This window comes from Chrysochloris asiatica, unplaced genomic scaffold (genome assembly GCF_000296735.1).
Source record: "Chrysochloris asiatica unplaced genomic scaffold, ChrAsi1.0 scaffold00037, whole genome shotgun sequence".
Lineage (NCBI taxonomy): Eukaryota > Metazoa > Chordata > Mammalia > Afrosoricida > Chrysochloridae > Chrysochloris > Chrysochloris asiatica.
In genome coordinates this window covers 1,016,674-1,081,999 of record NW_006408555.1, presented here as the reverse complement: position 1 = coordinate 1,081,999, position 65,326 = coordinate 1,016,674, and the positions used below count along the sequence as shown (strand labels likewise).

General features: G+C 56.1%; 8 protein-coding genes across 9 annotated transcripts in view; 3 read left to right on the top strand and 5 right to left on the bottom strand.

Annotated features, from left to right (window-relative positions):
• The window catches only part of ZC3H18 (zinc finger CCCH-type containing 18), a 33,402-nt gene extending 33,284 nt beyond the window's left edge, over nt 1-118 (top strand). The window contains exon 17 of the mRNA XM_006860113.1: nt 1-118. This exon is cut by the window's left edge and continues 90 nt beyond it. Within this exon, the coding sequence (XP_006860175.1) occupies nt 1-118 (118 nt within the window).
• Nucleotides 119-886: 768 nt separating this feature from the next.
• On the top strand, nt 887-6,129 carry IL17C (interleukin 17C). The gene is made up of 7 exons (XM_006860271.1): nt 887-974; nt 1,313-1,372; nt 1,485-1,651; nt 1,739-1,861; nt 2,077-2,175; nt 4,980-5,305; nt 5,868-6,129. The coding sequence occupies exons 1-7, from the start codon at nt 887-889 to the stop codon at nt 6,127-6,129; spliced, it is 1,125 nt and encodes a 374-aa protein (XP_006860333.1).
• Nucleotides 6,130-8,042: 1,913 nt separating this feature from the next.
• Nucleotides 8,043-15,486, bottom strand: LOC102824558 (cytochrome b-245 light chain-like). The gene is made up of 6 exons (XM_006860112.1): nt 15,429-15,486; nt 11,911-11,980; nt 11,440-11,514; nt 10,987-11,070; nt 10,325-10,406; nt 8,043-8,261 (listed from the first exon to the last, which is right to left on the bottom strand). The coding sequence occupies exons 1-6, from the start codon at nt 15,484-15,486 to the stop codon at nt 8,043-8,045; spliced, it is 588 nt and encodes a 195-aa protein (XP_006860174.1).
• Nucleotides 15,487-17,158: 1,672 nt separating this feature from the next.
• On the bottom strand, nt 17,159-23,834 carry MVD (mevalonate (diphospho) decarboxylase). Its single transcript, XM_006860111.1, has 10 exons — nt 23,765-23,834; nt 21,858-21,928; nt 20,910-21,024; nt 20,428-20,574; nt 19,417-19,616; nt 19,102-19,176; nt 18,799-19,017; nt 18,347-18,462; nt 17,822-17,930; nt 17,159-17,239 (listed from the first exon to the last, which is right to left on the bottom strand). The coding sequence occupies exons 1-10, from the start codon at nt 23,832-23,834 to the stop codon at nt 17,159-17,161; spliced, it is 1,203 nt and encodes a 400-aa protein (XP_006860173.1).
• A 13,403-nt stretch (nt 23,835-37,237) lies between these two features.
• SNAI3 (snail family zinc finger 3) lies at nt 37,238-46,885 on the bottom strand. The gene is made up of 3 exons (XM_006860110.1): nt 46,810-46,885; nt 40,430-41,044; nt 37,238-37,419 (listed from the first exon to the last, which is right to left on the bottom strand). The coding sequence occupies exons 1-3, from the start codon at nt 46,883-46,885 to the stop codon at nt 37,238-37,240; spliced, it is 873 nt and encodes a 290-aa protein (XP_006860172.1).
• A 2,081-nt stretch (nt 46,886-48,966) lies between these two features.
• On the bottom strand, nt 48,967-52,523 carry RNF166 (ring finger protein 166). Of its 2 annotated transcripts, XM_006860108.1 has the most exons (6): nt 52,334-52,523; nt 50,718-50,874; nt 50,088-50,200; nt 49,734-49,848; nt 49,519-49,626; nt 48,967-49,035 (listed from the first exon to the last, which is right to left on the bottom strand). In XM_006860108.1, exons 1-6 carry the CDS (start codon nt 52,486-52,488, stop codon nt 48,970-48,972), a joined length of 714 nt encoding a protein of 237 aa, XP_006860170.1. In that variant the 5' UTR covers nt 52,489-52,523; the 3' UTR covers nt 48,967-48,969. The 2 variants fall into 2 exon arrangements, with proteins under 2 accessions (XP_006860170.1, XP_006860171.1); XM_006860109.1 differs by lacking the exon at nt 50,718-50,874 and having other exon boundaries at nt 48,970-49,035; nt 50,088-50,155; nt 52,375-52,488.
• Nucleotides 52,524-52,769: 246 nt separating this feature from the next.
• CTU2 (cytosolic thiouridylase subunit 2 homolog (S. pombe)) lies at nt 52,770-57,232 on the top strand. The gene is made up of 15 exons (XM_006860270.1): nt 52,770-52,828; nt 53,112-53,195; nt 53,943-54,021; nt 54,126-54,185; nt 54,646-54,706; nt 55,113-55,222; nt 55,329-55,624; nt 55,712-55,847; nt 55,933-56,064; nt 56,209-56,300; nt 56,386-56,489; nt 56,636-56,768; nt 56,852-56,918; nt 57,022-57,080; nt 57,163-57,232. The coding sequence occupies exons 1-15, from the start codon at nt 52,770-52,772 to the stop codon at nt 57,230-57,232; spliced, it is 1,542 nt and encodes a 513-aa protein (XP_006860332.1).
• A 366-nt stretch (nt 57,233-57,598) lies between these two features.
• The window catches only part of PIEZO1 (piezo-type mechanosensitive ion channel component 1), a 22,779-nt gene continuing 15,051 nt past the window's right edge, over nt 57,599-65,326 (bottom strand). Inside the window, exons 29-50 of the mRNA XM_006860269.1 lie at nt 65,212-65,281; nt 64,812-64,912; nt 64,528-64,615; nt 64,395-64,451; nt 64,133-64,305; nt 63,945-64,051; nt 63,650-63,829; nt 63,304-63,562; nt 63,035-63,223; nt 62,616-62,947; nt 62,315-62,506; nt 62,079-62,226; nt 61,779-61,993; nt 61,539-61,697; nt 61,307-61,454; nt 58,949-59,137; nt 58,780-58,872; nt 58,519-58,691; nt 58,322-58,444; nt 58,170-58,249; nt 57,927-58,116; nt 57,599-57,848 (exon numbers count right to left, since the gene is read on the bottom strand). Of these exons, the coding sequence (XP_006860331.1) occupies nt 57,599-57,848; nt 57,927-58,116; nt 58,170-58,249; nt 58,322-58,444; nt 58,519-58,691; nt 58,780-58,872; nt 58,949-59,137; nt 61,307-61,454; nt 61,539-61,697; nt 61,779-61,993; nt 62,079-62,226; nt 62,315-62,506; nt 62,616-62,947; nt 63,035-63,223; nt 63,304-63,562; nt 63,650-63,829; nt 63,945-64,051; nt 64,133-64,305; nt 64,395-64,451; nt 64,528-64,615; nt 64,812-64,912; nt 65,212-65,281 (3,516 nt within the window). The remainder of the gene's footprint in view (nt 57,849-57,926; nt 58,117-58,169; nt 58,250-58,321; nt 58,445-58,518; nt 58,692-58,779; nt 58,873-58,948; nt 59,138-61,306; nt 61,455-61,538; nt 61,698-61,778; nt 61,994-62,078; nt 62,227-62,314; nt 62,507-62,615; nt 62,948-63,034; nt 63,224-63,303; nt 63,563-63,649; nt 63,830-63,944; nt 64,052-64,132; nt 64,306-64,394; nt 64,452-64,527; nt 64,616-64,811; nt 64,913-65,211; nt 65,282-65,326) is intronic.

Genomic DNA, 65,326 nt, shown 5'->3' with positions numbered 1-65,326 from the left:
CAGCACCAAGGCCGGGAAGGCCAGCACGCTGTCCAGGCGCGAGGAACTCCTGAAACAGCTCAAGGCTGTGGAAGATGCCATCGCCCGCAAGCGGGCCAAGATCCCCGGCAAAGTGTAGGCCGGGAGCGGAGCAGAGACTCGCAGGTTTTTATACGTACGTGAGCCAAGCCGTTTTGGATTTTGCAGTTACTGTCTTAATTTTGACTGCAATTCTTTTTAAAAATTTAAAAAAGGGGAAAAAATTTTTTCTCTCGCTGGAAAAGAAGCCACCCCCCGAGTAAAGATGATGCTGGGTCCCAGCTGCCTCCGCACAGCACCCAGACAGCAGCTCAGATGTGGCGCACCGAGCAGCACCGTCCCGGACGGGCACCGTGTCCACCTTTTGCTCCCTTGTCCTCCTTTGCTGCCCTCGCTGTGTGTCTCGGACCCTCATACTGCACTCTCCTCACCGTGTAGCAAGAAAACCGGAAAGGGGGCGACCTGCTGCACCTCACCCCGGTCAGAATATAGATTCTTGACTGAAGTCTGGGAAAAAAAATCCCTGTCTTTTATTTTAAGCATCAAATTGTTTTAGTTGATTTAAAAAGGAAAAAAAAAAAAGTAAGGCCAAGGGTATTGTTGGGGCGTCTGTCTATTGTGGAGGGTCTTTTTTTGAGGGGTCTCCTAAATAAAATATTTTGATAAGCATTTGTTTCTGACCCTCTCTTGGTGATGTGAACGCATGCCCGAGCCCCTCCTCCCTCCCCAGAGCTTTGGGCACCTGGGGGTCAGGAACCTGAGGCAGGCACTCCCTCCTCTGCCCGGCCCTGAGGGCAACCACTGTCCCTCCCCACAGAGTTTCAGGACGTGGACACATGGTGCCCACTAGGCTTGGCCACAAGCAGGTATGGAGGGAGCCTTCTCACCATTACTGGTGTTCACGGCTGCCCTGCTAGAATTCAGTGTGCAGTGGCCCTCAGGGACACCGGGGTCAGGTGAATCCACTACACAGCTGCTCCCCAGAGACTGGCCAACTGGACTGTGAGCTAAGGCAACGGCTAATATCGGGGAACCACACACAGACCCCTGTGCTGGGAGAAGGGCCTGCCACACCCTGGCAGGGCCAATGAATAGAAGATTCCGGGCCAGGCCGTGGGAAAGGCAGGCCTTTGTGTAATGTGGGTAGGATTGTCTCCCCCGCAGGGGAGTGCAGGCTGGACTGCCTGGGGGCCTGCTCCTCAGAGGCCACACTTGAGTCCCTCATCCTGTATCCTGGCCACTCACAGCTCCACCCATATGCCAGCCCTCCCCTTTCCTCTCCCTTCCACCTCAGGGCCTGTGCACATGATGAGTCCTGACACCCCCTCAGACTACCAACACCCTGCTCATGCAGGTGTGGGACCTGGCAGTATCTGAGGGACAGAAGGTGGCCCTTGCCCTGGAGGCCTGGGCCACATACAGTCTAAGGGGGTAGTGCCCCACTGCCAGACCCCCTGCCTGCACAGGATCCTTCACAGCTGAGGGACTGAGGCAGATTCCAGGGGAGCAAGACATTCCTGCAGGCTCCCTCTCTGCCTCTGCCGGCCCAGACACGCGTCTCTCCTGGTGTTCCGTCCAGCCCCTCTCCCTTGCACGCAAACGCCATCACGAAAGGGGTCGGGCACCGAAGGACGTTAGTGGGCGTGGTTTGAGAGGGGCGGAGCCTTCCAGGGCCACGCCCTCCTGGAACCTGCCGCCTTTCCCGTCTTGCCCAACCTAGGGACTTCTAGCCTCGCCTCAGTCGCCAGCAAGAATGCGCCTCCGCCCTGCATCCTTCCGGCCCTCCCCCACGTCAGATCCCCGACCCAAGAACTCCGGGCTCCCTGAGCACCCCTCCTGCTTGGCCAGCAGATTTCTTCAGTTCTCTCAGACAGTTGCATCCGCCGGCCACAAACCCTGCTAAGTGACCATGCCTACCCCGGGACCAGCGACAGGCGTGGTCTCTTCCTCCATCCCTTACGCCCTCTCGCATTTATCCTCACCACCACCACCACACACACCCTGCCAGAGCCCACAACGCCCCCTTTAGAGTCCCAACTCATTCCCTGGGCCTCTCAGTCCCAAAAGGAGTCCTCGGGCAGTGGGGACCTGAGGAGGAGCCAAGAGCGGAGGGACTGCCTCCCCACACCCCCTCCTCTCCTCAAGGGACCCGGGCAGGTTGGACAGGAGGCAACCAAGGGGGCTAAACTCCTAATTGTGCTCAAACCCATAGTGCTCCACCCCCAAGTCCACCTGGTTCCTCCCCTCCTCTTCCCCCTTCTTCCCCTTCCCCCAGGCTCCAGAGCCCCAGGAGCCGGCCTCCTGACTCACAGACGAGAATATGGGCACGCCCACCCTGCTTCCAGGAAGGGTCGTGCCCTCCCCTCCGCACCCCACCACTGGAGTCCCACCAAGATCTGTAGCTACACAGAGGGGACAGCGCTCCCCTCCATCAGAGGAGCTTCCTGGGCCCCTCCTCCCCGTAGGAGTCAGCCCCCAGAGGGACCTCAGGTCAGGGGATGGGAGAGAGGGAGGAGAGGGGACGAATGACTGCCTCAACCATAGCCATCTGCGAGGCTGCCACCTGACAGCTGACCCTTCCCCAAACAGGAAACAAGATCGCCCCTGGACTGTCCTTGGTACGTCACCACTGAAAACAGGCCGGCCGGCTCTGCCTCCCCTCTTTCCCAACACTGGTATAGGTCCCAGCTCAGGGGCTGCCATGGCCTGCCAAGGGGAGGGTGATGAGAACCCTGGGTTTCTGCACAGGGAAGACCTCAGCCTACATTTCCTACATATAACCCACAGTGGACTGACCTGGATGCGGCATTAGACAGAAAACCCCTCCTGGATGACCTCTTACCTACCACAATCTCGTCCATTCCCACTCAGAGAGCGGCCAGGCCCTATAAGGACTAGAAAAAGCCTCATCTTTCCCCCAGGTGCACCTGCTGGGTTTGAACTTCAGACCCTGCAGTTAGCATGAAGCGTTACTATTCTACAGCATCACCAGGGTTCCTCATCCTGGATTGGGGAGGGGGTGAGGGTTACCCCACTGCTAACACCAGTATGCCAGAGCTAGAAGTGATGTCTATGTGAGCCAAGGATGGCCACAGCCACCAGAAGCCAAGAGCCCAATACAGACAGACAGTGAGCTCCCCGTTACAGCAGGTATGCAAGCGGAGGGTGGAAGCATGAGAGAACACGATCATGAGGCAGTTACCACTGAGGCAGCATTTTCTCACCTGGATGCTGATAAGAGAGGCGGCAGGTCTTGGCCCCATTTGCAGGTGTGGGCACTGAGGTCACACAACAGCTAAGGTTGTGTGATCTCAGGGTCCACACTGAGGTCCCTGCAGCCCCCCCGCCTCACTATGATGGAGGGCTTAAACCTGGAGACACCTAAGGATGTCCTTGTTGGCACCTGCCAACAGTTGAGGGGACTAGAGGTAGGTGGACCGCGCCCCTCCCCACTCAGCAGGTCCAGCTAGACTGATCCCAGAGGACCAGGACACACAGGCGTAAGGCATGGAGGAACCGCACCCTACAAATAGTGTCTGACCCCCACATCGATGGGCTACTGAGAGGCAGGATGTGCATGACAGTTTATGGAGCTGGGGTGGGGGGGCCTTCTGTCTGGGGGAATGAGGTTCTGGAAATAGTGATGGGTGTCATTCAACTGTCACTGAAACCTGTAGAACGATTCATCTTACAGGCCACAGGACTCCCTTTACATTTGTTATCACAGATACACACGGGGTCTGACTCTAAATCGTCTAATTTATGGGTGACAAGGGTACCCCCAAGTCAGCCACACAGAGGAGCTTCCCTAAATGTAGCCGCTCATATATGGCCTGGTATGGCGTTGTAGAATAAGTTCTCAACCACAAGGTCAGTAGTTCAACCTCGCCAGCGGCTCCTCCAAAACCCCATACAAGGTCTCTATGAGTCAGGACCGACTTGATAGCACTTAACACCACCACCACGGAGGGTCATAACCTGTCTCTTGGACTTTGGAAACGTTCTCATAGGGACCAGGACATCATGCTTCAAGTGAGGGTCACACCAAAACAAAAGAACCCCCAACAAGATGGATTGGCACAGTGGCAGCAGCAATGGGCTCAAATATACCAACTGTGAGGCTGGCACAGGACTGGGCAGTGTTTCTGGTTAGCACAGGGAGCCAACAACAAAGGACGATGGCTGTGGAAGAGGATACTTCATCTCCCTCAGATCACAGAAACAGTCACCGAACAACACAGCCGGGTGGCCACAGAACCAAGGAGCCAACATAAAGACCCAGACTGAAACTTCGTTCATAGAAGATTCTAGAACATCAGACAAGGCAGTCTCCACTGATGGTGCTACATGCAGGTAGCTGGTGTACATAAGGGAGGTATCTGTCTGGGTGGGGAAGGAATCAGGGCCGGGAGGTGCAACAAACTTCACATGGTGGTTCCTTGGTATCCCGGGTCTACAAGGCTGAGGGGATGGAGTGGGGGTGGGTGTCTGGCTTCCTGGGAAAGGACAGGGACAGTCAGGGAAGGAAGCCCACGGCTGGGCACTTCCCAGGAGGAAGCGGCAAGGGACCGGATTTTCCCCAGGTGTGTCCCCAGGTATAAAGGGCGCTGCATACAGCCTTCACCGCCAGGCGTGATCAATCTTAACCCAGACGCTCCTGCCAAACCGTACGCATTGAAGCCACTGCCATGGTGAGCAGCTGGCTCCCACCTGGCCCCAGAGGGCTGGGAGTTCACTGATGCCAAGGTTTAGATTTGGGAGATGGGTTGGGGAGTCCTCCAAATCTGTGGGGAGTGGGGAGCCAGAATCACCCAGGGTCCAGTATTTGGGGTGTACTTGGGGAGACGGGGTTGGTCCCTGGGGCTTCATTCCCCATCTGTCAGAGGAGGGACACAGGTGAGCTAGGTGAGAGTCGGGCGGCCCTGACTGGTCCCTCTGACAAACACTCTCTGCCCCACCAGCACCTCCAAGAGCTCCTGCTTCTGCTCTGGCTGCCTGCCAACCTGGCCCACCATGCTGCCCCGCTCAGGGGACCCCATACCCAGGAGACCACGCGCTGCTACTCCGCTGACGAGCTGACCCTAGGCCAGCCTCCCCAACACCTGTTGGCTCGAAGCGCCCGGTGGGAGCAGACCTTACCAGTAACCCTGGTGTCAAGCGTCGAGACGGCGGGCCGCAGGAGACGGCAGGACAGGTCCCCAGCAGAGAACCCGTGCCCGGTGCTTCGGCCAGAGCAGGTGTTGGAGGCAGAGATCCATCAGCGTTCCATATCACCCTGGAGATACCGGTGAGCTCCGGCAGGCCCTGGCTTCCCGAAGGGGGGACCCAGACTGTGTCTGCAGAGGCCCTCTGACGGCCTGCTCCCCAAATCTCAGTCTAGCGTCCCTAGGGAAAGTTCTGGGCGCAGCACTTGCGCCCCTGTGGGGACCAGACTGGGCTTGGTGGGGAGGTAGAAGGACTTTCGGAAGTGCCCCCTCTCCCCTAGTCCTGTGTCTGTGTTCTGGGAGCGCAGACCTGGCTAACTTAGGGCCATTTATGGGCACCGTCTGGTGTGGCGCCGTAGGAGAAGCACTTGACTGCTAACCGCAAGGTCGGTGGTTCAAAACCCACTAGCTGCTTCTCAGAAACCCCATGCGGGGTCGCTAGGCGTCGGAACCGACCCGACGGCACCTAACAAGAACAGTCTGTATGCCGAGCCCTGAAAGCCCTGCCTATGACCCACATCCACGGCGCGGCTCCTGATTCCTGGGCGCTTTAGGGGCAGAAGGGGGACGCCACGGACCGTGGCAGACGGGGGTGAGGGTGCCCGAGTGGGGCGGAGACTCACCCCTGCCGCCCGCCGTCCGCAGCATCGACACGGACGAGAACCGCTACCCGAAGAAGCTGGCCTTCGCCGAATGCCTCTGCCGGGGCTGCATCGACGCGCGCAGCGGCCGCGAGACGACGGCGCTCAACTCGGTTCAGCTGAGCCAGAGCCTGCTCGTGATAAGGCGCCGCCCGTGCGCCCCCCACGGCGCCGCCCACCCCCAGCCCGGGGCGGTAACCTTCCAAGCCGAGTTCATCCGCGTACCGGTCGGCTGCACCTGCGTCGTGCCCAGATCGACGCAGTGACGGCCTCAGCTGTGCGCATCCGAGCAAAGGGCGGAGCCCTCCCCCAGCTCCTCCCGCCTATTTATGTGTATTTATTGGTTATTTATGTGGGTCCGCTGTGTGTGGTGGTCAGGCGGTTCAAACCCGCCAGCTGCTCCTCTGCTCCTCTGGAGACAGAGGAGGCTCTGCTCCCGAAAAGATTTACTGTCGCTACAAGTTCCGCCTTAGGGACCACCCTCCCCACCGCACCCACTCCGTCCTCCGCTTCTGTTGAGGTGGATGGTGGTGGTGATGAACCTGAGCTACAATGGTCCATTTCAGCCTCAATTTACCATTTGGTAAAAGGCAAGCGGACCATATCCCCCCTTCTAGAATGTTCGAATCAATAAAAGGTGTGGAGGTGGACCACCTAGGGACTCCTCTCAGCTCCACTCCCCAACGCTGATTCCAGGTTGGTCCAGGTCAGCCCACCTCCTAGGAGGAAAGTCATCTATTTTCTTAATAAACTTTTTATTTTAAATGTAAATAGTGTAATTAAATTGATAGACACCCCAGAAGGCATTCAATGGCACAAATGGTCACCCCCACCTCTAAATGACCAGATTCCAGCGCGTGCAGGCCCCCTTCAGAGGGCAGTCGGCCCTGCTCTCCGTCCCGCAAGGGCCAGCTGCCACAACCCGGATGGAATGTCACAGCTATCACCCATTTGGGCATAATCATGGTGGGGGCATTAGGTTAAGGGCCCCTGAGTGAGTGGTCTATGGAGGGGGCTGCCCTGCCACCCCAGATTCTCACCCCCCCCCCATGCAAAGATGCCCACTGACGCGTGTGGATAGAGCCCGTTCCTGGCTCTGAAACCATCAGACGGATGCCAGCCGTGGCTGAGAGCACACTTGTGGCAAGGGTTTGGTTTGGCGGTCCAGCAGCGGAGGAGGGGGCGCACCTCGCTGGGCTATCACACTCAGATGGCCCCAAGCTGAGGGGAGGGGCTGGGGGAAGGCGTGCTGGGAGCCCATCTGTTCTGGGGGCTTTGGAGGCTGGAGGGAGCTGCATCTTGTGGTCTGGGCAGAGGTAGGAGGCATAGGGTGGGGCAAGACGATGGGGCCTCTGGGTTTAGGAAAAAGCCAGAGGGGTAAGGGAAAGGAAACAGGATCAGGGAGCGGGAGGAGGCCCCCCTCGTCCACCCCAGCTATCTCCACCTGAAAGGTGGTAGGCGGCAAGGTCCCCTAGTGCCCAGAGCAGGTAGGACACACAGCAGAGAGGGGCGCGGGGGAGGGGGGGTGTTTGATGGGGAGGGACCATGGGGTAAGAAAGAGTGCCCAAATTGAGGCGGTAAACTGAAAACAAACACTCTAGGTGGTTGTGGGGGCAGCTACGAGGGCCTCCAGGTGGAGATCAGGCCAGAGTCCCCGCCAATTTAGCCTAGCGTAGTAGAGTCTGGAACGCAAAACTCCACCCCGTCCATCGGCTGACCAGCTGACCTCAACAAACATCACCTGCGGCTGCTCCAGGGCTTACCTGCCTTACTACCCCCCCACCTCCTCTCAGTCTTCACCCATGCCCCTGGAAAATTCTGGAAGCGAGGCCCCTCAGGTAGTACTAGGGAAGCTCTGGGAAAGCGGGTCCTGCAGCGTTCACTCCTGCCAACCCAGGTTAAGTAAATTCACAGAGCAGAATTTCAAACCCTTAGTTTATCTCAGATGCCTCATTTTATAGAATATACGAGGCACTGTAATTTCATGTGCCACTGAAAAGAAAACGATGCAGCAAATGGCGTCAAGACACGGCCTGTGGTACTACTGCAAAGGCAGAAAATGGGGTAGACTATGGGGGCTTGGGGGAGACCCCAGGCGCGCGCCCGCCCATTCTCCACGAACACGCACTTGGTTTATTCCCAGAGGGTGTGGGCGCCGCCTGGTGGCCGCAAGGGGAAATCACACAACCTCGTCGGTCACAGGCAGTGGATTGGTCTGGCCGCTCTCCTGGGAGCCCCCTGCCGCTGCGTCTTCTTGCCCCTCACTCAGCTTCTTGCGGACCTCAGCTGGGGGCCGGGGCGGGGGGTTGGTCGGTGGTTGCTTGATGGTGCCTCCCACCTGAGGCAACTCCCTGGGTTTCTGTTCAATGGGGGTCCACTGCTCACCTCTGATGGCCGCCTGGAGGGAAGAGCATGCTGGGAACGGCTCTTTTCCTCCCCGGTCATGCACAACCCCCACCCGTACCTGAAGGACCTGAAGTTCAGAGAGGCTGAGAAACAGATCCAGGAATGGGTGGATGGGGGGAAGGTGTGGGAGGTGCAGGTTTCTGGGGGCCACTTACTGAGGCAAATCGCAAGGCATACGGGAGGGGGTTGGTCCCCAGGTCAGTTCCCAGGGAGGGATGAGGTCCAGGGGAGAACAGAGACCTGTTCTGGCAGGCCCTGACCCTCAGGACACCTGGTCTAACACTCTCCATGCCTCAGTGTGAGTGTGTGTTTAGGATCAGGGAGGGTGTCACAAAACAGAGATTCTTGGGCCCCACGCCCAGAGGCTCAGCTTTAACAGGCTGCAGACCAGGGAATGCTTATTTTAAATGTACTTTCATAGTATTTGATCAATACAAAAAGATGTAACGATTAGTGGGGGAAGGGGGGTATTCAAAAAAATTCATGGAAAAACATAATGAAAAGACAATGGAATTTTCCCAAGAACTTTTGGAAACCATGTCAGATATTCTGTAAGGATCCCTAGTGGTGCAGTGGTTAAGCACTGTGCCATAAATCTAAAGGCCCAAGATTCAAACTCACCAGCTGCTCCGAAGATGAGGCAGCCTAGATGTACAATCCTGGAAACCCTATTAAGGGCAGCTGGCCCCCCACCGCCCCCGTGTGTCACTGAGAGTCAGGGTCGACGGTAGGTTTGGATCTTGGTGGTGGGTGCCATGGAGTTGGTTCTGACCCATAGCGACCCCGTATAGTGTTTTCAAATGGCTAGTGAGCTTGAACCGCTGGCCTATGTACAAGAAAATCCTGCAGGGAGAGTAACACACTGCTTTTGCTCTTGCCCCACCACATATATTTTTGTAAGTCACTAAGCTCATTTTTAAAGACTTTGGCTGAAGAAAAAAAAATGTTTTTAATTAGCATAGTGCAATTACAAAAACACCCCCTAGTAACAGCTAAGATGTGGACTCCAATGTGGCTATGTGGGATCAGCACTCTACAGTGAACCACAAGGTCAGCGGTTCAAACTCACCAGCTGCTTCTCAGAAACCCTATACCGGGTTGCTGAGAGTCGGAACCAATTCTTGCAGGTCAACAGAAAGCAGGACAGCAAGGCCCACAGAAAGATGGACTAAGATTACAAACATGACATTTACAGAAGAGGCACACAGAGGTGAACACTCTCCACCTTATGCCTGGTAAACCAGAGCTGTGCAAAGGTGTGTGTGCAGGGGGAGAGGGGGACAAGGAGGTGGATGAGGTGGGAGATGGAGAGACCACAGGTGTCAGCAAGCACAGCCAGAGGCTGAGCTGACATAGTAGTTCTGCTCCAGACCTAACCTGCGGGCATTCAACACTCATGTACCAGGGAGAGCTGGGCTGCAGGGGTCAAATATGGGGCCTCCACAGGTCTGAACAGCAACTCGAGGTGAAAAGAGAAGGGCAGGAGTCACCACAATCTGAAAGAGGACTCCAAGTCTATACAGACGAGAACACTGAAGACACGCCACACACCCAAGAACAGCGGCCTCTGAGTCGGGTGGGGATTGATCACCATACAGCGAGGGGCTCTAACTGCCCTTGTATATACCAGGGAAACCCCCAACACTTTACCCCAAGCACAGGGTTCCTGTGTGTCCCCAGCCCATGTCCTCTGGCCTCAAGCAGAGGTGACCATTGGTCGCTTATCTGTTCCTGCCCTTTTATGAAGATGGTGTTTTCACACTGGAGAAGAGATGGTCTAGATAAGGAAAAACCCTGATACGGAAGCCCAGGCGGGGTGCCAGCCGTGTTCTGTGCTTCTGGGCAAGCCTTAGACCTATGTGAGCTTCAACTTCCGTGTAGCGGGGCTCAGCCCCCACCTTAGAGACGCAGACTGAATGAAGAGGAAGGTCCTCGGGTGTTATAGAGTGTTCTCATGAGGACCCAAGAGCCCCGCTGGCCTTGCTCTGCCCACACAGGAGCTGCAAGGCTGAGACTGTCAAGAACTCGGGGGCTGCCGACGGGGACATCACTCACCAGCAGATAGATGCCACTCGCGATGGCCAAGCAAGCAGTCCCCAGGATAGTGGCAAGGAGGAAGCCTGCAGGGACCGACAACCTAGATGTGGGGACAGGGGACACCAGGAAGTATAATCAGAAAGGGGCTGGAAGCCCCAGTCCTGGAGCAGAGACCACACGATCTCAGCACAAAAAGAAACAAAAATGTGTCATCTTATGGGACCCCAGACCAAGGGAAGGTCCAACCCTGCCAAAGTTTGGCTTACCTCTTTTAGCCCGTCAAGCTGTACAACACTAGCTCTTAGGACCCAGTCACCATGTTAGGAAGAAGCCCAAGTAGCCATGGAGAGGTTGTGTGTGAGTGTTTGAGCCTTAAGGCAGCGTTAACCAGCCAGCATGTGAATGGGGACTTTTTCAAGGCAGCGACCACATGACCCCCACCTCCACAGCAAAATCTGCCCGGCTAACCCCAGAACTATGGCTGGGGTTGAAGCCAATCAAGAAATAATTAACAGAGGTTTGGGGTACCTCTGCCAGAGCTTGGGTTCTGGGTTTTTGTTTGGAAAGCATCTGGGGGTGTGTGTGTATGTGACTTGGTCCATGTACCAGACTAGGGGGAGTATCTACTCCACACCCTCCTCGTTCCTAGAGCTGGATGAGAAGAGCAGATGGGGACTCACGCGAGGTGCAGGAAGGCCCGGATGTAGTAATTCCTGGTAAGTGGCCCGAACATCTTTACCAAGGACGTCATATACCTCTGCCCACTGGGTGGAATGGAGGCACAGGGGACAGACAGTGGGTTCAGTATCTGTCCCACTCAGGACCCGCCCCCCCCAAGCACTCCTCCAGGGCACCCCAGGAACCACGAGGAAGAAGCTGGGCAGGTATCTGGCCTCAGTTTGTCCAGGTGGAGAATGGGTTGGTGCCTGTAGCCTCAAATAAAGGGACCAAGTGTCTGCAGGTGATACTGGCTTAGTTTCCTGACTCTGTTCGTTCTGCCGGAGCCCTGCATCCCTGGGGTAAACCCAGCACTTCCAGATGGGTCCCAGGGCCTCCCAAGATAGACCTCAAGACCTCACAGACCCAGGGACAGACCCCCCAGTGGCCCCTTGGTAAGTAAGGTGAGGACTCACCAGCGCTCCATGGTGGAGCCCTTCTTCCTCTTCCCTCGGGGGTACTCCAGCAAGCAGACCAGGACTCCGGCGGCACTAAACTCGGTTAAGGAACAGCCTGGCCCGAGAGGGGACGAGGGGGCTCATGGAGACCCGAGAGTCTGAGGAGCTGCTGCTGCCCGAGGCCACAGATGGACACAGGTCTGACCTTCATCCTGCCTTAGTCTAACGCCACCATTCACTTGCCCTACATGGGACAGGTTAAACCCTGTGTGAACGCAGGTGGGCCCCACTTCCACAGTACAGAATGAGCCCTGTCATCCCTGAACTGAGCCTCTAAACAGAACAGGGTGAAGAGCATTCTTCAAATGATGATGTGCACATGGGGCCAGAGACATCACCCCCCAGCCCCCTGCCCATGCCCTTGGTGAAGCGTGGCTGCCACCCACCCTGTTCACCCATGCTGGGGGCACTGACTGTAGACAAGGATACATAGAGTATGCCCCAAAGTACCACTGGGTGAACTGGCCAGCAGTAGCCACGATGCCCCCTGAAATGAGAACTGTGGACAGAGGAGAAGCAGGTTAGCGGAGAGTCCCTGAAGGAGGAGCTGTGGACCAGGCACTGGTCCACACACCCCAGATCAGCCTTCCATTCCATCCACATGCTTGTCAACCTGGTCAGGAGGAAGAGCTTAGGGGGGTGCCTTTAGACAGTTGGGGATGCTCTCCCCGGAAGGTGCTGGATTGAAGCAGTACTCACTGGTGTAGGGAAGGGAGGAGCTGAGAGACAGGCAGCCGGGTAAGGTCAGGGGTCGAAGCTCCAGAGCTTTCACAGCACACTTGTCCCCCCACCTCAAGCTCTGTGACCCCGGCTGTAGACTTGGAATTCTGAGTCTTTGCTTTAGGGATGTGAAAATTATATGGTTGAAAGGTAGTTCCTTTCCTTTTTATTATATGATAGTGACATCTATTTTATTACATGATATTGACATCTATTTTAATTATGATACTGACATCTATTTTATTATATGATATTGACATCTATTTCTATCAACGTTTTCACAGTAACCAAAATCTTATCTGCTGTGGGTAGTACTAGAGGAGTTGTAGGATCAGCACTGGACTGATAACCACGAGGTTGCCAGTTCAAACCCACCAGTCACTCCTTGTAAACCATATACAGGGCGGCTCTGAGTCAGAGCAAGGAGCTCTGGTAGCGTAGTGGTTCCGAATCGGGCTGCGAACCACAAGGTCAGCAGCTCGAAACTACCAGCTGTTTCGTGGGAGAAAGATGAGGCTTTCTGCTCCCGTAAAGATTTACAGCCTCGGAAACCCTGTACAGGGTCGCTATGAGTCGGAACCGACTCCATGGCACATAACAACAACAACATGAGTCAGAGCTGACTGAAGGGCACATGCCAACATTGCAAGTCCCTGGCTGGCACATGTGTGAAAGGTTGGCAGGAGGCACCTCCTCAGAAGACAGGCATGAAGACACGCTTCCAAAAGGTCCAAAAAAAACCCCAAACCTACTGTCACTGAGCAATTCCCCACACTCATGAGGACCCAGTAAGACAGAGAACTTACTCCTTAGGGCGTAAATCTTTACAGATGCAAACTCCCTCATCTTTCTCCCACAGAGCGGCTGGTGGGTTAGAATTGCTGGTCTTGTGGGCAGCAGCTCCTAACTCACTGTGCCAACAGGGTTCTTTCAGACAAGTGGCACAGGACAAAGTTGAGACTTATGTTGTAGTGACTGGTTCCCCACCCAGAGCCCAGACAGCAGAAAGCGCCTGTCTTTACTGTTTGCAGGGCTGGGCGAGGTTTGTCTAGTTTGTTCATGTACAAGTGGCTTTTCCCACTGGAGGGCTCCCACAGGGTCTGCGCCTCCAAGACCCAGGTTCTCAGTTGCCCCGACTTTGGCCCTGGGGACGTCTGACTCTAATTTTGAGATGGGTTACCTATTAACATGTTTGGTATGTCCGTCAGCATTTTTGTGATGGAAAGGAAGAGACAGACTTCTCAAGGGTTCAGTCAGCACATTGCTGACTGCCACCTTTGGGGTATCATGTCCCTGTCCTTAGCCTCAGTTTTGCTACCTGCCATCAGCTTGACTGTCTTCATAGGAGCTGGGAACTCGGCAGTGGCCCGGGCAGGCAAGGGCTGAGCCTTCAGGGAACTTACAGGCTAGTGAGGTGACGTGGGTCAACCTGTGGGTGGTGTGGGATGTGGAAGGAAGTGACCAGGGGCTCCAAGAAACTTTGAGTAGGTGACCCTACTGACCCTACAGTATGTTCCAAAGAGGGGCAGCATCTTCATGGACCCCTCAGGAGGGCCAGGGATGGAGGGGCCCGAGTGGCTGGTGGGAGGAAGAGACAGGAGGGAAGTCCTGGAGGGTTTAAATGAGGACGTGGCAGGACCTGAATTCATAGGATTGGAGGGTAAAGAAAATTCTGCTTAACGGGACAGACAACTAAAAACAGGGCTGGAGTCCTGGTGTGGTGCTACAGGGTACAGCACTAGACCACAAGGTTTGAAATGCAAGGTGGGCGGTTCAAACCCATCAGCCGCTCTTATACAGGGTCGCTATGAGTTGGAATTAATGTGACAGATCTTCACAACTACAGGGTTCAGTGAAGCTTAAGCAGAGGTGTGAGTTGAAAAGGAGTCAGTTAGAGGTGGCATGCTGGGCTGGACAGGCCTTCAGCCAAGCATTCCAACCCATGATCGAGGGAACCAACTGCTTATGCCTCCAATTTCCTGTCTGTACTTAGAAGCAGTGCATTTAGGAATCCTTAGGTCGCTGGTTCGATTCTGGCTTGAAGGAATGACATGTACATGACAGTTTTGCTGAGTTCAGATGTGGCGCTGTAGGTTAATGCACCAGACTGCAAAGCCGTTTCAAATGCAAGGTCGGCGGTTCAAGCTCACCAGCTGCTCCTTGGAAACCCTAGACAGGGTGGCTGTGGGTCGGAACTGATTCAACGGCACTTCACAACAACAACTTAAGAATAGAACCACCTGACAGTGCATGGGGCGTTGAGGAGACAAGGAGCGGAAAATACTTGGTGTAGAGTAAGGATACCTAAGGTCTCAGGTGAGTGGTAAAGTTGGGACCCTGCTCACATCTCCTAGTCTCAAGTTCCTCCCTTCCACTCAGTCCCAGGGGTGGGGGAAATGGCAGCAGGTCCTTGGGGAATGGCTGACTGCCGGGAGAAGAGGAGCTTTCAGAAGCTTCCTTCCTCTTGCCTCAGACCCAGGTCCCCATCTGCCTCTCCTGAGCCACCCAGTCTGAGAGACTTCCGCTTTGCTTCCACACACCAAGCTGGGTGCCGGGACCCTGCTCCTTAACAAGGCCGAGTTGGAGGACCCCTCCGCCTAGAAGATGCCCTACGTGGTGAACCCCTCTCCCCATACACTGGCCCCCTAACTGGCTGGGGTGGGAGAAATCTCACCCAGGCTCACAGTCCTCACTCCTGGACTGCATTATGGGGAATGGAGTGGGGGGTGGGGGTGGGGAGGTAATTACCAAGTTTTCCCAACCCAGGCTGGGTTTGTCTCTTTCCCTCCGCGCGCGCTTCCCCCCCTCCCTCTGAAACTTCCTCTCCCGCCGTGCCGTCCGGCAGGGTGGCCGCGGAGGGGGTGCATCGGTCTGCAGTGGGGGTGCTGCATACTTTGGGGTCCCTACACCCTTCCTTCCACAGTACAAGCCCAAAGTCTCTGACGCTCCCGCCCCGTTCCAGCCCACTGCCTGGGTCTCCAGCTCCCACTCAGGATGCACAGCCCAAGGTCTCTGACTCCCTAAATTCCTGGCTCCCCAGCTCCAGCTCCCATCCAGGGGATGGGGGTCACTTCCTCCTCAGTCTGTAGGGACAGAAGGGGGTGGGTCGGCCTGTAGCTCCCTTTCCCAGCCCGCAGCCCCGGGCCTCGCCCCCCACTTGCCCCGCCCCCACTCCGGGGTGTCGACCCCCGGTCTGCCAGCATCCCCCCGCACTCGCCCGCGCTCACTCAGGCCCGACGCCAGCGCCTGCTCGTTGGCCCACATGGCCCACTCGATCTGCCCCATGGCGGCCGCTGCTCAACTCTTAGCCCCGCGGTTCCGCTTTCAGGGACCCCACCCCCCGACCCGCCCCAGTTCCGGCACCGCCCCGCCGCGCCCCCCCCCCCCCCCACAACCCACCCACAACCAAGACACACCACCTCCACACCGCCCCCACCCCCCCCAACATAGAGGCACGCCCCCATCGGTCAGGTGGGGAAACTGCTCCGCATCCTGCCCTCCTCCGCAGAGACCAGCGTGGTGCCCGAGGCCAGGAAATGGACCCAGCTGCGCTCAAGCCCCGCCCCGCGAGGCCCACTTCCTCCTCCCGCCCCCAGGGCCGCCGTCCGTTCTCAGGGCCTGTGCCCTGTGGGCTCTGGCTGGGCACCGGCCTTCCTGACCCGGTCTCCGAGCTTCCGTCCACTCCCTGGCTCTGCCTTTTCGCGTGTCCTTTGTCTTGTGGGCGCATTAGGGGCAGGCCTAGTGCTCACCCAGGCTGCTGTCTGTGTTCAAGGGGTTTAATTGGCTGCTGGACCACAGGCCTTCCCCACCTGAGCGGGGAGCTAACAAGCCCCCACCCCTGAGAACGTGTTATTAGCTACTCCTGGGGCCACCTTGCACGGGGGAGGGGGTCAATTAACAGGGCCAACCTATGAAGAGTGTGTCAAACTGGGTTAGCAGGGACAGGAACTGGGTGAGGCCTCTCTCCAGGACCCAGGGTTGTGACCCTGACCTCTTCCAGGATGTAAGGCTTCCAAAATCTGGGAAAAGGGAGCAGCAAGTGGGCGGGGTCCCACGGGTGGAGGGGTTCTCAGAAACCCCAAGCAGGGTCCCAGTGATTTGGGGTTTCTGCCAGCTCTCTAGCTCAGCTGAACCTGAGCTCGTCCTGTGTGCTGGGGAGGGGGGCGGATGGGAATCTGAGACTCCTCCCACCTTGACGCCCACACCTGTCAGGGCTGGTGCCTGCTCACAGTACCCAATGGTCCACCTGCAGTGAGGGGCTCTAAGGACCTCCTGACCTTGCTGGTAGGCAGATGGCCCCTGGGGGGGGGGGGGGTCAGTGTTACTTCCATTAGTCCCTGAGCTCAGGATAAGCAGGTGGGCAGTTGAAGTATCTTATTAATCACCTGTCTCTGATGGTGTGAGAAGGCAGCTTCCAGCTCAGGGACAGGATGTAAGCGCCCCTCCTAGGTAACAGCTGTCCATCTCAGTGCCCATAGAGGTCTATAGAACTCCTGCCCCCATGAACCTTGAGGAAGTCTAGTGACCAGGGTGCCAATGAAGAGAGCTGAGGCCAGAGCTCAGTGACACTGAATTTATTCTCATTGAAACACCACATGGTGAGGGTGCCAGCACGTAACCATGGCGATGGCTCAGAGGCCACTTACCCTCCGTGGGGGGCTGGCACCCACAGCAGCTAGGAGAGCCCCTCCCCCAGTCCATAGTGGGTTTCATGAGACCCTCATCGATTCCTGCTCTGTGCCGTCATGTACCACTGGAGACCCAGTGCCCCTGCCTCAGTGTGACAGTGTCCAGAGCTGTAGGGGTGGCCTCTCCCCGTGGCGTCATGGTCACACTGGAATGGTGCAGTCTTCCAAGCCCATCCCCACCTCAGCGCTCACTGCCTGCGAGGCTCTAGGCGTCGCCTGCTGCCCCAGCATGTCACCCTGGCTCCAGATGCTGGCCCACTGACAGGCGGTCAGGCAGAGGGCTTCGGCAGACCATCAGGCCCCAGGAGGTGAAGGTGGGGACTGTCCAGGACTTGAGGCCCTGGCCCTGCCTGGGGGCAAAGAACTCCATGTCAGTCGCCATCAGCACCCCCACCCCACCTGCTCCAGCAGGCTTTAGGGGGCTGGGAGGGGTCTAGTTAGAGCAGCTGGTGCGGGGGTGGAAAGACTCTCATCATCCAGCTATACTGCCCCCCATGAGCCGTAAGCTAACTCCTATGGGTGGAGCTACCTCTCCTCACCCCCACCAGGAACTCCTGTTCACCTGTCTGTCACCTAGACCCAGGGTGGGCATATAGATCACAGGGACCCTCAGCACTCCCAACTCCATCCAGAAGCTACTCGTTCTAGTGAGCGGTCCCTCGCCTGATGGCCCGTCTGTCCCTGCCCAGGGCTACACCTACATTTGTTTTCTAGAACCTGAGATGATGCAAGTTTGGATGAAGGCGCGAAAGTACCGTGCCTTCCCACGGAGTGGGACCCAGAGAGTGGGAAATGCTGCCCATTCCCCTCCTGCCAGTGAGGCCTCGACCCACACGGAGCCTGAACCACGCACACCAGCCGCCTGAGTCCAGATTGGCCCGCCTCACGCAGAGCCAGAACTTGACACTCCAGCTTCCTGAGCCCAGACTCACCTTTGTAGTGATGATGTATCTGATGCCCCCGGGGGCTGGGTTCAGCGCCAGTGCGGCCTTCAGCTTGTCCGACAGCTGGACTGACCTCACTGGCAGTCCCTTCAGAAACCTAAAGAAAGACAGTGGGTCACTGAGGCCTCCCCTTGGGTCTGGTCACCGGAAGCCCTGTGCCAGGTGTGGGGGCTAAGAGGAAGAGTCCCACTCAAAACCCTGATCACCATCGCAATCCTCAGACCAGGGAAGCCCTGCAAATGTCAGGGCTACTGTGCGGGGGTCAGTATTCTCAGTCCCCCACCGGAGAGGCAGTATCACCCCAATTATTGGACAAGTGACACCCCATATATACCCTAGACTGTCCATGGGACGCCAAGACACATCACAGTTACTAAGAGGTGAGCCCCCCTATAGTCACTGCCTGTGGCCTCCACACATTACCCACCTATGGCCCTTCCTGTGGGTATTATCTGCTCCCTGCTCTTGGCAGAACGCCCAAATCTCCCACCAAGGGGGAGGGCAACCACTCACTTGTCTCCATTAGGCTCTGGGGGAAAGCAGTGCCTCACGGCGGCCACAAACTCAGCCATGGTGTCTTCCAGGGTGAAGATCACGGCATTGGGGCCCGCATCAAACGTGTACGCCACCTGGAATGTGCTGGGTCAGCCTGGCTGTCCACATAACACTGCCCACAGGCCAAGCAGAGAGGTGACAGACACAGCTTCTCTGACGGAGGACCCCCATTCCCAATGCTCAGATGGCGCTGCAACCCTGTGGGGTCCTGTGTGGATCAGGACACCATTTACAGGGAACAGAATCCAGCAGAAAGAAACCCAGAATGCTTTGCACACCATGAGGGTGAGGCAGGGTGTGTGAAGCGCCCCGTGTTTGGGGTACAGGATACTGCATGCTCTCCCAGGAATACAGGAGGGCTGAGAGCAGCGTGGGTGGAGCCAAAGGAAGGGGTCCTGGCTGTCCCCTACCTTGGTCTGGCCGTGGTACGTGTTGAAGCGGTGCACAAGATGAATGATGTTCTTGGAGGTGTCATTGAGGTAAGAGATTGGGGGGAAAGTGTCTAGGCAGGTGGCGTGAAACTGGTTGCTGTCCTTCATGGTCAGCTCGCCGAAGGTGGCGAAGTCCCGATCTCGGATACACCGGATCATCTCAGTCATTCGCGTGGGTACCACAGACGCTGCCCGGAACTGCAGGGTGACAGGGGTGTCCTGTGAGGCGGGGCCTTCCTAGCAAGCCCCTGAGCTGGCTCTGTCACTTGGGCTGCCCCTCACCTGGAGCAGGGCGCTGGTCTCCACACTCGTCTGCATGCCTGAGGTACTGCTTGTTAGTTTCTTGTCTGCGCTCACCTGCAGGACAGCGCGAGGCCTTGCTCTGTGGCCACGCCCACCCGCCCCAGCTCTGGGGATTAAACCTCATCAAGGAGGGTGCCTGGACTCCTGCCCCCACCACCTCCTCCTCATGACCTTGAATCCCTCAGCTGGGGTGGAGGCAGGAAACCCGAGCTACGCTGACCAGAGAGAGACTCCGGCCCCGGGGAGGCAGTGTGGCTCTGGTCCAGTCCACTAAGAAGGCCTGGGCTCACTCACCACCAGGACAAGGATGCGGAGCTCTGGCCAGTGCGACTCAGGGGCCACCTGCTGGGCGATGCTGTCCTTACCGTCCGCTTGCTCCCCCCGCTGCCACTGCACAAAGCCACCATACAGACTCCGGCAGGCGCTGCCAGAGCCACGGCGGGCCACCTCTGACAGCTCGGCTTCCACCCCATAGACTTTCGCTAGGGTGTAGGCTACAGGCAAGGAGGGTGGGGGTCTCAGAGACTGCCAAGGAGGCTGAGACCACAGCAGCATCCACAGGTCCCCCACGGATGGGCGATCCACAAACGCTGAGACCATCACCGCCCAGGGTCACTGGCCCGTCCACCACCCTCCTTCCCCACGCCCACGCCTGTTCATCCTGTCCACCTATCACTCCCATCCCAATCAAGAGCTTGCTCTGGAGACAAAGTAGACTAGATCACAGCCCCAGACTTCACCATCTTGGGTTCTCAAACCCCTGGGGGAATGGCAGGGGACAGCTATAAGGGGCTGAGGGGGCATCTGAGGAGGGGCACCTGAGCTGGGTCGTCTGGGGCAGGGGCGAGATTCAGAGGCAGCTCAGCATGAGGCAGTGCTGGGGGTCTAGGGCAGCGTCCAAGCAGAGGTAGCCCACCCAGAGAGGCTGAATGCCCAGACCTGCTCACCCAGGACACTCACGTGACCTGAGCGGGGTCAATAAATGCCATCCTGGGATTTATGCTGGGGCTACTGGGGAAGACGTGCCCCCTCCACAGCCTCACAGTACTGGTGACTGGCTCTGCCGCCACACGGTGGTGGGTGATGGCAGAAAAGGCAAAGCTCAGACTTAGAGATTCCACAGATGTTACTGGAAGCCTGCATCTAGCAGCGCCTCTTGGACTTCTTGATTACAAGAATCAGCAATCATGATTATTTCAGCTTAAAGCACTTGGGGGCAGGTCCAAGCATACAGGACACTGGAGGGGACAGCTGCACATGGGCACCGTACCACCATACAGAGGCTCGAGTCCCCACAGTACCCACCCAGACAGGCATAGCCCGCAGCAGAGGAAGCCAGGCCCGCGGCCGTGGGGAAGTTGTTCTCAGATGCGACGTGCACCTTGTAGCTGAGGCTGGGGGGCGGCGCGTTCCGGTCATCTGAACTCCTGCGCTTCCGGGCCAGGCGGTGGACTGCCGGCCAGGACATTGTTAGCACCGGATGAGACCAAGAAGAGGCAGGAGTCTAGTTGACCCAAACTTTCACAGAGGCCCCAGACCCACCCAGCGCTCCGGGAAGTCAGGTGGGAGGGTAAACCAAGGACAAACTGCTGCCACTGGAGTCCCGGTGTGGCCCCACATAAGGTCAGCAGTTCAAACTCGCCAGCCTCTACTCAGAAACCCTATACAGGATCGCTGAGTCAGAACAGACTCAACGGCTTTAACAACAACTTGGTCAGAGCACCTGGCCCCCACCCAGAGCAAGGGTAGAAAGGGGGTACGGGGGGCGGTGACCCTCACAAACTCACTCTCCCTCAAGCAGGACTGCAGGCGCGGCTGCCCCATGTCCACCTCAACGCCATTCAGCCAGATCCGGTCCTCTGTAAAGTCCTTGCTGATGGCAGCGGTGGTAGTGGTTTTTAGCTGGAAAGGAAGCTGGGTCACCTTGGGGTCTGGAGGGAGGTCTTTCTGCCCCAGGGCCCCTCAGGTCAGCTGCAGGAGTAGGTCTGGCCCTGGGTGGAAGTGGGGATGGTCACACTTTCACGGGCCATAGCAGCACCCTATTCTACTCGGACAGGCAGGCCTTCCCACGCACCCTGGGGTGAGTGTGTACAGCTGTGTACATGTGTGTGTTCAAACCGACCTTCAGGTGGAGTGCTTAACCTATGGTGTCATGCCAGTACTCCAGTATGTACAATAGTGTGTGTGTGCATAATGGTATGTGGGCTGGTATGTACATGTGTGTTATGTGTGTATAATGGTATGTGGGCTGGTGTGTACATGCGTGTGATTTGTGTGTGCATAATGGTACGTGGGGTGGTGTGCATGTGTGTATAATGGTATGTGGGCTGCTGTGTACGTATGTGTACATGTGTGTTATGTGTATAATGGTGTGTGTGCTGTGTGTGAGACGCAATCCCAGGAGGACATGTGTGTATACGTGTGTGTGCATAATGGTATATGGGCTGGTGTGTGTGTACATGTGTGTTATGTGTATAATGGTGTGTGAGATGCAATCCTGGGAGGACACGTGTGTATGCATGTGTGTGTATAATGGTGTGTGGACTGGTATGTACATGTGTGTGAGATGAGAGCCCGGGGGCACGAGCACACGTGAAGAGACCTTGGGCTGTACACACATGTACACGAGTGTTGCTCACAGTGGAGACGAGCCAACAGTTGGTGTTGTGGGAGAGTCCTCACCCACCAATAGTTGAGTGCTGTCTCTCTCACACAAGCCCTCAAGCATCCCTTACCTGGTCCTGGTGCAGGGTAACACTCAGGGAAGAGTTGAGGGGCAGGATCAGCTCCTCATCACGCTTTCCCCCTGGAATGATGATCGGAGGGCACATTTGTCTCCCAGTCTCCCAGCACCTCACTCCTTCATCATTGCTCCCATAGCTGCTCCGCCCTCTAAGCGCTGGTCCTGCAGCAGGCAGATCCTACTCTGCCCTCATAGCCGTGGGGGCAGCTCGAACTCAGGGCAGCCCTGCGTGTGTTATAAAGTAGAACTGTGCTGTTTGGTGCTCTTGGCTGTGATCTCTATGGAAGCAGTTTGCCAGGCTTTTATTCCTCAGCACTGCTGAGTCAGTTTGGAGCACCAATGTTTAAATTAGCAGTCAAGTATAGATTCTCTGTACCACCCAGGTGACTCAGGCACACCTGTAGTGATTAAATGTGTCTTGGTTGTATTAATGTCAACATCTTCATTGCTACACTGTATCTTGGCTTATCAATGTCAGTATCTTGGTTGCTACATCATTGCTACAGTTTGACAGATGTTCCTACTGGAGGAAATTGAGGATTCGTTTTTACAACTACATGTGAACCTGCGATTATGCCAAAATAAAGAGCCAAGTTAAAAAGAAAAGAATAAAGCCAGAGCCCAGGATGGTATCTCAGGTTGCCTGGGCAGCTTGCCAGTCAGTGGGAGCAGGTGGTGTTGAGCAACATCTATCCCAACCTGTCCTCCCGGAATGAGGGCAGCCCCAGCTGGGCAGAGAGAGAGGACGAGTCATCCTGGGTATTACTAGCAGGATGAGGTCACTCTTTAGAGGAAAGCAAGGTGCTGACTTCCTAATTGGCATGTCTCAAACTGATTCTCCAAACTCCGTGTCCCCCAGCTGCAGCATGGTGGGGAAGCCTGGGCTTGATATTGCAAATCACCACCTCCAGCTGCATCCCTGGTCAGATGACTTCACGGCGCCAAGATTCAGTTTCCTCCTCTGTAAATGGAGGCTAAGAGGACCTAGCTCACAGGACCCCTGGGGCGGGATGTCACCCACCTGCAGGGTAAAGACTGGCTGATCACAGTCCTTAACCACCCAACTCCTACCTACCTACGTGGCTCTCACCCACCCACCCTTCAGGGTGAGTGAATGCTGGGCTGACCTGCCCATTACTCACTCCGCTCCACTAGTCCCAACACACCGGTCCCTCTGACCCCTAACCCCCTCCTGCTGACCTCTGCACACCTGTCTGTGCACATGGAACCCCTCCTTCCTGACTCCCACACACATGCCCCCTGCCAGTTAACCTCTCCCTCCTGACCACTGCACACCTATCCCTGCATACTGATCCCCTCCCTCCTAACCTGTGCACACCTGTCACTGCACACCTGATCCCTCCCTCCTGACTCCCACATACCTGTCCCTGTCCCAGCACACCTGACCTCCTCCTCCTGACTCCCCCATACCTGTCCCCCTGCACACCTGATCTTCTCTCTCCTAACCTCTGCACACCTGTCCCTGCACACACGACTCTTTCCTCCTGACTCCCCCACACCTGTCCCCCTGCATATCTGACCCCTCCCTCCTGACTCCCCCACACATGCTCCCTGCATGTATACCCCTCCCTCCTGACCACTGCACACCTATCCCTGCATGCTAACTCCCTCCCTCCTAACCTGTGCACACCTGTCCCCCTGCACACCTGACCCCCTCCCTCTGAACTCCGCACATCTTCCATTGCACAACTGACCCCAAGCCTCCTTATCCTGTACCCCATACACCTGACCCCCTCCCTCCTGTCCGCCACACACCGTTCCCGCACACTTGCGTCCCTCCTGCCTGACGTTTGCAAGTTGTCCCCTCCCTGATTTTCTCCCTCCTGTCCCCCGCACACCTGACCCTGCACACCGTGGGGTGCGCAGCCCGTTACTTACAATACTTGATGACGGCGATGTTGACCGGCGCGGTGCAGGTGACCACCGTGAGCTGCTTCTCCGAGGCCATGGCCAACCACCGGGCGCCAAAGCCGGGACCCGCGCAGGGCCCCTAACTTGCCGGCTCCTCGTCTCACGTACTGCGCGGCGATTGGCCCTCGAGTCCGGCAGCTGCGAGCCGCCCAATCAGCGGCGGGCCCGTCCCACGATCCGTCTCTCAGCCAATGGACCGTATCGTATGATGGGCTGCTGACGGTAAGCCCGCCCTCGCCCTCGGGGCCCGTGGAGTCTGCGCAGTCGCTGAGTCTTACCCGGGCTTTCCCGTCACCTGAGGTCTCCGTGGCACATTTAGCTTGGGGTTTCCCACACCTGGGGTATCTCCCGCACTTAGGGTACCCCCGTACCTGGGGTTCCTTCCGCACCCCCCCCCGTAGTCCCCCTTGTCCGCCTGAGTTCAGTGTTAGCCAGATCCCCGCCAGGGAATTCAGTGCACTGGGGGAAAGTCAAGACATTTTCTGTGCTCCTGCTCCTTGCTATAATTGTTTGATTTAAAATGAATTTGGTTTAAGAAGATTCAAGAGCATGGAGTGTGAAGGCCCCACCAAGGACCAAACACCCGGTTATTTTTCTTGGAAACCATCAGTGTTACCTTTCCATCAACATTTAATGCATGTGGCACTGTAGGGTCAACACTGGACTGCAAACCACAAAGTCAGCTGCTCCTAGGAAACCCTAGATAGGTTTACTATGCGTGGAAATTGACTCAGGACCCTTACCACCACCAGGAACAAACAGGATTTCCCCACCTTACTTTTACCAGTTAAGAATTTGCTGGAAACCAACCATCCAATTCGGTGGGGGAATGCCCTCGCTCTGCATCTGGTAACACCACAACTTACTCACTCAGACCCTCGACAGTGTGCAGTCAGGTTGTTACCATCGTTTGGATATTATAAACATACTTTTTAGCACATACTATGCCAGAGTGGCTATTTCTGTAGGGAAATCTCCTGGAAGTGGGATTACTGTACCACCTCATGGGATCTGCGTTCAGTGACCTTGGTAGAGGTGGACGTGGACTTAGTGACCACACCCCCATCGCTGAGGTGTGGGAGGGAGCATGCCCCCCATTGCTGAGGTGTGGGAGTATGCCCATGTCACCAAGGTGTGGGTGTGGGAGCGTGCCCACACCTGCCCCATGAGGTATCTGTCTTCAGAGGGCACACAGTCTCTGGTCATTGCTTAACTGTTGATCTCACAAGACGATGGTTTTCTCTCACAATCAGTCATCTGCTTGGGCAACACGATTCCTTGTGAAGACACCCTCAGCTGAGCCACAGGCACTGTGTGTTCCATGGAGTCTGGTGAGCAGGAACACAGACTGGCATGCGTTTCTGTGTGGTGACCAGACACTGTGTTATGTGCTTTACCCATGTTACCTGGCAATTTTCATCACTATGTGCAAATCAGGAGTCTTGTTGTGGCGCTGTGGGTTAATGCTCCAGGCTGCAAAGCCATTTAAACCACAAAGTCAGCAGTTCAAGTTCACCAGCTGTTCCTTGGAAACCCTATAGAGGGTTACTATGGGTCGGAACCGACTCGACAGCACTTCACAACAACCAATGAGCAAATCAAGTGCTGAAACAGTTAACAGCTCAGTGAAAGGGTGATTGATGGCTTGGAACCACTCAGCAGTTACAACAGAAGATCTGGGGCTCTGGTTCTGTAAACAGTAGAGTCTAGTAATGTAGACAGCAAACTTCCAAATGACAAGGTCAAGTAGATTTCAAGATACAATACTGTTTTAAGAAGGAGAAAAGATTGATAAATTACAGAGTAACCTTAAAGAAACCTGCATATCAAGATAAGAAAATAAGAAAGATTTAGGAAACATTAACACAATAGAAAGGAAAATGAAAATCCACAAACAAAATGAACTCAGCTTAGAAAGATCTGTGGACGAACCCAGCAACACCACAAAGGCAGACAGAAAAATGGAAGTAGTCAAGTCTACCTGTTGAAAACTAAGTGTAGTCACTGGTTCAATGTAGCAGTCAAAGAGACAGAGAGAGCAGGATGGAAAAGAAACCAGGATCCTTCAATACGCTGTCTACAAAAGACATCAAAAAAGATGGCGATAGCCTAAATGCCCATCAACAGAATGACCGAACGGTCTTTTGGTGCATACACACAACGGAATACTACAAAACATGGAAGAATAATCAAGAATCTATGAAACACCCAGAAGACATTATGCTGAGTGAATTGGTTGGTCAGAAAGGGACAAATATTGTATGAGGCCAATGTTGTAAAAAGATTTATTTTATTTTAATTTTTTTTAAAGAACGTTTTCTTGATTAAAGAAACAATCTGCGATGATCGTGGGATGGTGGGAGGGAGAATTGTTCATGAGCTATGGTAGGTACATGTTGGCATGGGTCACAAGGCCGGTGTATGCAATGGGAGGAGAGTTGGCAGAGGAAACAAGAAGGTGGCCGGAGTCACAGGGAGGAGTGCAATAGTTAAAGTGAATGGAGGATTGCAACAATGTAATGAGGTAAAAAGTTAAAAAAAAAAAAAAGGTTTTCTTGATCAAAGAAACAATCTATGATGCTCATGGGAGGGTCAGAGGGAGGACTGCTCGTGGGCTATGATTTGTTGGATGCAGAACTGATGATCTGCTCTGTAAACCTTCGCTCAATTCACAATAAAAAGTGTGTGTGTGTGTGGGGGGGGGTATCAGTCTAGAAAACCCTATGGCGCAGTTCTACTTGTCACATGAGGTTGATTTTGTTGTTGTTAAGTTCGGTCAAGTCGGTTCCAACTCACAGCAACCCTGTAAGGATTTCTGAGGAGCAGTTGATGGGTTTGAACCGTCAACCTTGTGAGGTCAATAGGAGTTGGAGTCAACTGGACAGCTCACAACAATAACAACAACACAAGTGTCACATCTACACGGCTACACAACAATTATCAGACTGTCCCCTACCAAGGAGGGCTAGTGGATTTGAACTGCTGACCTTGTGGTCACCCTTGTCCTGCAGCAACACCAGGGTTCCTGGCCGCAGATGCCCACATCCACAGCTGGAGCGTGCATTTCCTGGACCGCCGACCACGACCACACGTTAATGTCGTTAACAATGTGTCATCAATATCGGAGTCCAGGTGTGGCACTGTAGAACCAGCGCTGGACTGCAAGGTCAGCGGTTCAGACTCACCAGCTGCTCCTTGGTCATTATGAGTCAGAACCGACTCGATGGCAAAACCAAGAAATCAAGTGATCCCTGGTGATACCGTGGGTTAAACATTAGGCTGATTCCTAAAAGGTTGGCGGTTCAAGCCCACTATCCACCTCACCTGACACTCATGGGAGAAAGATGTGGCTGAGTGTTGATGTGGCGCAATAGGGTAAGCACTGGGCACGGAGCCACAAGATCGACAGTTCAAACACCTCAGCCAGCAGCTCCCTGGAAACCGTATACAGGGTTGCTGTGAGTTGGGACAGACTCAGCATCGCTCAGCAACCACCTCCACAAAGACTTACAGCCTCGGACACCCTACGGCACAGTTCCACCACGTTCTGTTGGGTCTCTGGGAGTCACAATCCACTCCATGGCTGTGGGCTTGTGGAGGTGGTGGTGACAAACTGAAGGACAGAAAGCTGACACCACGCTTTTCTGAAGCGTTCTATTATAATGCCCCTCTCAAGAGGATGGAGGGAGCGACAGGAAAGCAGAAAGGAAAGCTTCCAACCTAAAAGCTAAGAAGCAAGAATGGTTTTCATAGGTTTGGGCAAGAAACTTCTGCAATCCTGCCTCCTACTGAGGTGGGAGACAGCGTGGGGCGGTGATGCTTACGTTTTAATGTGCATCTGAGTCAGGGGGTCTCTTAAAGTGCAAGCTCTGATTCAGTGGGTCTGGGGTGGGATCCGAGAGTCTTCACCCTAGCAAGCTCCCCAACAGGCCAGTGCAGGACATGCTGGTCTTCAGGTCTCACCAAGTGACAAAGAAGTTGAGGGAGTCAAAAAGTACTGCTGTGGGGGTTCCGGTTCATGCATGCATGGGAGTACTCACATCTCTGTGATCAGTGGGTGGCCGCAAACAAGTTCTCAATCAAACACTTGTCTTCATCTCCTTAGGGGGCCTTCAAAAGGTCCAGTCGGAAACAGTGGTTTCCAATTTGCTGGGCCTGCTCAATTCGAAGCAGAGAGGGCAGCTTAGAGGGTTAGGCAACCTTTTTGTTCTGATCCCAAAGTGGTCATCTTGATCAATTTTCATGACGAAAGTTGAAAACTGCATTTCTGAGAAAAAGGCAGGAAAGGTGTGTCAAGGAATGTTTTCTTCCCTGGCACCATGTACCTGCTCATTTTCCAAGGGTAACAAGGGCAGTCTGACAAGAATGTCTTTGTGAAACCTTACCCCAGCTATCGTCTGGCCCATTCAGACTTTATTTTGTTTCCCAAATTAAAAAAAAAAAACATTCAAAAGGAACACAGTTTGAATTCTCCAGGATTCAATCAAAGAGTGCAGAATGTTGTGGGAAGGGTTAGAGAGCTGTTGGCCCTGCTTTCAGAAGTGTCTTCACCTCGCTGGAGGCCACGTTGAGGTACAGAAGCTCCACATTTTAATATTTTTGTTTAATAAACATTTCTGTGATTTTGAAGCTACACTTTTTGATGGACTCTTGTACATCATGGGGTCTCTAGCTTGTGTGTGAGTAAGTTTCCTGGATGCCTGGTTTATAAAATGGAAGTGATCAACGTACCCAAGCAGACGTCTGTCCATTGTCCAGCACATGGAAGCCTTCACCAGCAGCTGATACCTGAGAAGGCGACGGTCCACGCAGAAGCACAGAAATGAGGGTTACTGTGTGTCTTACTGGGCACTGTCTTAGAATGCAATCTGTCTCCCCAAAATATGTGCCAACTTGGCGGGGCCATGAGTGTGTGGTTCAATGCTATGCGGCAGCCACGGTGGGATCGAATTAGAGAAATCAGCGAGAGGACTCAGGGTGGACAGTAATATCCTCAGTCCCATCGTTAACACGGGTCTGATGGCGGGGAGATTTCCAGGAATGGAGACTGCAACACCTTGTATCATACAAGAGGTAGAAGGTGAGACGTGAACGGAAAACGGGACCTACTACCACCAAGAAAAAAGACGTACGGTCCCTGCACTGTGATGCTCCCGGATTCAGGAAAGATTGACGTCAAGGTACACGGAGACCTCCCAGGAAGGCAGGGTCTACGGACACAGAAAGGGGTCAAAAACCTTCCTCCAGAACAAGCGCTCCGAATTTGTTCTTCCAGCCGCCTAAACTGCCTGCGAGTGCATCTCTGTTAAACTCGCCCCCTTGTGGTGTTTGTGTTATAGTAGCACTGGAGAATTTAGGCACCAAAGGTGAGGGGGCCCCCGACCTGACTCACCTGTGTTATCTCTGAGCGGGGAACTACTGGAGGGCTTTCGTTCACTTTGCAGACAGTTGCCACGTGTTTGCATATGGTGCGATGCTGTTGAGTTAGGGTACACCTTAGTGAAAAAGCGGGAGACGGGGCCTCCGGGAAGATCTGATGTCCAGACCCAGGGTGGGGCTTGTCCTGTGTTGACCAGCATTACCCTGGCCATCTGCAGAACAGCCAGCAGGGGGCACCAGTGTCCTTGTCCTGCTCGTGGTCTCCACGGACTGTCTGCAGCTGCCCTATCCCAGGATTAAAGACGGGCAACAGAGGTCCTGATGTGGTGCTGTACGATAAGCACTCGACCATGAGTTTGGTGGTTCAAAGTCAGCCAATCCTCAGAAAGCCTATATGGGGTCGCTATGGGTAGGTACTTAACAACAACAACGGATGTCATTACCATCTGTTCTCTGCTGGGGAGGGACGGGCCTTCAAGCACTGACTGAACCCCAACAACCCCCAGAATGCCCTTTTGGTGAGACAGGGAGACCGGATCTGGCCCAGGACTGAGCCCCAGAAATTGCCACCAAGCAACAGTTGCACCCCATTTCCTCTCCATACCTCATTCTTCCCCTCAGCTAGCATTGCTGCCGTTTAGAATTCCCCTGTTCGCTGGGAAATGCGTCATTGCAGGTACCGAAGTCACTCGGAAGGTAACCCACGTTAAGAAATGAGACACTGCCATTCTCAGAAAACTTCCTCCTTCCATAGATGGATGGAGCACGGCAATCAGGCTTACCTCTTCAAAGTCACACCTTGCAAGGGGACTGTCCCTCTGCGTGGGGCTGAACTGTCTTTCTGAGATTTGATGGCCTCACTCACAGTCCCGTTGTTAAGAGCCATTTCAATCTTCACGAAACGAATACCTGTGGGGACTCAGGACAGGTGGGGGTGAGTCACGGGAACAGAAGATGCGGTTCCGGTGGTGATTTGGGTCTCACTGGGCCTGAGTAAGGCCAGTCCTATGTTTCATTCTCCAAAGATCCTTCTCTTTCACCAAGAGGAGATGTGTACAAATCTCTGAATTATCACAGGACTGAAGGCTGTCCAGCTTCACCCTACTGTGTTTACTGACAAACATTTCCGGGGTCCCCTTCTCCAAGGCAGACAGCAGGTAGGCAGGTATCTTCCCTCTGGGCTTGACCATCAGACAAAAAGGGGAGACCACCTGTGGGAAAAGGTGAGGAAGGGCCCCCACAGGGATTCCTCCCAGATGGGGGCTGTTGAGACAGGGCCCCTCTGAGTCGGGAGAAAGACTTACTTGAGAGGGTCATGTTGCAACTGAGGGGAACAGTAGGCCAGGGCTGCCTGGACAGCTTGTGGAGAGATGAGGACAAAGCAACAATTTTCATAAGATCCCACTTTTGGAAATTCTAAGAAATGTGAACGGATCTTTAGGGACACGGTTTGATTTCCAGCCAGTGCACAAATCAGCCCATGCAAACCCCACAGGTCACAGAGCCTCAAAGACAGCAGCTAACAGTAACAGCGGGAAGAAACAGAGTAGGAAGGGCAACAACCAGCGCCTCTTTCTAGACTCCAGAGCCTTGTGCTGACCGGGGCGTGATGTATGGGCTGTCCGCTTCCTGGGAAAGGTTAAGGTCTGACACGAGGTGACCAAGGTCCTTCCAGTTTAAACCAGAAACCCGCTGTGAGCCCAGGGGGAGGGAGCCGGGCCAGTACACACACAACTCTGCTCTGTGCCAGCCCAGAGAGACAGAAACTTCAGTCAAGAGCCAAAAGCTGGGTTGTGGGCAGCCCAGGGAGAAAACCTCTCCAAACCTGCCTTTGGAGAGCTTTGATGGCACAGTGAGTAAGTGTTGGGCTACTAACCCAAAGGTCCATGGTTCAAGCCCACCAGGTGCTCTGTAGGAGAAAGATGAGACAGTCTGCATCCTTAAAGATATGGGGGTCTCAGAGCCCCTACTCTGCCCAACAGCGTTGCTATAAGTCGTAACCACCTCGAGGGCCGTGTTTGGGGCTTTGCCTCTACTTTCAGTTTCCTTACCTTTGTCTCTCTTTTCCTTTGCCTCTTCTGTCTTCTTATTAAATCCTGTCAGATTGTGAACATGTCCTGCTGTCCTGTGAGTGTCACATTTGCTCTCAGTTCTGCCTCTTCCTGTTTCTGCACCTGTTCCCTGTTAGGGAAGGTGTCAGACGAGGCCCCAGGCAGCCAGGCTAGCATTCTGGGGCTGCTCCCCAGTATTTTCATCTCGGCCCCAATTAAAAACAATTAAAACCACAGCTGCTCTAGTTTTGTGCCTGGCTTCTGGTGATAGCAGATCTTTTCATTGAATGTTAATTTAATTTAGTGACTAATATTATGGATGTTGAGCCAGACTGCCTGGGTTGAAGTCCTGTCCCAGCCACTTCCTTGCTGTGTGACTTTGGATAATGGATTTAACCTCTCTGGGCCCTTAGAAAGGTGGCTGGCCTGGAGAGTCCTCAGCAGGGACTGAAAAGCATTGGTTCCATAAAGCAGCTCTTGTATGTAGCCTGTTCCAGAAAAAAAGAGAAAGTCCACATGGTTAAAGAGGCGAATCCTTGAACTCAGCTTGTTTTGTAGCTTCTAGTTTTCCAAAACAAGGACTTTGAACACACCCTGGTTTACTGTATGTGCAGCCGGGAGCGTCCTGCCAGCTGGGTGCTGGCCCATCATGCCAGCCTGTTCAGTACTTGTTGTGGTATCTTTATCCATCAGCCACCAGCCGTGGAAAGAATTTCCCTGACAAGAGGACACATGCTCCCAAACGCACTGCATCTGGATGCCGGCTCCCACCGCACGCCTGGATAAATATATCTGAGGCTTGATGCATTCGGCCCAGATAAACACAGGGCCTGGCTTACCCAAGTCTGTGGGGACTGATAAGGGTCATTCAGTTTGTTACCAAAGAGCGAGCAGACCCGTTCCAATGATGGGGAAAGTTACCTGTGCACGAAGCCGTGCACTGAGAGCCCCAGAGCGTGGTCTCGATAGAGTTGATGTGATGGTTACTGAATGGACGCTGGACGCTGGACGACTAAGATGGGGTAGAGGTTCTGGTCCCCGGAAGGTGACCCGTACTCATGGCAATGGATGGTAAACTCAAGTCTGTGACATTATGCGTTTCAGAACCTCTTTGCTTTCTTTTTAAACTGGATTGCGGCAAAATCTATATGACACCAAGTTTCCATTTTAAGCACTTTTGCGTGTATTATTTATTTATCATTTACCATATTGAGCGGATACCAACACTTTCCTTCCCGAAGCTTTTCCATCCATCTAAAAAAGAACGAGAAACCTCATTGTTGGCGAGTTTGTTCTGATTCAAAGCGTCCCCATAGGATCCCCCAGCCTGTAATTGTTTCCCAAGCAGGTCTTCTCGCTCATGGAGCAACTGATGGACTTGAACCAGAGAGTTTTTGGTTAGCAGTCGAGTGCTTAACCACTGCTCCACCAGCCCACCCATCCACCACCCCTACTAAAAAAATAAAATAAAATAAAGTAAAAACTTGTTGCTGTGGAGTCAGTTCTGGGAGAGCACGCCTTTAACATCAACCCTGGAGTGCTCACTGTAAGGTCGGGGTTCAAACCCACCCGCTGCTCCTCAGAAACCTTATACACGGTCATTATGAGTCAGAACCGACTTGACAGCACTTAACAACATAAGACTGAGGGGATCTGTCCCATGGGGTTTCCAAAGCTGTCCATCTGCAAACTGTCATTGCCCAAAAAGACGCTGTGACCATGAAGGATGGTTTAGGGAGGCAGGAGGGGAACGTTGCTGCCTAGTAACTCTAGGCAGCAACATTCAGCTTTGAATGCAGAGCTTGCTGGTCAACCATCAGGGGACACCAGGAAGTGTCCTTGCATGGAGGTTGGTCCCAAAGGTGTAATACACAGGCCGAGCCAGGTGGGATGCATTCCCTGCTAAGCTGGACCTTGGAGCAGGAGTTTCTGCCATCTTGCTCCTGCCCCTACATCACTCATAGCAACACAATAGTGGTAACACACCTGGCCAGCTGCTGATCTGGTGGCTGGAAGAAAATCAAGGGATGCGGGGTGGGAGGAGGATAGATCACACTTGGACATTAAGAAATGGATCTAGTTTAGGGGAGACAAATCTGAGGACCTCTGTCACATGTCCCCGGTGTTCCTGTCTACTGTCTATTATGCATGTGGCAAAGGTGCTCAGGTGGTTCCTGCCTGCCCAACACTTGTGCTGGAGAAAGCTGTGGCCGTCTGCGTCCATAAAGATGGACAGTTTGTGCTACAGGGTCACTGTGATCAGAATCAGCTTGGCGGCCGTGGAATGGGCCAACCAGAAACAGGAGCCCTGGTGGATGGAGCACGTCTTCAGCGTCAGCTGCTAACCCAAAGGTCAGCACCTCCGAAGATGAGGCTTTCTGCACCTGCCCAGATTCATAGCCTCGGAAACCCCACAGGCTGGCTGAGTCGGGCTGGGCTCTGCCGCAGTGGGTTTGTTCCTAGAGCCAGTACCTTCCTGTTTTGCAGAATGGGAGACGGAGGCTTTGTACTCATCTCTGGTTACACCAACACTACCAGGACGGCAGCTTCACTTCCCTGGGGGCCCTGCAGGGCCTGTGAGCCGAGTGGGGCATGGACAGGGCCCCGTGTCCCTTCGAGCCTTGCTGTGAGCCCCTTTGAGTGTGTCCTGGCAGCCAGTGCTTTCCCTCTGGAATGTTCCACCCCCCACCCCCCAACCCCGGGGTAAAGAGGCCTGGAAACTTTTGTTCCATTGAGCTGAGCCAGGGAGCTATACTTAGGTACACCAGTGGAGGCCAGGAGCTCGTTCTTTGAGTATAGATAGTAACAAGTGGGCTATTTTCAAACATCCAGAGAACCCCCCAGAAGATTCTGGGCCAAATTGATATTTATAGATGGCTCTGGGCCCCTGGAAGCCAAGGTACTGCCTCAGCACCTCACGACTCTCAGCGGAGAATGCCACTGCCGGGGACATCGGCGATCTCGGCACACCTGTCCCTGTCCTCCTCACACCGTCCCCATGACTCCCTTCTTCAGTGCTCATCCTGTGAGTCAGAAATCAGTGGGGCTGGGTGGGGCCCTCTCCAGCTCAGCTCAGACCACAGCCATCTCAGAACTACCACGTGGGGAGCAGTCGGAGTCCCCAGCTCTGGAGACTTGATGGAAGGATCTTTGGAAACAGATGGTGGCGGCAGGACAGCAAACAGAGCACTGAATCCGCTCCCTTGAAAATGGTCAAACTATTGCAATCGATGTTACCAAACAAAACGGGTACGGGGGGGGGCTGAATGGGGGGCCAGTGCGTTCAGGAAACTGTCAGCCAAATCACAGCAGACAATAACAATATTTAAACAGCACCTCTCTCATTATGTCTGTTTTTTACCACAACATAAAAATAAAAAAGAGAGAGAAAAAATTGTTATAAAGGAACTTTCTGTAGCGAGAAAAGTGAAACGTGATGTGTGAAAGTTGGGACAGGAAAAGACGCATGTTGGTGGGAAACCCAAATCTTGGTCCTTGTCGAGGTAAGCTTCCACATTCAACTGAGGGTACAAATCGCCCAGGGACTCACAAACTGTCCCAGGTGCTGGTGACTTGAGCCACTGTCAGGGCAGAACTGGGCTTCCCCGGGTTTTCAGTGGCTGATTTTCTGGAAGCAGGTTTCCAGACCTTTCTTCCTAGGTACCTGGGGTGGACTCACACACACCTCCAGCGAGTCCATTAGCAGCTGAGCTAGTTGACTGTTTGGACCACCTGGGGGCTACGCTGGTTCCTGACAACCCCGCTTGCTCGTGATATCCAGGTTCATTGTAAAGATTGTCTTGGGTCCTTGAGGAGCAGATAGGGGTCTGTGAGGACTAAGGCAGGAATGAGCGCTAGACCAGGGTGGGAGACCTTGGGGTGGGAGACCTTCCCGCTCCCTGCCCACCAGCAATCTGGCAGGGTTGCCCTGTCCTCCTTGCCCCGTGCCCTCCACCAGCCCAGATATAAATATAAGAGCATTTTCCATGGTCTCTTACAAGAGGGAAAACATTCGGCTTTATTTTCGGCCTGTGAAATTCCCTTCCTTCTAGCCTGACAGATGCAATAGCCCCATTTAGCTACCAGGGCCCAGAAATAGAACACAATTTACAATATAGCTTCCTTTAGGCATCTGCTGCTAAAACACACATACACAAACGCACGCACCCTCCTGGCTGGAGGCTCTGCCGACAGCCCCTTCCCAGGCCAAGGGCCGCCAGCGAGGATAGGCCAGGGGTGGGAGATAGCTCAGGCAGAATGACCACTCTGTTCCCATTTCCCTGTCCAGGCCTCACCTTCACCCTGGACGATGGTGGCAGAGGGGAAGGAAGCCCAGCTTCCTGTTGGGGGTGGGGGTCCCCTGTAGGAGAGGTGACCCTAGGAAATCATTACTCTCTTGGTTCCTATGGGACAAAGATAAGGGGTCCCCTTCTGGAAACCTTCCTTAGCTGGGTGGACAACCCTAGCCTTCAGTCCACACTGACCCTTAAGGAGTGTCTGACCCCTGAGGGTGTGAGTTTGTGGATTGGAGCTGGAGGCTGTTCTGAGTAGCGCTGTAAGGTAAGCACTGGACTTCACGCTGTAAGGTTAGCGGTTTGAGCTCAGCAGTTGCTCCATGGGAGAAAGATGAGGATTTCTGCTCCCACAAAGAGTTACCTCTACGGGGTCACTAAGAGTCAGAACCAGCTCCATGGCACACAACTCTCAGTTCACAGAAGTCCAAGATCAAAATCTCTTCCCCAGGATGTCCCTGAGGCCCTTCAAACGACCGCCCCAGACCAGCCACCTGAACCCTTCAGATGCCTGAGATGGCTCTAGGGGTTCTGTCCAGGCAGGATGAGGGCGAACATTCTAGAACATTCTCTGGTGGGAAGTGCAGGCTCAGCAGGTCAGGTCGCTCGGGCCCACTTGGCCAGTGGCTCATTTCAAAGTGCCTGCCACATGTCCCTCGGCCACTGACCAGGCCAGCGTCCTGCAGAGCAGTTGTGTTTGAAGGTCCCTCCTTCATCGGTCCCACCTGACTCAAATAGGACCCTCATCCTGGGAGTTCTGGTCAGATCCAGGCCCCTAGGGAGGGACATGAGGTCACCCAGATGGGGGATGTGACACTTGAGGGAGGGTCCAGGGCAGGGCAGGTGTGTCAAGAATGCCAGTTCTAGGAGGGAAAGTGGGTGACCACTCAAATGACATCGATGACCAGCCCCTGACAAGATGGTGGCAATCAGGTAAAACACACACGGTATTCAACCCCTCAGGACAGAGCTGGACCCTCTTTTAAATGTGACGACTGTGTAAAAGAATCCAGCCCCATCTGCCCAGACCCCTGGACCCCTCGTAGGGTCACCTGAGGTCTCTCACTGGCCACATGCCCCTTCCCACCACTTCGCTCCACAGAAGTCCCCCTTTGCTTCCAGGGACTGCTGCCTACCTCCTCCAGGTTTCCCTCCCTGAACAGCCCCGCTCCAGCCCCATGCTCTGCCCCCTACCCGCAGACATGCTGCCTCAACAATCTGCCTCCACTGACACCTGGGGGTCAGGCAAGACCATGGACTTGTGGACAGACAACATCAACGTGGGTTCTTTATCAGCCAGTGGCCACTCTCCCTTCCGTTGGAACTACAGAGCCAGGTGTCCAGGGTACCACCCAGTGAGATTCCCCAAACACACCCCGTCCTCACTGGCTGGCTCCTGCTTTGTCTCAGGGAGGGTGGGGGCGCATATGTGGGTGCAGGCTGAGAGGGGACAGCCTGTTCCAACTCCCAACCACAGGAAGGTGGGCTGCACACCAGACAGCTCCCCAAACACCCAGTTAGTCAGTGCAAAGCAGGAAGAGCATCTCTCCCCAGGAAGCCACGCGGAGGCTCCTGTTTGCATGCAGGTGAGGCACCTCTCTCAGACTGTGTGGGCTAGGGAGTCATCTGAGCCCATCTGACTCAGCAGATCAGGTCCTGTCCCAACATGGGTCCCCAGATCGGTCCTCTTTGCTCCTCGGGCACTGACCAGCCAGCACTCAGGGGCCAGGGCAGCAGCCTGACTCCTCGTGGCGTGCCAGGAGGGACATCCGAGAGAAGGTCTTGGAACAACGCTTGCACTGGTACCTCTTGACGTCGGAGTGTGTCTGCAGGTGCGCCCGAAGGTTGGAGCGGTCGGCAAAGGCCCGGCTGCAGTGTGAACAGGTATAGGGCTTCTCACCTGGAAAGAGAGGCAGACTGCAGTGAGCCACAGCCTGGATGTTGTAAGTGCACACCGCAGGACACACACCAACGTACTTGTATGTTTAGCAACATGGACCACATTCTCATCCTTCTTTTCTCAGTCACTCCTCCCTCCTTCACAGAAACCCACTGCCCCAAGGTTCCTCGCTGACCTTTCCAGCCACTCTTGCCACTTTGATCCCTTATTTGTTGTTGTTAAGTGCCATGAAATTTGGTTTTGACTCATAGCGAGCGACCCTGGGTAGGGTTTCCAAGACTGTAAATCTTTGTAGGATCAGAGAGCCTCGGTTTCTCCCTGGAGAGGTTGGTGGGCTCAACTTGCGGACTTTGTGGTTTGAAGTCCAGAGCTCAGCCTACAGAGCCTTTGAGCTCTGTAGATCTACACAGATAGAGCTTAAAATCCCAGCACTCCAGGCAAACATTCTTGTCTCATTAAGTTAAACTGCTACTTGGTTTTAAGATGACTTCAGGGGGTGTTTAAATTTTAAGGTTTAAAGATTATGTCAAAGTAGAAGTTTCAGGACTTCACCCAGTCACTGTGGGTGGTCCCCAAAAGTCTAGATTCCACAACAATTCGGAATTCTGCTCTTACATTCCCCACCCCCTTGATCAGGACTGCTCCCTCCCTAAAAGGGGCACCTTAAAGACCCCACAAGGAAGAGCTGATACTGGATGCCATGAGGTGCCCGTTGGGCAGACTCTGTGCTACGAGGGAGCTGCAGAAAATCCATGGAACAATGAAATGAAAAGATAATGAACTTTCCCAAGAACATTTTGAAGCCCCCTCGTATTTAGAATCTGACAGAGAAGCAGAGGGCCCCTCACGACTGACTCCTGCCCAGACTCTCCTCGGGCCTTCTCCTCTGATCTGACATGAAAACTCACAGCCATCACTATCTTCTAACCAAGTCTCAGGATGGTGATGTGATACGGCGGCGTGGGTCCCATGGGATAGAGCCGGAAGACAGAGCAGGGAAGAGCATGGTTCTTCAGACCCAGCCAGGAAGACCGTGCTTATGGGAGAACAGAGCTCCTTAGCCTGGAATGGGGTGGCCTTGTTGAGGAAGCAGTAGGAATGGGTTCATGGTGATAGAAAATTTGGCAGTAGACAGGGGTGGGGAGCATAATTGTCATGAATTATTCATGTAAACGATGCTGAATTGGCAAATGCGGTCCTAAATGTGTTTTTGCTTTCCTTTTTGTTTGCCAACGGATTTTCCCGAGTGTTATGGAAGTAGATCGAGCAGCCAACTAACTCTGTAAAATGACCCACCACCTTGGACTTGATTCTACCCCATACCAACCCTACAGGACAGAGAAAAAGTGCTCTGTAGGTTTCCAAGGCTGTCAATCTGCACAGGCGGAGACTGCCTCACCGTTCTCCCACAACGGAGCAGCTGGTGGGTTTGAACTACCGACTTCAATGAGCAACCCAATGCTTAACCACTGTGCCACCAGGGATCCTTTGACGAACTGATGAAAAATAAAAGGTGCACTGATAACAGCCAGGGTAGGTAGTGTACACATCCCCAAGGTGGCTTCCAAACGTTCATGGGAGAATTCCAGGATATTTTCATTCAATGTCTACATGAACTTTCTGAAGCTCCCTCATACATTTTTTCCACGTTGATTAAAAACAAACATAAAAAAATCTCTGGCATCTTCCAAAGTTTCAGGCAGTGTGGGGTCGTGGTCACCAGGTGGGTGCTGTCCTCTACCTGTGGGCTCTGTGTCCAGCCTGCATCCCACAGAATCCTGACAGACATCTGACCGCAGTTGTGAAGGGACAAAGTGCTGTACCCCCGCTGACCAGCACGAGTGTACCCCAAACCCAGAGCATTGTACCCCACATGCACTGCCCGCACCACTGGTCAAGAGCATGGCTGAAGCATCCTTTAAAAAGGAATGGGGCATCCAACGACGTCCTTAACAACGACTGGAAAAAAACCCAGGAGATCCCTGGGAACTGGGGATTTCTCCTGCCAACAGCCTGACCCCTCTCCCAGTGACTCTGGGTAAGACACCACAGAGCCCTGACTTCAGGGTCAGGAGCCTCCTGGATCGCAAAAAGTATGTTGTAACTCTTGGGTCTGAGAGCAAGATGAAGCCTGAAGCCAGCTTCTCTCTTCCTGACTCGGATTTCGCCTGGTGTGGACCCCGACTGGGGTGGATTTGGGCTTGTCCATGAGCCGCCCAGGACGGAACATCCCTGCATTCTCAGTGAGCCCTCCCTTTCCTCTGCCTGTAGGTCTCTTTGCTCCTTTGTCATGACCCCTCGTGGCACAATGGTCAAGTGCTGACCTGCCATCCAAAAGTTTGGCGTTTCGAACTCACCTCAGGAGAAAGATTTACAATCTTGGAAGCAATAGGGGGCTGCTCCACCCTGCCTTATGGCGTCACTGAGCCGACACTAACTGGACAGCAGTGGTTTGGCCATTTCTCTCCCTGTCCCTCGCCAGCCAGGTGACCTCTCCCCAGCACTTCCTCCCTCCTGGCTCCAGCTTTGAGTTCTGATCATGCTGGGGTGCTGAGGGCAGATTCCGGGGTCCCGGACTACAGGGCTGGTTTCTGTGACCTCCCTCCCTCCTCTCTTAAAATGTCCTTGTGGCCAAATACATCAAAGTTTGGCGGTTGAGCCTCGTACAGAGCAGTGACGTTGAGAGCATTCACCACTCTGGGCAGCTGTCCACCTCCCCTCAAACAGACACCACTGTTGCCCCTTCAGCAACACACACACATAGCTCCTTCTAGACACTCCATCTGAGAGGGTCACACAGTCCTTGTCCTTTTCTGACTGGGACCGTCCACTCAGCATGGAGTTTTAGAGGCTCACCCCCATCGGTGCGTGCGTGGAATTTCTCTTTGCGGCCATGGTGTGGAGGGACCACGGTGTTGTTCTCCACTGGCCTCTGATGGGTCCCCGTTCCTCCCACACTCCCACCTCCTTCCCCAATCCCTGTCCTCTGCCCTACCTGCAGGGCCCCTACCTGTGTGGGTGCGGATGTGGCCCTGCAGCAGCCAGGGTCTGGAGAAGGCCTTGCCGCAGAGCGCGCAGACGCAGGGCAGCGTGTGGGTGCGCAGGTGCATCTTGAGAGCGCCCAGGCTGCCGTACTCTTTGGCGCAGTGCTTGCAGCTGAACAGACGCTTGGGCTGCAAGTCCGAGTGCACATGCTGATGCCTGGTCAGCCCAGCTCCGTTGTGACAGGGTTGGTGGCAGTGGAGGCACTCTAAGCAACCAGAGGGCCGGGAGGTCCCCACCACTCCACACAGTCTGTCTGGAACTTTGTCTCCACTTGGGCCCAGGATGGGGGGCCACCTCATGGGCAGGAACAGCAGTGGGGGCAGGTTGAGGTGGTTCAGGCTGTCCCTGAGAGGTGCGCTGGGGACTCGGCCAGCCCCCAGTTCCACAGGACTGACACCCAGGGGATGGGGACTCGAGGCCCCCCGCACTTCCTCATCACACGGGAGAGGCAGGGGGAGACAGGAGATGACAGGATTGTGGTCCCAGGGTCGGGGTGTGCCGACAAGCGTGGAGTGGGCCTCCTCATCCGGGAGGAAGGGCACCACCAGCCCCCCACAAGTGGAGCAGGAGCCCTTGGTTTCTAGATGGGGGTGGGGGAGAAAACACAGTGGTCAGAGCTGATTTATAACAGCCAGGGAACCTAGGACAGGGGTCTGGAGGGTGACAGAGAACTCAAAGGACAGTGGCTCGATTCTCCAACCAGCAGTCCTGGCAGCGCTGACCTCACCTCCGTCGTGGGAAAGGCAGCACTGAGTCAGCATCTTAATTGAACCGTAATTTAGGAGGCCTGGTATCAGGCCAGTATCTGTGAGCTAATAGCTAATTACCCTCATCATCCCACCTGCCCCAGGCTTACCCCAGAGAGGACCCCTCTGTGTCCTGCCCCCCACCCACTCCCCCACGAGCGGTGTGGAGCTGTGACTTCTTGTCACTGCTTCATGCGTCAAGATGGGCTTTCTTATAAACAAAGTCTGACTTGTTCCTGCACCCGGCTTTTCCTCAGGGTGGTTGTTGGGAATCTGTGGGCCAGTGTGCCCCATATTGGACCCGGAGAGCCCCACAGTACAAGGGCTAGTCTGAGGGTTAAGAGCTGACTACCGGATTTCCGCACAGTCCACATCTCAACAACACTCTCAGCCTATTTCTTAGTCTACGCGGCCTGGGATAAACCTTCAGCGTGCCCTGTAAAAGGCTGGTTGGTCAGATTTTATATCTATCTGTGGTAGAAAAAATAACCCAGAGACTGTATATGCAAATCATAGTTCTGCACAGGGACCTTTGTCCAGAATGAATGAAGAAATCTTACAACAACGAAAAGACAACTCATACAATTTAAAAAGGAGGCAAAGGAACGGAAGAAGGTGAGTAAGCTTGAACAACCATCTCCTCACCACGAGATCCGAAGAACTGATGGTATCTAGCTACCATCACCGAACACGTTGCTTACAGATTCCATAGAAGAAACCTGATCTAAAGGGGGAGAAATGGACTCATGGACGCCAGGCTTTCTGGAACCCTGTAAATGGGGTAAATTCCCAAGAACTACTATCCTGACATTATCGTAAAACCGTAAACCAAAAATGTCAACTCACTTAAGACTTCGTAAAACCAAATGATTAGCTTAATTAGTAAAGAATGTCTGCCTTGAGCAGAATGCGCTCTCGAGATCTATTTGTATGGGATCAGATGGGCAGCAGCAAGTCCAAATACTAGGAAGGAACCTTAGAGGGCAGGGAGTTTATGTGAATGAGGAAGGAGCAACTCAGAAAAAAGACAGTGAGAATGTTTACAGACGACAAAGGATGTGGTCAGTGTTGTGAAAGTGTACCCGTGGACGATTGAGTGTGTTTTTGTTGTGATTATTCGCAACAACAATAAACAGTGGGGAGGGGGGAGTAAGCAAAAGATGTGAATGAACATTTCTCCAAAGCAGATACAGAAGTGGCCAACAAGAACCCTGAAAAGATGTTCAACATCATTAGTCACCAAGAAAATACAAATCAAACCACAATGCAATGCTTCTTCGCAGCCACTTTGTTGTTGTTATGTGCCGTGGAGTCGGTTCCGACTCATAGCGACCCTGCACAGGGTTTCCGAGGCTGTAAATCTTTACGGGAGCAGAACGCCTCATCTTTCTCCCGCGGAACAGCTGGTAGTTTTGAACTGCTGACCATGAGATTAGCAGCCCGACTCGTAACCACTACGCTAAAATGCTGATAATAAGAAAAGTGGAAAACAGCAAGAGTTGGCACGGAGACAGAGAAATCCGAACCCTCACACACTATTGGCGGGAATGTAAAATGGTACAGCCACTTTGGAAACCAGTCTGGGAGCTCCTCAAAAAGTTAAGCACAGAATTATCATTTGCTGTTATTCTTAAATGCCATCGAATTGGTTCTGACTCAGTGACCCTGTGTAGGGTTTCTGAGGCGTGGCTGGTGGGTTTGAATCTTCAACCTTGCAATCAGCATTCCAGTGGTTATTCTACAATGCCCAGTAAGTCCACTCCGAGATCCTACCTAAGAGAAATAACACCAGATGCTCACACAGACACTAGTGCACGGATACCCGCAGCAGGAACATTCACATCGCTTAAAAAGTGAAGGCAACCTGAATGTCTGTCAGCAGACGATGGACCAACATCTACATGACGGAGCATGATCCAGCCACAAAAAGGAACAAGCCTCAAAACAGGCTACCACATGGATAAACCTGAAATATATGGTGCCAAATGAAAGAAACCAGATAAAAAGGACAAATCATGTATGATTTCATTGGTATAAAATATTCAGACTAGGTGAAACCAGAGGTAGGAAGCAGATGAGCATCTGCCAGAGATACAAATGGGGGCTGACTGCTGATGAGTAGGGCTTCCCGTGGGGGGGGGGGTTTGAAATGTTCTGGAATTAGACAGGGGTGAAGGCCGCACATGGAGCCCTGGTGACGCACTGTGTTAAGGCTTGAACGCAAACTGAAAGGTTCGTGATTCAAACCCACCAGCTGCTCCGAGGGCGAAAGATACAGCAGTCTGCTTGAGTACAGATTTACAGCCTAGGAAACCCTGTGGGGCGGGTCTGTTTGGTTCCAGAAGGTCACTGTGAGTCAGAATTGAGTTGATGGCAATGGAATTTTGGGGTGCTTGCTCAAGACTGTGACTGTCCTAAAAATCCTATGTAGCACATGACCCATGGAGACACTGTATGAGGCATGGATTATAGTCAATAAAGCTGGGCCAGTAGTGACAAGACAGGAGGCTGTGCACATTCTGTGTGGCAGACCCCACCTCACCCGTGCGCTTTGGGCTTTGGGACCTAGAGGTCTTTCTTTATGTCGCTGTTAAAACTCAGTACAGGGTTCAGTCACTAAACACTTCACCGGGTTGAAAGAAGGGCTTAGTATGCTTCTGGGAAACAGGGGAGCGGAGGGGTCCATGGAAAGGCTAACCTCTCGGTTGTTAATGGAAAGGTTGGTAGTTTCTATGCACCCAGCGGTGCCGTAGAAGGAAGACCTGGTGAACTACCTTGATGAAATCAAATACTGCCAACCGGATGAGGCACAGGTCTACTCTGACAAATGGGGTCAGCGTGAGTGTGACTCTGGTGTGAAGCTCAAAGGGGTCCTATTCAAGACCCCTGCAATGCTCAGGAGCCAGACTTACCCACCTGAGGAGTGAGGGACTCCCTGGACCTAAGGTTTTCTAGCTTGACCTTCCTTAGCTTTCTAGTTCCACATCATGGTGGAGAACCTCGATCTCACAGAGCTGGGCAGCGAGACTCCATTTTACCTGCTCTGCAGCTGCAGCTGTCAGCGCCAACTGTGGACAAGGACACGTCGGAATCCCCCCAACTCCCTCTCTTCCCGCCCCTCTTCATCTCTCACACCACTTTCTTCCGCACATGTTCTCTTTGCTTCCTCTTTTTGCTGACTGACGCTCCCCCTTTTCTGTTTCTCTTCTGTCTTCTGGGACCACTCTTGTTAAGTGTTATCAAGTCAGTTCCGACCCATAGCGACCCTGTATAGGGTTTCCAAGAAGCAACTGGTGAGCTTGAACCACCGACCTTGCAGTTTAAATGGCTATGCAGTCTGGTGCATTAACCCACAGCGCCACACCAGACCACTCTTACTGACCCAATAATCCGTGTCCTTAGTCAAAGCCTGTGGACCTTTCACCCCGGCTTACCCAGCATACGTTTCCTTCCAGGAAGTCATCTTCTTGGGGGGCTCTCCCCAACTCTGGCAGGAGAGCCAGCCCAGCAGGCCAGGGCCTTAGGGTTGGGGAAGGAGTCCTCCTGTGGCCCAGTAGGATGAGCACTGGACAGCAAGGCCAGTTTGAACTGCAAGGTCGGTGCTTCAAATCCACCAGCTGCGCCTTGGAAACCGTCTATAGGGTCGGAAGTGGCTCAGTGGCACTTAGCAACAATAAGGGAAGGAGGGGATCTGGGCAGGCTCTACTATGTGGCTGAGGGACCACCCAGCCGCCACCTACATCGTGGAAAGGACGGTGCATCGCCCTCTACTATCCCCTCTCTACCCAGTTCCAAAATCAGCAGGCCAGTTCCCATCTCCCAGAAGGGAGGTGGGTGGGTGGGTGACAGGATGAGATACAGACCCCTGGGGTTCACAGGAGCTTCCCATGCTAGACCCTTTTTCAGAACAAACGGCTTCAGCTTAGCAGCTGGAGGTACATGGCTGCTCCTCACTGAGTATCCCCACCCTGGCCCCATGCATCCAGCCCAGTCCAGTCTGCAGGGTCAGGGGCTGGCTCCAGAGATTGGGTGGGGTGAGGTAAGACAGCCACAGGGGGTGGGGGCTATGGAACCACCCAGAGGCTAATACTTTTTATTACCTTTCTCCCGTATCCACCGGGTTTTGCTGGCTTTTAAAATTCTTTCAGTATCTCAAAGGAGATTTTTCTAGACTCTGGTTTTAAGGGTTCCCTAGGTAAGGTTGGCGGTTCAAGCTCACCACTGCTCCTCGGAAACCCTATACAGGGTCGCTATGGATCGGAATCGACTCAACGGCACTTCACAGCGACAACATGCAGCCCTAAAGAGGTCCTTCTTTAAAGGACATGAAGTGCCAGGGAGTCGGTTCTGACTCATTTGAAACCCTATACAGGACTTCGGAGACTTGGAATCTTTTCAGGAGCTGAAAGCTATCCTGCAGAGCGGTTGACAGGCTTGAACCACAGACCTGGCGGTTCGCAGTCCAATGCTTATCATAGGGAGCCACTGAGCTCCCCTTAATGGGCAGAGTGGGAGACTATTCTGAAGTCTTCAGAAAGCCAAGTGGTTGGAGCCACCTCCAGGTAGGAAGGGAGCAGACAGCACCAGAAAAGACGTGCTGTGTTAGCCAGGTGTCTGCTGCCCTGGCAGGCACACAGCTTTGCACCTGACATGGTCAAGCGGGGTGCTCCGTGCAACCAGACTCTAAGCAATGGTTTTTAAATTATGGGCTATGAAACTTTAGGTTTCTATCAGGTGTGGATACACACTCACACCTGAACATGTGCGGGGCACTGACAGTCTCTCACAAAATTGCTGGTTGGGACTGGTGACATGGATTTCCACTTGACGGGCACGGCCCTCAAAGGTGCCTGTTGGTGGCAGCTTTGGTGAGTCCCCCTCTCCCCAGCAGCCCCCAGGCTTACAGGATGGTCAGGGCTTCCTGGGAGCGTTGGTTAGTGGCCTGGCCTCTGCCTCATAGCAACATTTCTTCTTCTGTTCCCTCTGAGGGCCCTGGCCCCAAGCAGTGCCAAGCTAGGTGGGGCCGTTCTGACGGCTCTGCACTTGGGCCCTTTGAGGGGACAGAATCCCTCTTGTTGTCACAGACCTCCTGTCCAGTAGGGACGGGGCTGAGTATAAAGTCAGGTTTACTGCGTCTCCCCTGCCCACCGGTTCTCATACCTCCTATACAAGCAGGGAGAGGGCTTCCCAGAGGAGGGGCAAGGAGGCAGGGGTCAGGATCCCTCCTCAGCTGACGTGGGGCTGGATGGACCTTTGCACCCAAAGGAGTCCATGGGGCCCTCTTTCCACCTCCTCTACCCACCAACCCAAGCAGGACTCTGGGGGAGTCCTCCAGGGGCCAGGCACTGTCCCACCATCCCCAGGACCAATCCTAAACCTTGTGAACCAGGAAAAAGGCTCTGGGGTTCCCTTAGTGGGACTACAGGGGTAGGGCAGGGTGGGAGGAGCTCCAAGATTTGGCGGTTTAGGCGAGTTCCCTAAGTGGTGAAGGAGCCCTACCTGTGCCAAGGTGCTAAGTGTGGTGAGGTGAGCCAGTGCCCGAGGGACACCTTGCCTGCCAGGATCCCTTTCGGCTCTCCCACTTGAGTCCTGTCCCTACCTCTCTGCGTCTCTAGCTGCCCGTAGTTGGGGATCTTGTGGCTTGAGTGTGTTTTCACCAAGAACGACCGCGGCATCTTCTCCCGTGTGGCGGGGCCGGGACGCCGTCTCACTCGTCCGTCGTCTGTGCGTCCGTCCGTCCCAACACCAGCGGGCGGAACCCGCGCCGAGTCAGGTGCGGGCAGGGTCAGGGTCATTAGCATAGCTCGCCGGCTCCGCCAACCAGGGACCCGCGCGGGCGGGGCGGTACCTCCGGCATGGGCGAGAAGGGCCAGGCTTATTAGCATGGCGCGGCGCTTCGGCCAACCATGGCCCGGTGCGGGCGTGGGCGGGGCCGGCGTGGGCGGGGCCTCGGCGTCACGCCCGAGACAGGTGCGGGGCCGCGTGGCAGCCGGTGCCCTCCCCACGGGACTTGCTGGCGCGGCCCGGGGGCCCACGCGCTGCGGACTGAAGGCGGACTTCAGGGCCAGGCGGCCCCGGGGCTGTGGACACTGAGCCTAGTACCTGTTTTGTAATCTAGGGGTGTACACAGGGCAGGGACCAGTCCTCCGAGTGCCCTCTCACTCAGGCCATTTACTGCCCAGTGTCCATCTGGGAATGTCAGCCGTGGGAGGTCTAAGCTGACTCAGGCAGACTGGGGGCAGCACCCTCGCGACAGGGGCCCTTTCGGGTAGGGTGCGTCCTGGACACAGCCTGAGATTCTGTAATCCCGAGGACGCAGAGGGGCTTTAGGGAAGTGCAGCGTGCAACAGCCCACGTCTGTAACCTGGGTGAGCCATGGACCTGCTTCTGGGGTCCCTGAGAATCGTCAGCAGAATAGAGAGCTGATTGGACAAAGTCATTTCTGGCCCGCAGGAGCAGAGGTTGATCCATGGCTGGGTGGCTGGTGGGCTTCACTTGGGGTGTTGCCGGCTGTGGGTTTGGGTCAGGGTGCACTTGGTGGAGATGGAGGTGACAGGATGTTGGTGAGACAGTGTGTGTGTGTGTGTGTGTGTGGCAAATGTCTTCTTTCCCTGCAGTGACAGGGCACGGATAGCTGGAGAGTGTAACCCCGAGTTTGCAGATGAGGAAAGTAAGGCTGAGAGAGGCTGGACTTCCAGACCCTTCTGGACAGAAAGCACTGGTCCCTGAAAGGGGCCATGGGCAGGTATCCCACACCTGGGCATGCCACATGACCCCGCCCTCCAAGCACTGACCACCAAGTGAGCCCTGTCGGGCAGAGGTTGGCCTGCTAGCCTTGGGGTGTGAAACAGGCCAGCAGTGGCGAGGTTCCCTAGCACTGAGGAGGGACCTCGTATACCTCCTGGTGGAAAGGGGCCATCTGCAGAGAGAAGCAGGAGAGAGGATGGCCCCCTTACATCTCTCAATCTGGTGACCCCAAATGAGCCCTTGATTTTAATATTTACAGAATGACACCACTGCTCAGGTTTAGCTATAGATGCTCTGAAACATTTTATTTAAATTTTTTTTTTTAAAGACAGCAATAATTATGCCATGAAACACGTGCTTTCTGGCTCCAAGCCTCTGCACTCTGCCCCTCTGGTCACAGAACCCTGGGCTGGGCTGTCCTGCGTCCTTGAAGCCTTGTCCCTTCTGTAGCCCTGATGACCACCAGCAGGTAGGCTGAGGCTCATTGTTGAGAGATAAACCGTGACGGCGTCTTCTGGGGACAGAGTGGAGCCCCTGCCTAGCTGGCTTCCAGCTCCTGATGGTCTCCGCTTCCCCAGATCCCACGTGATACTTATTTTTTATAAAAAATATAATCTTGTAAATGCTCCATAAAAATACTATTATTCCTAGTCAAACACAGATATTACAATATGAAGAGTAACTGCATTTTCTCTGCTCTATAAAATGTGAAAAGATTATCACACCAGATAGTATAGAAAAAAGCCAGAATTTCTAGGTATCACAAAAGCCGGTACCAAATGAGCAGGTGCAGGTGGGCGGGGTCAGCAGCAGGACCTAGGGGCACGCAAAGTCCTCTTGGCTTTCAATGCCACCTGCTCGGGGCTCCCAGGCTGCCCTGCCTGACCACACCACACTGCGAGGGTGCTCCTCAGACCCGTCCCCTCATTCGGGCCTTCCACTGGCCACACAGGCCCTGTGGGAGCTGGGGCCGGGGCCGGCTGAGCAGCCATCTTGGGGCAGGACCAAGCCCTCAGTTCTCAGAGAGAGACAGCGCCAGGGCAGCCTGGAAGGCAGCTTCCTCGTCGATGCTGTAGTCCTGGGAGACAGGGACTGTTACCCCAAGCGGCCAGTCCTGCCCACGGCCCCTTGAAGGTACGTGAGCCAAAGTAAGACAGTCCCTAGAACTCTCATCTTCAAAGGCCCTACCCCCACCCCACCCTACCCCACGTGGATCCCTGTGGTCACTTCTCCCCAGAATGGCTATGGGTACCCATGGTGGTCTTTCCAAGGGCAGGGGTCACAGAACAAAGGGCCAAACAGGACACCCAGGGCCTCTGCTCAGTGGGGCCCCAGGCACCTGGGCTGTTTCCAGCTCCCAGGCTCCCTCTGGTGGCCCCTTGGACTTAGCACCCTCAAAGCCCGAACTGCCGGCCATGAGGGACCCTAAAGCTGCTTCAGAGCAAGAAAAGGGGCAGGCACTGAGGGGCAACAGCCGGCAAGTGAGGAGGGGCTGTGTGGGCGAGGGCCAGGGCCCCGTAGGGGAGGGCAGGGCCGAGGGAGCAGGGACAGGGTCACCTACCACGAAGGTGTCATAGGAGAATTTGTGCCTGTGTAGGAGATGCTGCAGGAAGTTGGCGCTCTTGTAGCTGGGGTCCCCCCAGGGCATGGCCGAGCAGATGGGGCAGACCTGGACAGAGGACTGCATGTGAGGAGGGCAGGTGCGCAGCTGGTGGAGACAGCTTCAGGCAGGAGCTTTGGGGCCTGGCCGGACACTCGCTCGGGGCGGGTGCTTACCACACGGTTGGGGTCGCTGCGGTGACTCTCCACGCAGTGCTTCACCAACTCCTGCTGGTCTAGGTTGCGGGCGCCACAGTAGGGGCAGGTGAAGGTAGACCTGTTGGGGATGTTGCTGGGGGCAGGGTGGGTGGGAGTGAGCCTCTGTGGTCAGTCGTGGGGTCTGACAGAGCCAGGCTCAAAGACCCGTTCCCCCCGAGGGAAGGGGTCTGCCTGGGCACCTTTGTTCTGCCCTTGGTGGTGGGGAGGCCAACATTCTACAGGGTATCCTGTCCTGTGGGTGTCCTGGTCAGCTCAGGGGCTCCAAATACCATCCCCACAGGTAAAGTGGGAGCCAGGCCACCAGTCACCTACCTGGGGATAGGCTGGGATGTGGGCACCACAGGGACGAACTTGGGGCAGTTGGCCATCTGCTCCTGGACCTTCACACAGGACGAGACGTGCACTCGCATCTTGGCCAGAGCCACCTAGGGCAGGAAGATGGTGGACCTTGGGCTCAGTGGTGGGACGGAGCCCCAGACAGCAGCTTCTCAAGAAGGGGCTCCAGGCACCCCGTCACTGGCTCTCCCACTGGAGACACAGAGCCAGGGATGACCCAGACTGCAAATGGGAGGCTCTGCTCCCTATGTCCCCGCTGGTGGGCCAAAGCTGGGGTGCAGAAAGAGGGGACGCTGCCCACTTGCCTCCCCACTGCCCACGGGGTCTGAGATGCATAGACCAGCTAGAATGACTGTGGCGGGGGTGGGATGGGGGGTGGGGTGCTCTGAGGAAACTGGGAAAGGAGACTGGCTCAATGGCAGGAAGGCAGCGGGGTGACGGGGTGCGCACACAGCTGACCCTCCTCCTGCCCTGTGGCCATGGCAGGAAGTGTGCACCGTGTGGGGTGCCCGTGTAAAGCAGAAACAACTGAAGGTTGTTCAACAGGAAGTTAAGCAGCTCTGTCCTTGTGTTCTGGGGCGCAGGCAGGGGTGGGGGGATGGGTACCTTTTTGTTGCAGCCTCGGCAGGGTGCCTTGTAGGATGAGAGCTGCTTTTCCACATGAGCGGCCTTATCCACCTTCTTGGGGTCGAAGGGCAGGCGGCAGAGGGGGCAGAGGGGGGACGGCACCTGGAGACACGGCTGGAGACACTCCCCACAGAACCTGAGGGGGGACAGGACTAAGCACAAGTTGGCCGCCCCTCCACACATGCCCAACTCATAAAGGGTCCATCAGAGGGTCCCTTCTGGGTCACTGTGGGGTGTCCACCTGGGGCTGACAGGGCTCAGGGGACACCTGGGAGAATCTCCAAGTGCAGCCTGCAGCCACAGGCTTAGGGTCCCTCCGGTCTGGTGCCGATGGCTGTGATGCCACGCTAAGAAATGTACTTTGTGGAGGGCAATGACTTAGAGTCCAAGGGAAGCCCATTCTGAAGGGCACGTGGGGGTCTGCAAGCCGTTCTGTGTGAGCATGGGCCGTGGACTCCGAGGACTGCGAGGGGACACGGGAAGCCACAGAGACAACGGGCGGGGGAGTGGGAAGCCTCGGAGGGGTGCTGTCAACAGTAAAAGGAAGAGAGGTTTCCTGTGTCCTCCTGTCCTCGGTGCTACCAAAACCACACCGTGAACAAAGACCTGTTTGAGGACGAGGCGCTTCAGATCTGTGCACCCAGGGCACCGCATACTCAGGCTGCGATCATGGTGCTAAGGACACCCCCTTAACTCCACCATCTATGGTGGAGACCCTTTCTAAAACCAGTGCCAGGACCGAGTGGATGGAGAAAGTGCCCTGCTTGCTCCAAGGCGGTCCCTGCACTGTGTAACTAGAAGTAGCATGGCAGCTGGGGAGCAGCCCCCTCACTGGATTTATCGGCTAGAGGTGTGGGCAGGCGTCTGCGCTACATGACACTGCGGGAAGGGGCACGCTGGCAGGTGCATCCAGACGACAAGACTTGAGGCACACACCCACTCCCAGCAACAGCCCCCTCTCTCGAGCCTTTGTTTGCAAACCCCACCTCTTAGCAGGGGACCGGTTCTGGGCCCTCGCAGCTTGCTGTTAAGTGCCTTGGAGTTTTATCTCAAAGCGCCCCTGCAGTGGACTCCCAAAGAGCGGCTGGTAGGTCTGAACTGCCAATCTTGCGGTTGGCAGTCCAGTGCTTATCCGACAGCGCCACACCAGAACTGTATTACTCAGTCATTGGGGGGCGGCCCCGGGGCAGAACTGGAAGCCAGCAGCAAGCTGCAGGGCGTCGGTTCCCTGCGGGTGAGCGTGTCTGGCTGATCACTGGGAGATCAGATCTCCGCTGAACTGTACCAAACTCCAAACCAACCCCTCTCCTAACTCTGGGCAACTCCACCCCGCGGGAGTCAGCAGGCCTGAAAACGAGCTGACAGCAAAAGCCACGAGACATTTATTGACAGCGGCCGCCCCCTCGGCACCGCGCGGGCCGAGAGGAAGGCGATGGGCGCAGCGGTGCAGGCCGGCCCCCCGGCCCCAGCGCCCCCGTGTGCCCGGGCGGGCAGGGGCGGCGCTGCGCAGGAGAGCCTCCGCGTCCCCCGAGTGCTCCGCGCGGGGCTCCGCCGGGCCTCGCGGCCCCGCACCTCCCCGAGATCGGCGCACTCACGTGTGGCCGCAGCTGCCGATGGCCACCGGCCGGTAGTAGACCTCCAGGCAGATGGGGCAGCTGTACTGCGCCTCCAGGCCGCTGTCGCCGCCCGCGGGCCCGGCCGGCGGCTGCCGTTGCTGAGCCGAGGCCACTAGGCTGCGGAACATCGCCATCCCGGGGGCCAGGCCCGCCACTGCCGTCGCCCGCCCCCCACCTGGATGGTATCCTATTCCTCCACCTTACTGGCACCCTCCTCCCACACCTGCCTGGCGTCCCCCCCCCCCACCGTCCCGGCCTGGCCCGGCCCGGCCCGGTCCGACCTGAGCGTCACGGCCGCGACGGCGCTGTACGACGTCATTGGAATGCGCCCGTCGGTCCGCTACGGCCCGGAAGGCGCCGCGTTTTGTCATTTCAGTGCGCCTGTCGCCGTTACGCCGCCGCCCTCATCACAGCCATGTGTCAGGTGGGCGAGGACTACGGCGAGCAGGTGCCCGTGGGGCCACCGCCCCCGCCGCCTCCGCGGACTGGGTAAGAGCTGGACAGCCGAGCCGCCTCTCCCCTGTCCGCCGCTTCCATTCGGCCGCGCGGCGCGAGCTCCGACTCTCGTCTCCGGGCCGCCCTGCGAGCTGAGAGGTGATCGGTGTGCCCCAGGTCCTTCAGCTTTGCGTAAAGTGGGCCAAGCCTTGTGTGTCTGTGACCGCTCCCTCATCCGTGCTCTCCTCTCACCCAGCTGGGGGATGAGAAACCCACCGGCGGCGTGTAATCTGTGTTCTGACCCCTCTCCTGCCACCCCCAGCCTTCAGAGTCGTGAGCAGAAATGTGTGAAGTGCCAGGAGGGCGTGCCAGTGGTGGTGATCCGGGCGGGAGATGCCTTCTGCAGGTGAGGACCTGGCAGACATGGCGGCCGGCAGCTCTCCGCTGCGGGTCTGCGTCTGACGCCACTGCGCCCACCTGGGGACTTGGTACAGGTGGACGTGGTGTTTTCCTGCTTGACAAGATGCCATCAGTGGGCACGGGGTGTAGGAGGGTAGATATTTGGGGACGTGGGAACTGCACAGATCGGGCAGTGGTGGTGATCCGGGCGGGAGATGCCTTCTGCAGGTGAGGACCTGTCTCATCCGAGGAGGAGGTGGGCTGGGAGGAGGCTGCTGTCTTCTTCCCCAGGCCTGGGCGTGAGATGCCCCGTTGTCTCTGTCATGGCCCTGTCCCCGCCCCCTTGACTGAACTCTTCCAACACCTGCCTCCATTGACCCGGGGACATGACCATGACTCTGCCTCCCATTTTTGCCCCTCATGGCTTTGTAAACAGAGAAGGTTTGTGCTTGCTGCAGCCCAGGCCCCTCAGTGGGGGGGAGGGGGCGCATCCACCGCTGGGGTGAGCCCCTCCCTGCCTTGCTGGCCTCTGATGTTTGGGATTAAAGTTTCTGGTTTTCAGCAAATGTCCTCTCCCTGCTTCTTAAAGATAGGTCTTGTTAAGGAAGGACTAAACAAGTGTACCCTCAGATGTCCACCCTGCTGGCCACATGTGCTCAGACTTTCTGGGCCTGATTTGGAGGTGGGGGCACGGTGTGGTGGGACGGCCGAGGGGCCGAGTCTTCTGGCCACAGCCGGCAGGTGTGTGTTGCAGGGACTGCTTTAAGGCCTACTATGTCCACAAGTTCCGAGCTGTGCTAGGGAAGAACCGAATCATCTTTCCAGGTGAGAAGGTGAGTGTGGGCCCCAGAACCAGCAGCCACCTACACCTGTGCGTAACCGGGGAGAGCAGTGTCCCCAGTGGAGGTGTGTGCTCTCAGGCGCCCTCTCTTCCTAGGTCCTCCTGGCGTGGTCGGGCGGACTGTCGTCCAGCTCCATGCTCTGGCAAGTCCTGGAGGTTCGTCTCCACTCCCCTGCCTTTCCTCCCAGGCTAGGGTGCTGTGGGGTTGGGTTACAGGGTGGAGGGCCACCCTCTGGGCTGGCGCTATGGCTTCCTTGATTGCCCCCAAGGGTCCCTGGGAGTGTAAGGAGGTGCACAGCCGGAAGCTGTTCTGGTTGTCACCTGCCTGCCTACTCCCGTGTGTAGAGTACAGGTGTGTGACCTGGGCAGAGTGACTTGAAGTGTCACTGTGTGCTCTGGGGCCCCAGGTGTCAGACAGGTAGATGAGTGCAGGCACTTTTGGGTGCTCTGGGGACTTCCTGGAGAGAAAGCTGGGTTTGAAGGGCATCGCTGGGTGGGCAACCTGAGGCCCAGGTGGAACCTGGGAGCTGGTGGGGACATGTCCTGGGGCTCTGTGCTGCAGACCTGGGACACTTAGCTGTGCTGACCCTTCTGAGTCCCTTATTTCTCCTTGCAGGGCTTGAGTCGAAGCTCAGCCAAACAGCTGCGTTTCATGCCGGGGGTGGTCTACGTGGATGGTAGGTGTGGCTGGACTCTTCCCAAGTCTGGCCACTTGGGCCCATGGATCTGCCCTCTAGTGGACAAATCAAGTATTGTGGTCACTGCTCCCCCTAACAGGAACAGACCACACAGCTGTTTCCTGAGGGGCATCTGGCCCACATCTTTAGTAGGTAGGGGGTCCCAGTGGAGGGGAACTGGGCGCGGAGCTGGCCAGTGATGTACCTCTTCTCAAGCCATGATAAAAATGTGCTGCCAACTTTGAAAATGTTCACCAAAGGGAAGTGGGCTCATACCCACAGTTGGCACATCTCTTGTCCCTTGCGGACCCTCCTTGCACTGGGGTTGGCTCAGGGCTATGAGAGGGCCCCAGGACCCTGGAACGAGCTGGGTGCCCCTCCCTGAATCCTGCTGCCTGGCTCACAGAGGGAGCAGCTTGTGGCCGGAGCCCTGAGGATAGAGCAGAGACCTTGGCTGAGGTGCGGTCCATCCTGCAGTCTGCTGGGCTGCCGTGGTACAGCGTCTCCTTAGAGAAGGTGGGCATGTGTCCTCAATGGGGGCTGGAGGAAGGGGTGGTCCAGGAGTGTGGACACAACCTCATTTTCCTCTTGACCCTCAACTTGTGCCCATTTGGCCCAGTAGGTGTTCAGCCTGCCCCAGTCTGTGCTGCGGTACTTCTCCCAGGAGCCTGCTACAGGCAAAAGCACCTACAAGGAGGCTGTGGATGGCTTCATCCGACAACAGCAAGGGCTGGGGACCCAGGGGACAGAGGACAGTCCCAGCCCAAACCCTGGGGAGGAGCAGCTGAGCTGGCACGGCCCACAAGACGCCCAGAGCCTGGCAGAGCCACCCACAGCTGCCCAGACTGAGGCTGTGTCCAGACTCTTCCACTCAGTGAGGACGCTGACCGCCAAGGAAGAGCTTCTGCACACCTTCCGGTGAGCGGGCCCTGCACCCTATCCCCCTCCGGGCCCCCAGGGTCCCTCCCTGCCTCCACACAGGCTTCCAGATGCTCTGGCCTGCAGGACTCATCTGATTCTGCACGTGGCCCGCACCCACGGCTACTCCAAGGTGATGACAGGGGACAGCTGTACCCGCCTGGCCATCAAGCTCCTGACCAACCTGGCGCTGGGGCGAGGCGCTTTCCTGGCCTGGGACACAGTATGTAAGGCCAGACGGCCTCCTCCCTTTGCACCTCCTCCAGCTGGCAGGGAATGGGGGTGCTCAGAGGTCGTCCATCCTGCAGGGCTTCGCAGACGAGCGGCATGGGGACGTGGTGGTGGTGAGGCCTATGCGGGAGCACACCCTGAAGGAGGTTGCCTTCTACAACCACCTGTTTGCTGTCCCTACGGTGGTCACACCTACCCTAGACACTAAGGTGGGTGAGTGAGCTTGGGGCTGACCAGAGAGGCCAGACTGCAGAATCAGGGCAGCTGGCTGCTCCTTCAGCTTTCTCTTGGACAGCCCCAGCCTGGTGCTGCCCTCCTGGACCTGCCCCCAGCCCCCCTCTGGCTTCCCCTAGGCCCCCGAGAAAGCCAGCATCCACCGATTGATGGAGACCTTCGTTCTCCGCCTACAGGCCCAGTTCCCCTCCACTGTCAGCACCGTATACAGGTGGGAGGTTGGGGGCTGGAGAGGCACCTGCCTGGGGCTGGCCCCCACTGATGGTCACTGATGCCCTGGCTCTGCCTGACCACAGGACAAGCGAGAAACTGATCAAAGCCCCCCGGGCTGGCCGGGCAACCAGCCCCTCCCGTCCCCGATGCCTCCTCTGTCTCTGCACGCTGGATGTTGACAGCGAGGGTCTGCACCTGGGCCTGGGAAGTGGTGGGGGTTTAGGGATTTAAGGCATACCCTGGTCTCTGGGGACAGGTGAGCTTGGGTCTTGTTTTACCAGCCCCTGCTGTCCGAAGGCCCTCCCCACCCACCAGCCCTGTCTCTGCTTACAGATAGTGCCACGGCTTTTGGGGCCCAGACTACCATAGCCCCCTCCCGGAGGCAGCCCCCTACTCCACAAGCCCAGGCTGAAGAGCCCCCAGTGACTTGCTGCTCGCCAGGGTGTGGGGCTGGGTCCGCTGAGAGGTGAGTCACTGCCTGCACCGTGGTCGCTGCAACTGCATGGGTGGGCACCCCCAGCACACCCCCCGCCCTGTCTGCTTCCCCAGGGAGGACCTCCGAGCCTCTGTCATTGAGCAGTTGTGTTACGGCTGCCGTGTGAACACCAAGGACTTGGTGAGTGAGCCTCCCACGGAGCCCTTCCCCACCTGCGGCCAGACTGACTTCCTTGGGGTGAGGAAGGTGGCCCCCGCCTGGTCACGTGTCCCCTTTGTTGCAGCCCTCGTTGGAGCCCCTCCCGCCCTACGTCCTGACTGAGGCCCAGCTCCGCGGCCACAGGTACTCCGCAACCTCTCTGCAGGGGCAGCCCAGGGCTGGCTCCATCTGGGTCTAGCCCCATCCTGAGCGGGGATCCCTACAGGGCCCGGGTCACGCAGGAGATCCAGGAGTTCCTGATGGAGGACAGTGAGGACGAGGTGGACACAGCCTGAGCCGAGTTCCTGGGACATAGCTGCCCTCTCCAGCTGCCTGGCCGCAGCATAAAGGCAGCCACACTGGGCAGGAGCCCAGAGCAGCCGAGGCTACCCCCCCCACCGTGTAATCATTTGTATAAATAAAGGCATTTTTAATTAGAAAAGTCTACAGTACGCGTGGGGAAGAGATGCCCCTGGCCCTGTTGGGTGGTCGGGGTGAGACGCTCCCTTCTCTGGCAGCAGTGTTAGGGCTTGGGCGGGCTGGGGATGATGCGTCACAGCTGGTAGCCTTGGGCCCGGGAATGCCGTCTGTCCGCTTGTCCTCCTGTCCTCTCCGCCACGCAACCCCGGGGCTCCTTCATTTTCCGGGGCGCTGAGCAGCGCCTAGTCTTTGTCGCGGGTCCACTTGATCATGGTCTCTGGCGAGCGGTACAAGAAGATGAGCTTGGCGTACAGCTCCTCTTCCAGAGCCAGCTCTTGCGTCTCTCGCACCAGGAAGATGTCCTGGCAGAGCTTCAGGATGCGGTCCACGCAGGGCAGCTCCTCGAACATGATGGAGTGCGAGATCTCGCTGAAGAAGCCCCGTACGAACTTGCCGATGACCAGCACGATGGACACATAGAGGCCCATGATCCTGTGGGGGAGGAGCTGAGTCCTGGCTCCGGCCCCGCCCACCACTCCCGTCCGCCATCCCGCTGCTCCCCAGACTTACCCGTAGCCCGCCAAGAAGCCCAGGCTGGGCGGGCTGACCTTGTCGCTGAAGATGACCATGGGCAGCAGATTGCAGTCGGTGCGGCAGTCCTCCAGCTCCACCACCCACCACTCGAGGAAGCCGTCAGCCCCCGCGCCCATGCGTTCCCGGCGCAGCTGGATACGAACGTTCAGGTAATCTTCCTCCTCTTCTGCAGAGTGGATGGTGGTCAGGCCCCCTAGCCCCCAGGAGGCCCGCACTCACTGGGCTGTAGCTGCTTCACCGGGTTGGCCTCAGGCCCGTTGGGGGCACGGATGTACTTGGGGAACAGGTTGGGGATGACCCTGCAGGAAAGAGCTGGCAGCTCAGGCCCTGCCCTCCGCCATGCAGCCCTCCCTGAGGGCATACCCACTCACACGGACTGGTCCTCGGTGCCCTCGAGCAGGCTAGCCAGCATCCGCCGGGCGGTACTATTGGGAACCAGGCCTAGGGTGTGCTTCTCCGTGGTGTACTCCACGGTACCGCCCTTGGCCACATCCCTGTGGACGGGAACATCAGCATGGCCCCACCCACCCAGGCCCTGCCCCGGCCCCACCCAGCCCGCCCCGCCCACCTCTGAAAGTTCCAGGTGAGACGCAGGGTGATGTCCGAGGTGCCATTGTACAGCTCCCGCTTCATCTGGGCGCGGCTCGGCGGGCTGATGCGCCACAGCGCCCCAGAGCTACCCTCGATCTGGGCCGTGGCGATGTCCTCAGGGCTGTACTGACTGATGAACTGCATGGCCAGCTGGGGACAGGGCGGACACACCTCAGTAGGGTGGTCCGCTTAGCCCCTCCCGTCTGCCCCTGCCCACCAAGGCCCGGGTGGCACTCACTGGGTGAGGGTCAAACTGCTTGGACAGCTCCTCGTAGGCCTGGGCCGTGAAGGGTACTATACACGGCTGCTGAGCACTCATGGTGAATAGGGGCTGCACAGGGAGCAAGCGGTGATGCCAGGCTGCCCCCGCCCGGCTCCCCACCCCCAGCCAGGACCTCCCTGTGCACCTCATAGCCACCCAGCTTGAGGGTGACAGTGACATCGATGGGTTGGTTGACCACGCCGACCACTGAGCGCACCAGGGACATGAACAGCAGCGGGAACCAGATGATGGCAATGAGGAAGAGGATGATGAGACCACCCATGCCGTACTTGACGACCCTCTTCTTCTTCTGCCCCTTGGGCTGCGGGTATTTCTGTGGAGACAGGCTAACTTGGCCCCTCTTCTGTGGTCACACCAGGCCCTGACCCCTCCCTGCCACTCCCAGAGCCCCATTCTCCAAGCCCCTCTCTCAATCCTCAGGTGGCCAGGGTCTCTGGTTCACCCAGTGGCTGCACAATGTCCAGCATCAAAACTACAGCATTCCTATCAGTGAGTGTGGTGCATGTACAAGGACGGACAGACGGACATAAGCTCCCACCTCTGTGGTGCTTTAGGCAATAAGAGTGCAAGATCATTCTTCAGGGAAAGGGCAAGCTTTCAACAAATGGACCTCGACATGCAGGAGGATGAAGCTGGGCACCGACCTCACCCCACAGACAGTTCAAAATGGATCAGAGATCCAGAAGAGCTGGAACCATAAAACGCTTACAAGAAAATGGGTGACTCTAGGACCTTGAGTTAGGCAAAGGGTTCTTAGCTATAACACCAAAACCATAGGCCACTGCAGAAAAAACAGATAAACTGAACATCGTTCACCTTAAAGCTTGTGCCTCCAAGGACGCCATTAAGTGAAAAGTCATTCTACAGGAAGGGAGAACACTTCTGCAAATCTTTGATCCAGTAAGATTCTAATGTCCGGAATAAATAAGGAACTTTTGTGGCCCGTATAAGAGTAGCTTAGTTTTAAAAATGAGAAAAGCATGAACAGACATTTCTCCAAAGGAGACAGACTACGAACCAAACAAGTTCATGAAAAGACGCTGAATCACTGATCACCAGGAAATGTAATCCACACTACAATGACAACCACATCACACCCAGCGGGATGGTGAGAAATGTTGGTGAGGAGATGGAACCCTCCTACACTGCTCGAGGGCTGGGGGGATGTAAAATAGTGTAGCCACTCTGGAAAACAGTCTGGAAGCCCCTCAGAATGTTAGACAAGCTCACTGCCGTCGAGTCGCTTCTGACATGTAGCGACGCTTCTGACATGTAGCGACACTGTACAGCATAAGTCCCCCCATAGGGTTTCCAAGGCTGGGACCTTTACCGATGCAGACTGCCACGTTTTCCTTCCTCAGAGTGCCTGGGGGGTTTAAACCACGGACCTTAGTGTTTAGTAGGCAAGTGCTTAGCCACTGTACCACCAGGGCGCCTTACTATCAATGAATAGACCCCCAAATCCCATTGTTGTGGAGTAGAGTCTAACTCACAATGACCCAGTGGACAGGAGAACTCCCCTGTAAGTGTTTCCAAGTCTGTCATCTTTACAGACACAGACTGCCTCCTCTGTCTGCCATGAGAGGCTGGTGAGTGCGGTTAATGCGCTAGACTGCAAAGTCGGTGTGAACTGCAAGGTCAGCATTTCAAGCTCACCAGCCACTCCTTGGAAACCCTGTCCAAGGTCCCTATGAGCTGGAACCAACTCAATGGCACCCAACAACAAGCCAAGCACTTAACCACTGCTCCACCAGAGCTTCCCAAGAGTTACTGTGTGACTCCTATGTGTCTATCTATGCAAGAGAAATGAAAGCATGTCCACACAGAAATGTGCACACAAATGCTCACACAGAGTCCCTCACTAGAGTCAACATAGAAACAACCCAAATTCCATCAACTGAAATGAGTGGATTAAACCAATGTGGTCCGTCCGTACAATCAACCACAAAAGGGATGAACAACTGATCCCCGCTACAATACAGCTGAACCGTGAAAACAAAGGAAGCCTGGCACACATGACCACACACTGCGTGACACTCAGGAAACCATGAGAACAGGCAAATCCATGTGGATGGGGGATTCGCGGTGGGGGAGGGGGAGGGTTTTGCTTTGGGGGATTAGACTTCTGAACCTCGTGTGGTGATACGGGCACAGCTGGCTACAGTAAACACCTCTGGACTGTGTGCCTTCAATGGATGAGCTGTGTAAATTACAGCTAAAGGTGTTAAAGAATCTCAGTTTAACATCCTGCCATGGTGGCTAAGCTGGCCAGGACTTTGCGCCACTGAAATTCCCTGTGTCAAGGCTGAGTCCTTGAAGCCCCTTCTATGGAACCCCTTCTGGTCCCTGGGGCCCTCTTAGAAAGACCCCTCGTAGGCCCCCTGTGTTGTCCAGCTCTGGGAGGGCTGCCCGAGTACAGTGGCCATACCATCAAGGGCCTGGCGCCCACAGCAAGAAATGGACGAAGCCTAAGCCACCTTACCTTCTCAGTCTCCCGGCTGCACTTGATGATGAAGATGTTGGCATAGATGTCCTCCACGCACATCCAGTTGGACAAGGACAGCGTGGTATCCGTCCACACCCAGTCCATCACGGCCCGCAGCTCCACCAGGAATGGCACTAGACGGAACCTGCCCGCCACACAGGGACCTTCACTGGGGGGGCTGCACGAAGGGCGCCTGGGGCCTCCTCGCTGCCCGCGGACCCACACTCACCCTTGGAAGAGGAAGAGGTTGAGGTGGTTGTACTTCTTGGTGAGAAAGTTGCCCAGGATACGGGTGGGGTAGCCGCAGCGGATCTGGTAGGCAGACAGTGCGAAGTAGATGCACTTGACGAAGTACCACAGCTGAGCCACTGCATTCTGGCTGAACATCCTGCAGAGAGCACCCGGGCATGTCAGGGCGCCCATGAACCAGCCCCAGACCTCCCTGCCTGGGTGGGGATGCGCAGCCCACCTCTCGGTGACGGCGGGCAGGATGAAGAACATCCACAAGTGGACAGCCAGCACCAGTGCCACCTGGAAGGCCAGCTTGCCCAGCACAGTCTTGCGCAGGTAGAGTGCGCGGTCCACCACCATGGTGCTGAACTGGATCAACAACATCACCAAGAAGGCCTCTGGCACCTGGTCGTCTGACAGTGAGGACGTGATGTCTGTGGCCGCTGAGTGCTTCTGGGACCGGAGAAGGTGCGGGTCACTCCCTGGGGCCTGCTGGGCATCCCTGCAGGCCCCGAATAACCTGGGGGCTCTGGCTCACCCCAAAGGCCCAGAAGCCGAAGATGATGATGATGAAGTCAACAACGTCCGCCAGGAACATGAGTGCGTAGACGTCAGTGGCCGCGCGGTACTTGGTGTGCAGGATGTCATGGTAGAACTGCCGCAGTGGCTGGAACAGGCTCTGGGCCCTGCAGGCAGCAGGTGACAGTGGACTCAGGCTGACCCCCACCCCACAGGTGTCCTGCCCAGAGTTGCCCCTGAAGCTGCATCACTCACAGGGACAGGCAGAAGGTCTGAACCCGCAGCCCAGCTTTCTTCACCCTCTCCCGGGAGGGGCTCGGCCTCTTGGCTCTCCCGGTGGCTGCGGCCTCCTCCAAGTCCTCCTCTTCCCCAGCTTCTGTGGGGAGGAAGCTGCCGCTGACAGAGCCCCATGGCTGGGCCAGACTCACCCCAGACCCCGTGATGAACCTTGGGAAGTACCCGCCACAGCAGCCACAGGCTCCCTGAGAGGGTCTGAGCCCGTAGCTCCCACCTTAGCAGTTTCAGCTGTGAAATGGGCCACTACTGCCTCCAATACCTCCCAGAGACAGGACTGGGGGCAGGGGTGCGTGGTAAGGACAGTGGACCCCGGGTATGGTTGGTTAGGATGACAGTACCACCAGCTGCTGGTCTCTCCTTCCTCTTCCTGAAACGCAGGTGGAGACGCCTCGAGTGACGGCCCTTGGCTACCACTTCAGGCTCTAGGGCCTCAGACTCCACTCTGACTTCAACCTCACCGTCGTCCTCGAGTGGGGTCCCGGCTATCCCCGGCTCGAGCAGGACTTCCGACTCCTCCCTGACCTCCTTCTCACCACTGTGGTCAGGCTCCTTGGAGAGTGGACCCTCCTCATGGTCCCAGAGGCCATAGCACTGTCGGAGGAGAGGGCAAGGGGATGGGTGAGGGGAGGCCGGCTCCCCTGTGGACGACCCGAGGACAGCAGCGGCAGGGAGACCCACCAGCAGCTGGGACCGGTGGAAGAACAGCGCCATGAGCTGGAGCAGGTCGTACTTGAGGTAGTCATCGGACTTCTCCAGGCCCAGGATGCGTGGGGGGAAGTAGGGCTTGTTCTCGTGACGCCGCAGCACCGCATAGCTGTTCCAGGGGAAGAAGCCAAACTGGAACAGGTACTTGGTGACCACCATGACCTGCGGGCGGGTGGGCAGCGGCTGAGCATGCAGGGCACCATGCACGCCCACACCTCGCCCTGCTCTCCAGCAGTGCCCACCTCGGTGAAGATGATGGCGGTCATCCAGAAGCGCTTGCTGGGCCTGGGGATGGACAGCATGGCCCACAGGAAGACCAGCACAGGCAGCACCAGGGAGGTGGCCGAGGCGGTGACCATGTGGTTGAGTACGATGATGAAGTAGCAGAGTAGCTCCGAGTGGGCGGCCACGCACTGGTACCCGGCCAGGAGCAGCCGCAGCGCCCGACCCCGGCTGGCTGCAAACTGCTCAGCCTCCTCCAGCTCAGGGATGTGCAGACACCTGCAGGAGGACCAGAGGACGGGTGACCCGGGGCTGGCCAGGGCGAGCATCCCAGGTGGACCCCCCCCCCACAGCCCCCACACACACCTCTTCTGCAGCAGCTCGCTGGCTGTATGTGTCAGGTTGTATGCTCTGGCCGAGAGATCCCCGGGGCCTGTGGGGTCAGCCACGGCCTCTTGGCTGTTGCTGCGGGTGTTGTAGCCCGTGGTAAGGGGGCTGCTGGTGTCCTCGGGGGTGCTGCTCAGCGGTTCCTCAGCCCCGAACCCACTGTGGGCAGAGAGACTGGCATTACACAGGCTCAGGAGTAACAGAGGCAGAAAGGGGGCCCAGGGGTCAAGGTCTGGGGTCAGGTGTGACCCTCCTCCAGCCCCTATGCACCTGCCTTGACGCTGTGCTGGGGACCTCAGGGCCATCCTCGGAGCCCGGCAGGTCACCCTCGTCCTTGCTGGCATATAGCTGATTCAGGACACTCCAGCGCACCTTTCTACCCTGCAGGCAGGCACAGGCGGGTCACAGAGGGCCCTCACCTCACAGGGGCCCGGTGGGCCGGGTGGTGGGGGATATGCTCACCTGCAGCAGCTCCTGCGTGAAGAGGTAACGCTCGGCACGCAGCACGTCACTCATGGTGCGGTGGTAGTGCGTGAAGGCCTGCAGCCAGCGCGTCAACCCATCCACCAGTGCCTGACCTAGCACCCAGAGGAACTGCGCCGTGCTCACTACTCGCTGCATCACGTGGCTGCGGCCTGGGGGTGGGGGGGTGGGGGAGGCATGGGCAGATGCAGGTGAGGCTGCTTGCTCCCACCCCCCACCCCAGCCCACGGGACTCATGTACCTGCCACCTGGTCTTCCAGACCCTCTGTCGGCTCCACCTCCTGGCGGGGGTCTCCTCCTGGGCACAGACAAGGGTTAGGGCCTGGCTGCAAAAGCCCAGGGCTCAGGCCGGCCCACAGCCCACACTGACTCACCCACGGATGCCTGTTCTGCCTGTGCCTGCTCTTGTCGCCGCTGCCGAAGGACCATCTGGGCATTGGTCACCCACGCCTGGTACGCCATCTGAGGGCAGGGGTGAGGTCAGGATGTTGACTGAAGCCAGACCCCAGTCACTGCAGTCAGCTGACTGCTGGGCCCACTCAGCACAGGGCCCTGGCTTCTGGTGTGCCAGGCATTGTGCCCAGGTGTGAGAAGGGGGCTGGGGTGCCCACTGTCTCCTGGCACACCTATGTTCCGGGCCCTGCTCCCAGGTCCTCACCTGGAAGGCGCTCTGTGTCGAAGGCCGGGCTTCCTCAGGCTGCGTCTCCTCTTCCTCCTCGCTGTCGGAGTCGAACAGGAAGTAGTCCCCGGAATGGATGACTGCGGGACAGGGTGGGGTGAGGGTGCTGCTCCCGGGCAGGCAGACCCCTCCCACCTCAGGCTCCTCCCTGCAGGAGGACAGGCACATACCCCGGGCCTGCTGCAGGCACAAGACACGGCAGGGACAAGAGACGGGACGAGGATGGATGGATGAGAAAGCAATGGAGGGGTAGAACGCTCAGGGCTCCGGAGTCAGAGTTGGCTGGGGACACTGGCGTGACTCAGCACATCCCCAGACACCCCCGGCACAGGGGCTCCCAGGGAACACTGAGGGGCGGGGGCAGGGACAGGACATGTACCTGTGGCATGGTCCAGCCAGGGCCGCCACCACTCTCTCCGTGGCGGGGAGGCGCCCCCTGGACCGCTGGGCTCTGTGGAGGGGGCAGAATAGCAGGCGTGAATGGCGGTGAGCAG

Coding starts and splice junctions, on each gene's coding strand:
- IL17C (XM_006860271.1), top strand. CDS start 887: ATGGAGGGAGCCTTCTCACCATTACTGGTGTTCACGGCTGCCCTGCTA. Junction 1,862..2,076: donor CTGAGCACCCCTCCTGCTTG/GCCAGCAGATTT, acceptor TGGGCCTCTCAG/TCCCAAAAGGAGTCCTCGGG. Junction 5,306..5,867: donor ATATCACCCTGGAGATACCG/GTGAGCTCCGGC, acceptor CGCCGTCCGCAG/CATCGACACGGACGAGAACC.
- RNF166 (XM_006860108.1), bottom strand. CDS start 52,488: ATGGCGATGTTCCGCAGCCTAGTGGCCTCGGCTCAGCAACGGCAGCCG. Junction 50,875..52,333: donor ATCGGCAGCTGCGGCCACAC/GTGAGTGCGCCG, acceptor GTCCCCCCTCAG/GTTCTGTGGGGAGTGTCTCC. Junction 49,627..49,733: donor GCAGCGACCCCAACCGTGTG/GTAAGCACCCGC, acceptor TCCTCTGTCCAG/GTCTGCCCCATCTGCTCGGC.
- LOC102824558 (XM_006860112.1), bottom strand. CDS start 15,486: ATGGGGCAGATCGAGTGGGCCATGTGGGCCAACGAGCAGGCGCTGGCG. Junction 11,981..15,428: donor GGCGCTGGCGTCGGGCCTGA/GTGAGCGCGGGC, acceptor CTCTGTCCACAG/TTCTCATTTCAGGGGGCATC. Junction 10,407..10,986: donor CGGGCCTTCCTGCACCTCGC/GTGAGTCCCCAT, acceptor CCCCACATCTAG/GTTGTCGGTCCCTGCAGGCT.
- MVD (XM_006860111.1), bottom strand. CDS start 23,834: ATGGCCTCGGAGAAGCAGCTCACGGTGGTCACCTGCACCGCGCCGGTC. Junction 19,617..20,427: donor TGCGGGCTATGCCTGTCTGG/GTGGGTACTGTG, acceptor CCTTGCCTGTAG/CCTACACCCTAGCGAAAGTC. Junction 17,931..18,346: donor CCAGAGCCTAATGGAGACAA/GTGAGTGGTTGC, acceptor GTCTTTCTTTAG/GTTTCTGAAGGGACTGCCAG.
- CTU2 (XM_006860270.1), top strand. CDS start 52,770: ATGTGTCAGGTGGGCGAGGACTACGGCGAGCAGGTGCCCGTGGGGCCA. Junction 56,490..56,635: donor GCTGGATGTTGACAGCGAGG/GTCTGCACCTGG, acceptor CTCTGCTTACAG/ATAGTGCCACGGCTTTTGGG. Junction 56,919..57,021: donor GTGTGAACACCAAGGACTTG/GTGAGTGAGCCT, acceptor CCTTTGTTGCAG/CCCTCGTTGGAGCCCCTCCC.
- SNAI3 (XM_006860110.1), bottom strand. CDS start 46,885: ATGCCGCGGTCGTTCTTGGTGAAAACACACTCAAGCCACAAGATCCCC. Junction 41,045..46,809: donor GCAGCTAGAGACGCAGAGAG/GTAGGGACAGGA, acceptor ACCCCCATCTAG/AAACCAAGGGCTCCTGCTCC. Junction 37,420..40,429: donor CCACATCCGCACCCACACAG/GTAGGGGCCCTG, acceptor CTCTCTTTCCAG/GTGAGAAGCCCTATACCTGT.